This window comes from Actinia tenebrosa, unplaced genomic scaffold (assembly GCF_029948245.1).
Source record: "Actinia tenebrosa isolate PJP-AT-01 unplaced genomic scaffold, QUT_ActTen_1.0 PGA_scaffold9__36_contigs__length_13948895, whole genome shotgun sequence".
Lineage (NCBI taxonomy): Eukaryota > Metazoa > Cnidaria > Anthozoa > Actiniaria > Actiniidae > Actinia > Actinia tenebrosa.
Window position 1 is genome coordinate 9,306,704 of NW_028292586.1, and position 71,389 is coordinate 9,378,092.

Below are 71,389 nucleotides of genomic sequence, written 5' to 3' on the forward strand. Positions count from 1 at the left end.
CCGCGCCAAAATATCCTTACTGACCAACGATGGAATTTATATTATTGCCTTTTCAGCCTCTTCTCAGTAGTTCTCCTCACTTTCGTATCTGACTCCGTCGCAAAGAAAATGATATCATTCTCCTTTAGCAAAGCCTTGAAATGGCGTCGTTTTTTTCGTGTTCTGTCTGGAATCTCTCCTGTTTTCTACCTTTTTTCAAAATCTTTCTAAATGCTTGAACTACACATTTAGCCGACAAAGATATTCTAAGATACTTATTATCTTGAAGTGCGGTAGAGAAGAAAGACAATCCATTGACAAAACACTTCACAAATGAACTCCCAGAAAGAACAACACTAGTTTTTTGTGGTTAGTCCGTCTATAGACGGCTAACCACTATGCTATCGCGTAGCGTGAACCACTTCCCCTCCCCTGGTAGGGCGAATCATTTTTCGCATTTTATACAGTAAGTTTTTAATTTACTGAATTTATCAGTACATTTAACTGTTAGAGCTCTCATTATACATCTCTAAACAGTGGAATAACAGTTTTCATGGCCGATCTTAACAGCGAAATTGCAAAAAAACGGATGACCAATTTGTGCCGTGCTGCTGTGGGCCACTAGACCTTCCCCCGAGAGGTTAATTGTTGGAATCGTGCCACAAATCATGCTTCCTGTCATCTATTTATCTATCTATCTATCTGTCACGTTCGGTCATGTTCAATGCGATAAGCTTCCGATATTTTCACTCGTGGATTACATCATCATAAAAACCATAATAATTTCTTTTCCTCGTTGCTCGAATTGCTACAGCAAATTTTCTGCCGTCTTAATCAAGTCCGGGCCCAAGTAAGAGCGCACGACAGTCTCGACAAGATAGTCTCATACAAGACAAACTCATTACTCATATACTGAAAACTATAAAAACATATATATATATATGTATATATATTGAAAACGATATTGAGCCTCCTAATTGGAGGATAAATGAGGCCGTAATTTACAGGATATATTCAGCCCTTCAGGGAATTTAATATAAACAACCCAACAAAAAAAAAACGCATTGTCGGTTGTGAATTAAATCAGACCTTGAATCTCTTCCGATGAATTTTAAGATAATTCAGCCTTTTGCTCATGGGATTTTCAAATTCATTCTTAGAACAATCGAAAAACCATATCTTTGCGAAATAATCTTATATGAGTTTATTGTGATTGATAATGATCAACAAGGCAACATTGTCTTAAAACTATTTCTATTTCTTTGCAATCATGTGATAAATAGGATATATATACAGCAGATTTGAAACTGAACAACAAAGATTAATGAAAACAGTTGTTCAACGAGCAGCAGTGTTTATTCAAATGTAAACGTTTTTAATAAAACACATGGTTCGAATTTTTTATATGGCATTAAAAACCTCCAGCACTAATAAAACCAAAAATTTTTAATAAAATAATCGAAAATGTACAAAAATTGAAAGTTATGAAAAAACTGCCTTAGGCCCTTCTGATCATCATGCGCATAATTTCCCATGTATGTACACTGTGGATTTACGTTTCACTTTTGACAAATTTTTAAAGTTCATGGGAAAAGATGAAGCTAAATTTACGTTACGCAGAGCTTTTGAAACACGCCATTTTTTTGGATGACGATTGCTGTTTTGTTTTAACTTCCTTGATTTTATATACAAGTTCATTTCCTTGGTCCTTTCTGACCACATGGTTGAACTCATGAATTATTAATGACTTTGAAAGACTTTAGTATGATCTCTCCTGTTCTCACACCGTTCATTTTACTTCTTTGGACTAACCACATGCGCTTCTTGAGCGCCTTTAATTAACGTTGCAATCTTTTTAAATTGAGCTAAATATACTTTTTCTTACCATTCCTAACCTACACGAGAAGAAGGGGCCGGTCACCTCTTTGATTAACAATCTAACTCACATTCCGAATGCTAAGCCCCTCGAGTCAGGGATCCCTTTGTTCTACAACCCCTCATGGGCGTGGACCACCCCCTCTGCTTGGTGTTCTATAATGGTGTGGTATAGTAGTGGTACCATACCAAAAACACAAACCGCAAAATATGATCATTACTTTGGGTGTAGCTCCCCTTTTACTTCACAATTTGCGCAGGACAGCAAAAGCATCCTATAAAACATATTTCATATGTGCATGTTCAGTATTTTGGACAAGATAAGAAATGATGCTAATACACATCAACTTGTCGGTCTGTTAATGAACTGTAAGTCATCGTATATGGTGTTGTATGTACATATGAAGCATTAAAACACAACTCTGCTTTTTGTTGGCGCAAATATCGACCACTTTTAGTTACGCTACTTCTTTTAACTTATAGAATAGCTCGGTCTATATTTGCTCTATTAACGTTGTCGCAACATGAAAAATTGACTGCCGTGAGTGGATGTTTTTAAAACTCTACGTAATACGTATATGGCAGCGTACAGCCAAACGTGTTTTCCAAGATTGTCATGATACATAACTAATTTTGAAAATAATAAGCTGTTTTTCTCTTTAATTGTTGCAAGACATCGACGAGTGTCTAAGCAAACCTTGTCAGAATGGAGCAATATGCAACAACAGAGAAAATGGTTACTCTTGTGAATGTGCAGCTGGATTCAAAGGAATAAACTGCGAAACAAGTAAGTTCAAGGAAACATAATGACGAATATATAAGTATGTATTTGATCTCACGAGGACATTTTTATACCTTAGCACAGAGAAAAGTAGCATTCCGAAATAGCGCGACCTCATTATTGAAATCTTACCATAACAACTGGGATAGAGTATCGGTGAAAACACGATAGTTTACTATTGCTGTTAGCTTACTAATTAGGGGAATATCTAGGTAAACTTTTCTAGGCCTTAACAACCAACCAACCAACAAAGAAACAAACAAACCAATAACTTTTGATAGAATATATAAATTCTGCCACAAGCAATTATTTGCCTCTGCCTTTGGAATCGCCAAATAATTCTTTGCTCGCCATTAACAAATCACGATATTTAACTTAATTTCTTCCACTAATTGCTTATTGTACTTTGGAATTTGTTCATAGACATCGACGAGTGTGCAAGCAATCCCTGCCAAAACAGTGGAAAATGTACTGATAAGACTAATGGCTACTATTGCGACTGCGCTACAGGATTTAATGGTACAAACTGTGAAAATAGTAAGTATTTCCAACAGGATAGTCTTCTGTAAAAATCACGTAATCAATACAGCTATAATCCATATCATGAAAGGTTTCATGAATGGTAATCATGGGTAAAATTGTACATCACGCGAAAATTGTATATTGGTAAATTGATAGCTGTCAAAGAAGGGAAATAAGTCACAAGAGAGACAAAGATAAACTGAAAACTGTCTACTACAGTAGTAAAAGTGTATCACGATACCATTTATCACATTAGAGAACAAAATAGTTTTGAAATAAATGGCGCGCCATAGCTGACATTTTCTTTAATTCTCTCCATCCATGGTACATTAGCCAGGCAGATTCTTGAGAGTTCTATCTATATATACCTGTATCTCTTTCTTTCTTCCTCTCTTATCATTTATACATGCAGTTATTTGGTGAAAAAGGTTGAAGATGCGAACAGCGAATGACGATCAGTGATTGGAGATTTCATGCCCGAAAGAGAATTGTAGGCATACGTCTAATCGCGAATATTGAAGGCGTTTTAAATGGCTTCGTCTACTAAAACGACACTAAATATCTCAAAAATAACGTCTCTGTTCTTAACAAGAATAATTATAATAATAAGGAAGACTAAACATTCCAGCTATTTTTATATTTTGGAATGACCTATCTCCTATCGCTTATATCGCTTATTACCTATTGCCGTTTGCCACTTTAACCTTATTTGTTTGAATGTGTAAAGCTTGTTTGTATGTTTGCGAATCGTATTAGACATAGATGAATGTGCAAGCAATCCCTGTATGAATGGCGGCACCTGTAGGGATGGCATCGCTGGATTCATCTGCAATTGTCCCCGAGGATACACGGGAGTAACATGCAAAGAAGGTATGTCAGTATGTCACCTGTTTGCGAGAGGGTAATAAGGGAGAGGCGATAGAGGAAGAGCGCGAGAGTGTAAGGGTCAACTTTATTAATATAACGTCAGTTCTGGTGGAATTATAGTGACTAACCGCTGCCAAAAAATCACACTGTACAAATAATAATATACACGAAGATTCTCTAAGCCATCCCCCATTCTCGTTCAGCGAGAAATCCAAGGTCAATTCCTTCGATATTTTGTTAAGAAGCTGAGAAGGCGTGGGTATGAGAATGCCACCTACCTTCCCTACGCTAACATTCGAAAGTAAAAAATAAATAAACAAGATTCTTCTAAGGATCCACTTGACAACAAGACAACAACAAAAATTGAAAAGTCATATGATGACAGCAGCGAGGGATCGAATATACTTCAGCTCAGCTATGATGATATTTAACGAACATAAACTAACAGAATATTAAATTTTCCTCAGTTTTATGCAGTTAAAATTAGCTTATAGATGTGTTGAGCGATGGAATTTTTTATTTTTTTAATTTTTTTTAAGGCTAGACTCTAGAGGAAAAACGATGAGACATTTTACAACACGCTTATTTTTATTCGAGTCACACTCATTGTTTATAAAGACTATATATACAGATTTTACAATTACGTTAGATAGCCCAATGTAATATATACAAACTCTGAACTCATGGGTGTTTCATTTATTATATTGCGCAAATCATATAAACGAAGGATAGCAGTAAGGGTTATTAAACCTTTCTTTTTCCTGAAAGTGAAATTCAGGATGTGATGTGTGTGGTTCGTATGGGTTTTCATGCATATGTATGTAAAGAAAAGAAGAAGAAAAAACTGGTTTGGTTGTATCTACTTCCCTCTTAGTTCAGATCGTCAGGTTTCTCGTTGAAACCCTTTGCCGCTGTCACGTTCACGATAAAAAAGATAAAACCTTTTATTTGAGAGATTGGCAATTGACCAGAGCTTGTTTTTTTTTTACTACGATTATTTTGGAAAGCAAATAAAAAATTCATTAATGTTTACACGCTTACAACACAACGAGTATATATTTGGACAAATTTATCCTACCTGTGCAATCATTTTGACATCGTTTTTCATCGTTTTGAAATTGATTTGTGAAAAAGATGAGGTTTTTGGTATTAGAACTTTTGAATTCGGTTACAAAGGTTATTACATAAGCAGCTTCCAGAAGGTGTCTCTACAAACCATACTTTTCCCACGAGGACGGAAAACAATTAGTGTTTTCTAGAAGCCTTAACATTATCTTTCACCATAATGAGATTAACTTTCTGTAAAACACGTGACATGGGTACAGAGTAACAACTATTTCGAAATATCTAATTTTCCCCGCTCTTTTTTACTAATACGGTCATTATCGCCTACTTTTTCAAGAGTTTTGTGTATAGAACTCTCCACGAACTATAAGAGAAAAGCCAAGCTCACTTAGTAGTAAAAGAAGAAGAAGAAGGAATGTGGTTACTCTAGCCAAGTGGCTGTTCTTTTGTTGTATTTTTGGGTTGATATATAGCGTATTGTTTGCAATACGAGAGCATATTACGACAAAGTTGTATAAAGTTTCGTTCACTTTTTCTTGAGTAGGTGGATATCGATGTTTTAGATATGTTACCCTCGCTAGTTTTTGCATGGCTATATGCATCGTTCAAAGTTTTTGAAACCGGATACTTACGCGATAATGTCGAAAGATCATTACCGATTCGGTTCCAAACTCTATTCGCTTGTTTCACTTCAGTAGTTAGAATAGGCGACTTGCACTAAGAGGTAACGTGATCAAATCGGCCATTGTGGCTGGGATTCCACAGGCATTTTAGCTATACGAGAATGTAAAAAAAGTTGCCGAATTTGGATAGTTTTTGATAATAAAAAGTAAGTTAACGCACTATAAGAAGTATATTCTTAGTAGATATTTAAAGTAGATTTTTGTGCTTGGCCTATGGGCACAGTACATTTGTTTTTGGTGAGTTAGGTATGATCGGAATTTAGTGTTACGAATGCCATTGGTGGACCTCGTCATGATTGACATTGGTGAAACACGAGGTGAAAATGCACGTTGAGATCTGTAAGATCGGGACACGGAGGAGGTGAAAGAGGTTGAACATATGTGGTTTTTGTGGTAAGAGTGCCTTAATCCAACTTACTTTAAACTTAATTTGGTGGTATTCTAAGCAGATAATTAGAAACTGGAGCTAAATTAGAAACTTTAAGTGCGAATTTTTTTTTTAATACAACTCGGATTAGTTATGTAAACAAACGATTGTAAATGGACAGGCCAGGAATTTCTACTGCGTAAAATAGTACTCGCACGAGTTTTATATTATCTTATTAGCAAGAAAAATGATATTTGGTTTGATTAGCAAAACATATTTATTTCTAGTCGAATATTTTTATGACAAAAACGTATTTCATGCCGTAAGCTTGAATGGGGGCGGGCAAGGAATTTTTACTGCGTCATTGATCTAAAATAGTACTATTGGTATTAACTAAAAGAAGGAACGACCTAAAACCACCTGAAACCACCAGAAACCACCTAAAACGACCTGAAACCATCTTGAAACCACCTAAAACCAGCCAAAACATTGAACCTCCATCGAGTTTGTCGTCCAGTTTGTGTATTTTATTGACTTTTATCGATCGATCGAGTGTTTGTTTTCTTTGGAAGGGATGTACTTCATGGTAGAATGTCATATAGTCGCTCATACGTATAGTCTCCCATAGAAGTATTCCACACTTATACCTCACCTCTCCCTTGCTATGATTATACCTGTTCCTAGCTATGATCAACCGTCCCTACCTATGATCAACTGTTCCTAGCTATGATCAACTGTCACTGTCTATGATCAACTGTCAATGATTTTTGTTTAGCTAAACGTATCTATTTCTAGTTGAATATTTTTATGAAAAGGGGATTTTCATGCCGAAACCTTCAACGAGTGGGTGGACGAGGAATTTACTGCCTCATAATTTACATAAAAGAGTACTCACACGAGTTTTATATTAGTTTATTTATAGTTCCTTTCACGGTTTTCGACGCCATATTGTTTGTGGGGCAAATTTACTAAGAAGCGTAGGGAAAGAGATACGTTTTTCGTAATATTTCCATTCTGAGGTTACCCTGCGAGCAAAGTCTCCTTAACCTTCCCCCGAGTGAGAGAAAGGAAAGAGTCTTCTTTCCTTTCTCTCACTCGGGGGAAGGTAAAGGAGACTCTGCTCGCAGGGTATTCTGAGGTAAATTTTCGAGACCAAACTTTTTCTGTGGATGGAGAATCTTCTGTTCAATAATGTTTTGTGTGGTGTTTTGGAGCCACCATAACACTGGTTCTCAGAGAGACGGAGGCTTGCTTTGGGGTCTGCGACCAAGACTCGTTTCAAACCGAATCCACGGACTTTCTTCTGTCATACAATGACTAAATCCCAAATAGAGAGTCTTGTACTCTATTCAAAGTATCCAATGTGCCCAGCACATTTGACACGTTTTCCTGTGTCAAAACTTGTTACTATTAACTGGCCAAGAAGAGACAAAAAAAAGGTATTTGTTGCGATACCATGTTAAGACCTACGAAGTGTTAAGTTTTGTTTCGCCGGCTGCATGACCTCAAAACATGCCATTTTTTCCTCTTTCTGGCGAATGCAGCAAGAATCTACTTAAAGGACAACTGACCCTCCAAAATGACCCATTTTTAAGAGGAACTACATCATTTGAGAAGTCCAAAAATCCAGTTTTTAAAGGGGATAGAGCATCCATTTTTCTAAAACAATTTTTTGAAAACATCGCATATATCGCTCTGGTGGCCGCCATCTTGCGCTTTTATCGCGGGCTCAGAAAAATAGCGTAATGACGTCACAACGTCACAAGAGTTCAAGCTTCCAGTTGTTTGCCTGACTTCTTCCTCAGTTTCTTATACGTTTTACTCAATATTTTGCGAAAAAATACAACTTGGTCATCAAATTAAAGGCATGTCAGAATCCAATTCTTCTTCCGAAGGCTCGGACAGCTCGGGAGACGATTTCGCTCAAGAATTTTTCGGAATGGACGACGAATTTGGTTTACGGCCATATCAGTTTGAACCAGAAATAGAAATCTCCTCAGATGAAGAGTTCAGAGAAGGATCTGACAGTGACATTATTGAAGACGATGAACAAGAGAACAATCGACTTACAAATTCAGATTGGTAAGTCGTACTTCTGTCTTATCACAAAACTGAACTACATATCCATTTTATATAAAATCGTATCTTGCCACTCGTGTTCTTGCAATCTGTTCTTTAGATATTGGTATGCATGAATCCAGTTTGCGACCAAAAGCAATACCAACTTTCGCAATTTTAATTAAAAATATGTTTAAAAACATCGCTTGATAGTCAATAAGTTATATACTGCAGGATATAGATACAGGGATATAGTTGTGTCACAAGTTGTGTATGTATATTCTCACTTGGGACAATCGTTGATAATGTTCAAAGATACTAAGAATTGTTTTATTTCTGTTAAATAGGTGTACCTGTGGTAGCTGCCAAATTATGGATTCAATATCTGAATGCATTTGTTGCCAAGAAATCGAAAAAGTGGTTGCAACATGCCAGTCTGTTGTTGAAGATGGAGATGCTGATGAACCACCACCATGCATTACTCAACATCCTGGATTCTTACCTGTTTGTGCCAATAAGTATGTTCTTCGAACCGCATGGGCTCAGTACAGACACATTGCATATAGGCAACTAGCAAGATGGTGCTGGGGAGTTCTTGGAAAGGAAGTTCGGGTTGTTCTGCCCTCTTGTGCTGTCATGTGCATCAGAGCACACTTCCCTCCCCCTGGACTAGAGGAGGACTTTGAATTTGAAGGTTTTCACTATGCAGATGATTAGCTTGGCCTAAAGTTACATGGAGTTATTATATACATTTTATTTATTCCTTACTTCATTTCATATACACAGAGTGGATTTTTTTCTATCAGGATTTCTGAATTGATAAATTGAAAAGGAAAACATGGAAAGGCTGAGACCAAAATGTATAAGAGTAGTCATGAATTTATTTTTAGATGAAGTACATATAGAAAGTTGTTTATATAAATGTTTTCTAGGTTTTGCATATTTTATTATTTAAAAACAACTACACCTAGACAAAATGTCCAGCTGAATAGAGAACCTAGTGTACAAAGCACTAGTGGACAAAATCATGAGCTAACCAAGCAAATTTTGCAGTTATACTAGACATGGATAACCAATATTTCCTGGGCACCAATTTGTCTGAAAACAAGGCTAGTCAGTATTGTTTATAAAGAATTTGCCTTGAAGTAGCATGCTATAATGGATTCAAAAATTGTGCTAAATGAAAAAAATATTCTCTTGGTGATAGAATCCCACCCCATCTTAGAATCTCGGTACTGACTAGTCTCATTGTCAGACAAATTGGCACTAGGAAATCTTGGCATCCAGGCTTGTCAGCCATTTATGGCTCATATATTTTTTTTCCAGGCAAATAGGCCCTTTGCAGCTCAGTAATCATGTGCTGATTAATTCACTGAGAGCAAATGAATGAACATCTTGATTCCCATGAGTGAAAGCGAAAGTCACTATTCAGCTGGAATTTTTTCTATACTACATTCATACTGGGAGAGACCCCATATATAATGGAGCGTAGATAGTTAAAGAAAAGACCTCTTTTAAGATTTCATTTAAAAGTCAATCGTTTCCTAAGTGGTAATGATATTTTAATAAAATTTTCATCTGAACATCTAAAAACTGCAAACTTATCTACCACTTTAATCAGGTCCCCTTCACATTAATTACATATTTTGTTTATAGCAGTTTTACTTGGGTCTGTCATGTACCTTCCCATTTGTAGAAGCATTGTAATTATTACCAGTAATGAACACAACTGTTCAAAGATGAGGGGGATTGGGACGACAGGCTTACTTGACAGTTCTTTCAAAACAGCTATTCACTAGAGTACAATCACTAAAAGAGTGCCAATGATGCTTTGCATTATTTTCTACTAGATAGTGTTAATTAAAAATAGGAAATGGTTAGAATTGGCATCACTTAACACTACACATTTTAGTGTTTGTAGTCTCTACTACATTCCATTTAAATTAATTACCTAGAAAATCTTGACCGGTGTCGTTCAATCAATTCCTGTTTGTCTGGGGCAGGAACACTAGCAATGTTTCTTGGTAATTCAACCTCTTCAATTGGGTCAACCCCTGCAGCCTCCATGCCACCCTCACAAATTTCAAGTACTTTCAGTTGTAGCTCAGGGAGGAAAGCATAGCTTTTTCTTTGTAAGACTGGCTTAACAACCCAGCGCTTGTGCATCTTAGGGAAGCACTTGCGATAACGAGCTTCTCCACTCCTTGGGCCTTTTTGAACAATTGCTTGAATTCTAGCTGTATTGAAATTGTTGTCAATGGCAGCAAGTTGAGTACGAGCAACCATTCCCTTGTAAGAGAAGTGCTCTCTTTTTGAGCAATACTTCAGCATCATCGAATGATAAACTTCAAGCCCTCCTGTGTGACAAAAGTCGGTCAATCTTGCCAAGTTGAAGGACAACCTCTTCTAGGGCCACATGAGCTGGTGACCCCGGCTTGATCCAGTGTGTGGTGCGCACTTGTCTGTGGGTTAGGGGAGGATGGGCACACTTTTTGAATACCTCTGCATCCTTCCAGGAATGCTTGTTCACGCAATGGTGAACAACAGATTTCCACTTCTCTCTCAAAAGTTGTACATCCCCATTACATGTAGCAGCACACCACCAAAGATGGTTTGAAATGGATTGTATCCAGGGTGCCAGCTCTTGGTTTTTCTTCAATTTTGCTTTCTTGTTCAGCTTTTTTACAATTGACTTGGAAAGATGCCACACATCATACTGGTGTTTGATGTGGCTAAAATCTTTTGCCATAGTGCTGGTGATGGATGTGTGTCTGTCAGTTGTGATACATTTTATACTGACCGTGTCTTCTAAAGTGTTCAAACACCTTAGAAACCCCTCTTTCTCCATAGCATTGGAGCTGGTTACTTCAGAGACTTGAACAATGCTGAAGGTGGCAATTTTCCCTGTGCTTGTCTCCATCATAGTATATGTGCCATATTTAGCACTATGACCAGGACTGTCACTTCGGCCATCACCATTGAGATTTACTATGTCCTTATTTGACAGCTCTTCAATTACAGCAGCCTCCTCTCTCTTCCAAGCATCATTAACAACAGGAAATAGGTAACGTTCCTGATGTCTGTAAAAGACCCTCTCACTCAGAAATTTTAGGCCAAGACAGGATGCAAAGTTTTGAAGTCTGGTAAAAGTATTACCAGTAAATAATATTGATGAGGAAATCAACAAGTTCCCAATAGCTAAGCGATTTAACATTGGCTGTGAGTACCATGTCAAAGCATGATGTTTCATACATGTAGTTGTCACAATAAGTAGGCTGCCTTGACATACAAAGTTGACATCAGCGACAGGTGCTCCACAGCTTCTACAAAACTTGAATAACTGCTGCAAACAAGAGTTAAATACCAAATATTTAGGTTCTTTGATATGGTTTTCAAGAGTTTTATTGCAGTCTTTGTTTTCTGGCTCTAATTCACTGTCCGTTGTTGAAACTGTCTCTTGCGATGAAACAATGAAACCATCATCATCGTCACTTAGTGGGAGTCCCTCTTCCTCTGAAAACAAAGACTTTTCTGACTTTTGTGGAGACACTGTTGGCATTGACTTTACTGGTGAGGGGTGATAGCTAGTACTGTAGCTGTGGTCGTGGAAGCTCACACTGAGTATTTCATCTCTACTGATGTTTGGTGAAGGGGAGGGATTGTAAACTGTTGTTGTGTCGGCATCTTTATAGTATCCAGGCTCTGTCTGAGTTGATGCAGTGGATGTTACAACATATCTACAACCAAGGCAACACTGAACACCAATCTCCTTACAAAGTGGTTCAGGAGAGAACTCTGGTGTTTCCATACTTGGTGGATCTTCACACGAGGGATTTATTGTGGCACATAGCTGCTCCACATTCTTTGAAAATACAAAAATAAACAATGTTTTCAACAATACTATAAACCATTCTTCGAGGCCTACTTTACCTTAAATAATACAAAATAAACATATTAACCAACAATGCTATAAATTATTCTTCCGGGGTCATTTATCCAAGCAAATTTGGAATATTACGGCAACATTGTTATGGTTTACGAATAAATATCAAATGTAAACTAAACACGTGCAAATAACCATTTTGAAAATTTCAAGTATCGATCAAATATTACTAGCTATACTTATGATTTTAAGCAACATTTCATCTATGAAAGCATAAATAGCTAATGATTGATGAATCGCTTCGGTATGCATTAATAAGTCTTTTTCATGAGTGATTATTTCGAAAAACAATGTAAACTATGTTATGTATAAATGACATGTTATCTCACCTCTTCGTTTTGTTTGCGTTTGAGCCGGTTCTCTGATGTAGCTCTTCTTTTAGCTGGCTTGCAAAATTGAATACTGACGGAACAGCATCGCTCTTTAATCTCCTCTTCCTTTTTATCCCGGTTAACTGCTCCATCAGATCCACTTCAAAGCATGAATCCTCGAAGTGATCGCTGCAAACGTAGCAGTTCTTCAAAGGCGGCAGGTTCTCTCTCTTTATCCGCGCTATCCATGCCTTCTGAAGAGCTATTTTGTTAGGAATTTTGTGGTAGCTAACAGACTCAGTTTTGGAAGAATGGTTGGTGCATTCTGGCACACAACAATGAACCATCTGGATTAAGAAACTTACTCTAACTTAGACTATTAAAAGATCGACTAGCACTCGAAATATACAAACTCAACAAGTTTGGAATGCAAGCTTCACGTTGTGACGTCACGGCATTAATGCGGTAATTTATTGCGGGCTCAAATATGGCGCTCTTCTATTGGTATTTTTCGCGAATTGATTATTTCTTTTCGGCGACATAGAAGCTGTATCAGAGTTCAAAGTTGAATTTATGTGATCTATGTACGTTGTAGTTTTATATGAAAAACGGCAATTTTTGGGGTCAGTTGTCCTTTAAGGTATATATTAGAAGGATATTTCTTGCAAGAAAAGTGCATTTTTTAAGAATGAAGTAGGAAAATATTTGATATTTATCGAGATGAAGTCGTTGTTTTGAGGTCATGAAGTCGGCAAAACAAGACTAAAAGCTTCGTAGCTAAAATCCTGTACGATGCTAGCCACAGTGGCCGATTTGATCACGTGACCTCTTCTTGCAAGTTGCCTATTTATTCATTACTTGACAGGGAAAATATGCAAAATGCTGAAAACGGGGGTAAATTTTGCATTAACGATCCTTTGACTGGGGAAAGCGATGTTCATGGATTAGTATTGTGCAGCAACGAACGAAGTTTTCGAATACTCCATTTTACAGTTCCATTCATTGACTACGAATAATAGTTCCAAGCCGAAGTTGGAGTTGCCGCACATGATAAAAAAAAACATAGTTTTGCTGTGCGCGGAAACTCTAACCTCGAATTGCAACTAGTATTCGTGGTCACTGAACAGAACTTTAAAATGGAGTATTTTATGGTTGCAGAACGAGCTGCAAGGCCTTCGGATTTGTAAGGAATGCAATCAAGGAAACAATAGGCTGCGGTTTTAAGAGTGACTGGAAATGTCAAAAGAATTTACACCTATGTGTCAACACATCAAGTTCAAATCAAGCGCAGACTTTGTATAAGATTTTAGAGGTAATTTTGTTGGTAATTATTCTAAATCTAATAATTTTATTATTTCTCAGTTATTACTAGACTTTTGCCTTTTAAAAATACTGTAAAATAAGCTTCGCATGCAGCATTGGCCGCGCCAAAATATCCTTACTGACCAACGAGGGAATTTATATTATTGCCTTTTCAGCCTCTTCTCAGTAGTTCTTCTCAGTATTTCTTATGAACGATTCTCGCATTCTCGTGTAATTGTAGTTTCCTAATGTTAGGAACCAATAATAATGACTTAATTTGATTATAGGCGTGTTTTTGAGTATTATTTCTACCCTAGTTATTCTAGCTATCTGTTCCGGCTTCAAACTTCTTTCAAAAACCTAGAAGCGGCGACTTTTCGTCCACAAAAATGGTACACTTTTATTGTGCTTTCTAGGTGCTTCGCCCAAAGGCAGTAGAATTGCCAGGTGGCTCGCCACAGTTCTATAAGAGGCTACATTTTTATCCTAGTAACTTAGTATTTCGAAAGTCTTACAGCGATAAAAACGTTATTATACACTTTCGTTGTACTTTCTAGTACCCGCGAAATAAAGCTGAGTATGCCGTGAGTATGCTGGTACATTGAATTCTAAAGGAGAATTGCTTCTCGAAACAGAAAGGGGGAGAATTCCACATCAGTTCTCTTTAGCACAGTGTCTTGTGTCGGACTCATGGTAAACAGATCGAGTTCATCATTAATGCACTCGTATGATTTGGGGTGAATGAGTGACATTTTTAGTTTTTTCAACTATCGACTACAACCAAATATGTCTTGAAACGTTAGGCGTTTCCCAAACTTAATCACACTTAGTGACGGATTTTTGTTCTTGGTCTTCATATACTTCTTCTCTTTTTAACCTGTCTTTGTTAAGAACGTGGCTTTTCTTTTCCTTTCCTTTTTGCCTTAGTCCGTTTGAGAATTCAGAACATCCTTCAGTATGTTGGTATCTTTCAATTCCTTACCGATTTCACGAATTCTATTTCTCAGCAATATCTTGAGGTTAATTCCTAAAAGCGTGTCACTTTCGCATCTGTTTTCTTTTTTTTTTTTCCTCCTGAAACGCAGCTTTCCCCCTCTGTTTGCTTGCACTTTTGAAAGTCCTTTACTGAGGTCGTTTACATACTGTGCTAGCAGCGACTTATTGGAGTACCTATAATCTTTTGAACACCAAATCCTAATAGTTGAGACAACTCTTTCTTCAAAACTAACTTGTAACCTTCTCGCAAGTAAAACGCTCACTTTTTCCGATCTGTTGTTATATGATGACTCAAAGTTTAAGTTCACAATAGTGAACTCTAAACTTGTTGATAACTACACTAGAGAAAATCGTTTGCGCATGCGTGCATTTCAGTACGTTTTCTAAGAATTTTGAAAAGTTCCAGTGAGAAAATAAATGTTTGTTTTTTTCCAAGTATACAAAATATTTCGAGAGTATACTTTTGCCAGACCAAGATACCGTATCAACAAGCACAATATGAAAGAATTAGCCTTGGGTTCCAAGCATGGACACCAAGTTTAAGCATTTTGTGAAGTCCAATTTATCAGGCATGTTTATTTGAAAGCCAAATTTACATATTCAAAATTTACATGCTCAATATTTAATAAGATTTTTATGTTAACAACACTTTCTTGTTCTCGATTTGACTTGCTAGTATCCCAGAATGAATAGCACGCTGGATAACCTTTCCAAGACACGAGAACTTCCTTCTCAGCATGCCATCCTCTCGTATTCAAGATCTTGTCTATTTCATACTCATCGTCATCCTTGATAACCATAGCCAGTTCGAATACATAAACCGAAAGAATGATCTCATCTCCATTTGCTTGTTTTAAATTATACACGTGCGGCGTACGAGCGATACAATTAGAAAACGTGAAAATCTCACCAGTGTACTGACGAAGGTATCACTTATTAAACGTCCTTCTCGCTTTAGAAATCCAAACCATATAACCTACATGCACACTTTCATAAGTACATGTTCAGTATTTTGGACCAGATAAGAAATGATGCAATTTCACATCAAATTGTCGGTCTGTTAACGAACTGTAAGTCATCATATATGGTGTTGTATGTACATATGAAGCGTTAAAACACAACTCTGCTTTTTGTTGACGCAGTTATCGACCCCTTCTAGTTACGCTACTTCTTTTAACTTATTGCATAGCTCGGTCTATATTGGCTCTATTAACGTTGTCGCAACATAAAAAATTGACTGCCGTGAGTGGATGTTTAAAACTCTACGTAATACTTATATGACAGCGTACAGCCAAACGTGTTTTCCAAGATTTTCATGTTACATAATTAATTTTGAAAGTAATAAGCTGTTTTTCTCTTTCATTGTTACTAGACATAGACGAGTGTTTAAGCAAACCTTGTCAGAATGGAGCAAAATGCTACAACAGAGAAAATGGTTATTCTTGTGAATGTGCAGCTGGATTCACAGGAATAAACTGCGAAACAAGTAAGTTCAAGGAAACATAATGATGAATATATAAGTATGTATTTGATCTCAGAAGGACATCTTTGTACCCTAGCGACAAATGAAAGTAGCATTCCGTAATAGCGCGACCTCATTATTGAACTCTTACCATAAATACTGGGATAGGGTATCGGTGAAAACAACATAGTTTACTATTGCTGTTAGCTTACTAATTAGTGGAATATCTAGGTAAACTTTTCTAGGCCTTGACAACCAACCAACCAATCAACCAAGAAACAAACAAACCAATAACTTTTGATAGAATATATAAATTCGCCACAAGCAATTATTTGCCTCTGCCTTTGGAATCGCTAAATAATTGCTTGCTCGCCATTAACAAATCACGATATTTAACTTAATTTCTTCCATTAATTGCTTATTGTACTTTGCAAATTGTTCATAGACATCGACGAGTGTGCAAGCAATCCCTGCCAAAACAGTGGAAAATGTACTGATAAGACTAATGGCTACCACTGCGACTGCGCTGCAGGATTTAATGGTACAAACTGTGAAAATAGTAAGTATTTCCAACAGGATAGTCTTCTGTAAAAATCACGTTATCACTACTATAATCCAAATCATGAAAGGTTTCATGAATGGTATATCAAGGGTAAAATTGTGCATCACTCGAAAAAATGATGAAAACTGTCTACCACAGTAGTAAAAGTGTATCACGATACCATTTGTTATATTGGAGAACAAAATAGTTTTGAAACCAACGGCGCGCCCAGCTGACATTTTCTTTAATGCTCTCCATCCATCGTACATTATTAGCCAGGCAGATTTTTGAGAGTTCTATCTGTATATACCTGTATCTCTTTCTTTTTTCCTCTCTTATCATTTATGCATGCGGTTATTTGGTGAAAAAGGTTGAAAAAAGCGAATGACGATCAGTGATTGGAGATTTCATGCCCGTAAGGAATTGTAGGCATACGTCTAATCACATATAATGAAGGTTTTTAAAATGGTTTCGTCTACTAAAACGACACTAAAAATCTCAAAAATAACGTCTGTGTTCTTAACAAGCATAATAATAATAAGGAAGACTAAACATTCCAGCTATTCTTATGTTTTGGAATAACCTATCTCCTATCGCTTATATCGATTATTACCTATCGCCGTTTGCCACTTTCACTTTTTTTAAAGTAACTGTATATCTGTTTGAATGTGTAAAGCATAATTGTATGTTTGCAAATCGTATTAGACATAGATGAATGTGCAAGCAATCCCTGTATGAATGGCGGCACCTGTAGGGATGGCATCGCTGGATTCACCTGCGATTGTCCCAAAGGATACACGGGGGTAACATGCAAAGAAGGTATGTCAGTATGTCACCTGTTTGCGAGAGGGTAATAAGGGAGAGGCGATAGAGGAAGAGCGCGAGAGTGTAAGGGTCAACTTTATTAATATAACGTCAGTTCTGGTGGAATTATAGTGACTAACCGCTACCAAAAAATCACACTGTACAAATAATAATATACACGAAGATTCTTTAAGCCATCCCCCATTCTCGTTCAGCGAGAAATCCAAGGTCAATTCCTTCGATATTTTGTTAAGAAGCTGAGAAGGCTTGGGTATGAGAAAGCCCCTTACCCTCCCTACGCTAACATTCGAAAGTAAAAAAAATTAAAAATAAAACAAACAAGATTACTCCAAGGAAGCACTTGTGGCAATGCCTGAAACAAAAGAAGCCATAAGAAATATCATAGTTAATGGAGCGCAATGGTTTGGAAACTTCATAGAACAAAGCTATTGTTTTCGTTTGATGTTGAACCGTACCATCACGTGATACTGACCCTGCACAATGGACTAAAGCAAGTATGTCTGAAAATACTCATTTCCTTATTATTTTAATGTATGAACATTTTGAAATTGAAAACTTTCATTGGATGACCATAAACCATGCGAATAAATATTTCCGCGCAGATACAATTAAGTCACTAGATGATAAATAAGAAAGAACGAAAAAAGGCAATTTTCTTTTCAATAAACAATTTGTATTAACCATATAGGATTAATTAACAAATAATAAGTATTTTAGAACGTTTTTTAGGGTTAAAAACTTCTATATTCCCTAATACTATGAACAAACGGAGCAACGGTTTCCTTCTCTGTCCAGGGTCAACGTTATATAACAATGGATAAAGACGAACAAAAACATGGAACATTAGGTTTCCCAACCATTCCGCTCCATTAACCATGGAAATATCGCCAAAGAATTTTCGTGCAAAAAAAAAAAAAAAAAAAACAGCGAGGGAACGAATATACTTTATATCAGCTATGATGATATTTAACGAACATAAACTGACCGAATATTAAACTTTCCTCAGTTCTATGCCAATGATTAAATAACACTCTTATTAGATGTAAATGAATGTGCTAGCAACCCTTGTTTGAATGGAGGTGCATGTAGTGACGGCATCAATGGCTATAGTTGCAGATGTATTATTGGCTTTGGTGGAGTCAATTGTCAATCTAGTAAGTTAAAACTAAGTTAAAATGGTAACACAACTCCATATTATTAGAAAAGGAGGTTCGCATGTTAATCAACTATGCTAACAACAAATTGCATGATGTTCTGTTACCATGTAAGATAATGCGAGCTAGCTGAAGGGAAGAAAAGTAAATGAAGCTTGACGTCACACTGGACGTATGCAACAGACGCAATAAAAGTCATAAGCGAAATTGGCAAAAGGATGATTGCATGGCTTAAAGAAAGAATGCAAATTAAAGCATGCACGTAAGGATTATTAAGTCAACAGCGAAATACTTTTTAAAATTATTTGATCTTGCTAGTGTTGGCACCAAATTGTGTGAGTGCATTTGCAAGACGCCAATAAAGCATTGATGCCAGCCCAGGAACATTTCGGCAATTGCTGTTATTACCCTTTTCTTACATATATTTTAATGATAATAACGTCTTTACCCTCTTTATTTGTTTTCTGTTTTGTTTACAGTATCCATTGGATAAGTTGTTGATCTAAATATCCACTACCATTCCTTCGATTTGCAGATGAATTGCTTATAAGAGTATTATCAATGAATATGTTTCATCTGTCATCTGTCATGACACTTTTATCTGTCCCAAAGAGAATACAAGGTTCATATCTTTGGGACAGTCTCTCCCCAAAAATCCTTGAAGACTGCGTGATCGCAGTCTACAATGTAAATAAATATGATTAAATCAACAGATTTTTAATTTTCATATTTCTTTTTGTATTGATAGTCTTTGCTCCTAACCATGTATGCAAATTTTGACTCATTAATTATGTTTAAAAATAATAAATTGTTGATTCAACATTTTTCAACGATTTCACATGCAGCCTTTTTAACCAAAAATACAATTATGATTGAGGAATGGCCAATGCTTAGCGTACGTATATCCAGTTCTGGATGCACGTGGGAGGCTGCTAAGCACGAAAGAAGCGTAAGAGTCGCACGAGGCATAGCCGAGTGCAACTCTAGCTTCTTGAGTGCTTTTAAGCACTAAAAAGTGCATCCAGAACTGGATATACGTACAACTAACCATTGACCACTGCTTTTATAACAGCAAAACCGTAAAATCAAAACAAAATTCTTTTTTTTTTTCTAACGAAGATTTCAATTAAGCAATGGTCAATGCTTAGCGTGCGTAAATCTATTGATGGTGCACGCGGATAGTTGGGAGAGCACGATCGTAGCGTAAGAATTGCACGAGGCGGAGCCGAAAACTATTTATTTTGCACTGATCAAATCACAGATTCTCCTAAGATGCGGGCACAATACTTTTCGAGCTAAATTTGAAATCAGTCAAGTCTCGTGTTCGGAGCAAAAACAGCTCAATTTGGATTGTAAACTTCATTTTTAAAAGTTTTTTTGATTAACCATATTAACTCTGGACGGTTGAATATTACTGACGTAAGGAGCATCGCGCGGTCGCGTTGTTGTTGATATAGTACAAACAGAGTCAAGTACGGAACGGCCGTTAAAGAAGTAACGCTCATAGGCTATTCAAACCGTTTGACCTTTGGAATGAAAACGTCTGCATTACAAATGCGAACGAAGAAACACGGACACGAGATAAGTAAACAAGAATAACGTTAATTTAATTCAAATAATAGAAAGGAAAAAAAACCTATAAAAATCCAACCACATTCGGTGTCTTAGTGCCCTTGCATTCGCCATGACTTTTAAAAAATGTAAGTAAATTTCACTCAAAAGTCTGACAAACATAGAGCCACAGGGTGCTCAGAGATACTTGTAAGACTGCAGTCGCTGTAATCATCTACAACTATTAAGACTTTTTGATCGCCTTTAAAAAGCCATTGTAAATCGGAAGTCACGGCACTATTTAAATTGAAGGAAAAAAATAGCGGGTGAGACATGGAACAATTCCTCAACTTTTATTCATTTGGAACTTTTACGTTTTGTATATGATATAATGAAGAAGGCCAAACAGGCCGAAATGTTTATCATATCGATCTTGGTTGCTCTTGGCATGCATTGTTTCTGATTCCGTTCCAGCTTCTCATAGCATTTCTCTCGGGTTCTCACAATTTCCCGCCTGCCCATATGACTCAACATAGCACAAGGACTCATTGTCTATCTTTTCATCACAGTGCAGAGACATGAAGCGTGTTTCATATTTTTAAAATATAGCTAGTTTCAAAATCGTTGTCGCTTTCAAAAAGCATAGCCATAGCTTAGTACATAGCCCATGTTCTTTACACAAAAATAACTGAATAAGAATGGCAAAAAATAAAATAAATATGAATTAACAGTGGTTTAACAGAGTGGCTCCCCTCATACTAGATTCCTATTGGAATTTAAAAGACGATTTTTGAGGTTGGAGGAAAAAACAAATCCACCTGGGTCGCCTTGGTGAGAGGTGATCGCTCTTACCCCTATGTCACCTGTTCAAATCGTTTTATCAAGATATCATCCTTATATTCTTTTTCTTCTTCATAACCCAAATAAACATTTTCACGCGGTGTCATTGGGTCGAATTGGTCACGTGCAGGACGGATATCGGACGATATCCGCCGTTGGAATTGATATCCGTCCAGTGAAATATAAATTACGTAAAAACGAAGAGAACTGGAAAAAATGGAACACGAAAAAGAGAACTGGAACACAAAGAAGAGACCTGGAAAAAATGGAACACAAAGAAACTCGGTTTTTACAAACGAAAAAACAGTGTTTGAGTTCTGCAGTGCTATCCAAGCAAACACACAAAAAACTTTAAAATATGCTGTAAATTTATTAGCAGCCGAAAAGACGAAACTTTCAGTTCGTGGAATCCTTTCCAGTGAATTTGTTGGGTGATATGGCTCACTGGAATATCGGCTGGTAATGTCCTTGGATAAGAAATGCTCTTCAAAATATCACGCATGCTCTCGATGAAGCTTTGCTTCTCTTTTTTCCGCAGACCATTTCTCATTTTCGGACATTAAATCAGTCGATATCCCAGCCGCTCCAAGATTATTTTTACTAATATATCTTGTCCACTGGTGCACCTGTCTTCAACTTGTGGGATCCTTTTTTTAAGCTGACTGCGCATGTCAGTGATAAGCAAACCTCTATCAAATTATAAAGATCCATTCTCGTGACCCGTATGTTCGATTTGAACAAAGCTTTAGAAAAGTAGAATTAGGTACGAGTCAGTCTCAATAGAGCGACTACAGAATAAAAAAGGATTAGTAGATATTTTATTTCAATCATTTGCTTTGAAGTCGGCTATCTTGACTCAGTATTACACAGTGACAAGTATATTGTTTGTTTCCTATTTTAAAGAAAACGTGAAACAACAACGTGCTTCATTATTGAACGGAGCGCGGAAAAAGCTGTTTTATTTGTTAGGGACTGTGCAATAATTATCGGGAGGGGGGAGTGGGAGGGGGGGGGGGGGGTTCTAAAATTCTCCAAATTGGGCTTAAATTGAAGCTAAACCCCACTGTGCTAAACGTAAAATAAATCTCACCCCTCCCCCTTTTGAAATTAAATAACTATCAACCCCCCTCCCCCCATACATCACTACCTATATGATTGGATCGAAACAAAAGTCATCAGTTTCACGGAAGAAAAAGGAAAATAAGAAAAAAGCTGAAAAACGCAAATCCTCGGCAATAGAACATAGGAAGAAAAGGGCATTTGTTATATTTAATTCCTTAGGAGGAAATCCTTCAGCAAATGAATACAGCCCTGAGATATATGGCATCCGACAACTTGATAATATTGACAAGGACACTCTACTGATATTTACATCTCAACTGACAAATCCTGCCTGAGGGATCTTCTTTCTTCGAAATGTTTTGTTAGGGAAGCCAAGGAGCTGGTTCAGAACTTCTGTTTTTATCCTTGACATAGCACTAAATATCATGAACATAAAGCTAGAAGAATTATTACAAAGCAAAACAAAAAAGACATGACATAGTCAGTTGTCTTATATACAGTCAATCAATGTGGCCTAACTTTACCACAGTACAGCATAGAAAGTTGTGACTTGTACACTCTTTACTATACTGTTTTTGTACTGTTTTTGTAACAAAGGATACTCAGTTTATATATTATTTCAACACGTACGGTTTTGAGGTTGCACCTGTGACAAGTTGTGTTCTTTATAGAGTAAAAAATATAACAATGAATGTCTATTTTAAATACATTTATATGCATCTTTTCAATTTTATAGTGAACAAAATCCCAAATTGACTTAAGACCCTCCCTCTCCATATTTAAGCAATTAACTTCTAACCCCCCTCCCCCCAGTACCAGACAGACGGACAGACAGACAGACTTTTTTATTCGGTATCGAGTATTAGAATATACATGGACATTTTACCCGAATAAACGTATGAAGGCTATAATCGTTGATTTATAGTAGTTTTTCTTATGTTATAATAGATTCACCTATTTAACCTATTTAGTAGAGTTACTATTTATTGCCTAGTCTGGGAAAGAAGACCACATACTATATTTAATCTGTATTGTATGTGGACATATTTTGCTACTGCAACTGTTAACATTTTGGGCAGACTCATAAATAGCAGAAACAGCTCGTTCTCATTTAACAAAAGAGAATCATTGTTTATGTTATTTATGTCCTTGAAGAGTTCTTCCCTTAGATTTGAATATGATGTACAGTGAAGAAGGAAGTGTCTCTCATCTTCTACACTATCTGGGCAAAGGAAGCCTCTCCTTTCTTAATCTGATTTTATCAGACGATATGCCCTTAATTTTTTCTCTTCGAGAACAAGAGTTCCCCTCGCCAGACTTGAATTTCTATATCCGTTAATCTAGTTTTAATTATTTTGAATGGGTTCTGACTTGAACAATGATTGTAGTTTATTTCAAGCCAGATATTCCCTAAGCCGCTTCGGTCTAATAGAAATTTTACTTTACTAGACCAGTTATTGTTGTTTGTTGCTAATGACTCTCTATATACAATTGCTGACAGTTTTTGGCGGTTTTCAAGTTTTGTTATGTTTAGCCAAAACTTAACTGATCTTAATTTTGCATTTAAATGATGGGGAGTTGACCTAATTCGGCTAGACAAGCCGAATTGGTAGCCTTTCTTCCAACCCCAAGTAACATTTTGTACCCTACACTGCAATTTAACTTTTGACCCCCCCCCCCCCCCCATTAATTTTAGAACTCCCCTCCCGATAATTATTTCACAGTCCCTTAATCATAACTTGCCTAAGAAAATGAAAGCAGGTTATTTGAGTATCATAATTAACAAATAAAACAGCTTTTTCCGTGCTCCGCTCAGTAATAAAGCACGCAGGAAGTGGCGTAAGCAGGAAAGAAGTGTAAGGAGGAAAACGGGCCTTAGGCGAGTGATTCTCACGCTACTTGAGTGTTTACGACTTTTCCTAAGTGTTTTACTACTTAACGGAGCACGGAAAAAAGCTGTTTTATTCGTTTTATTATATAGAAACTAATTTTACTTCGGTATTGAATTTATTTGCGTAAAAAAGAAAGACAGTCACAGGATCTAGCAGCTTCGCGCGCGCAGATGGCGTCATCACTGTGTTCCGTTCACTTATAAAGCAGAGTTTTCGACCAATCAGCGCGCACGTACTCTATCCTAACTATATAACAAACAAAGATAAGTACCGACTATTCTTGCTTAATAGAGAACGTGAGAGGAATATCCTATTAAGCACTTGTGACTAAGAATTTCTTGTTATTTATTGAATCACCTGTCTTATTTTATTTGTTCCTTGCAAGCGCAATGTGTGCACGTCCCGCATAATCTTATCTCTGTCCGTTAGACTAGTTCTTCTATAGTGAGGTTTTCTTCTCTTGCCAGTTGACGCATTTTAAATACAGTCTTTTCCCTAACGATAGGAAAGTGACCTGAAATATTCTATTTCTATTTTGGCACTTTAAGGTAGTTATTTACCTCCTCCATCCATGCCTATTAATCAAACTTCATTTCCAAAGATTTTAGAACTTCTCATATTATCAAAACATTAAACTTGTTGATATAACAAAATAAGATTTTCATTATCACTGTAAGAGTAAAACCAAATGAACCGTAAAAAAACGCAATATCCGATTAATTGGCTTCTAATTTTTTGTTTGTCATGAAGCCTTTTCTTTTACTTAAATTAACCACCACAAATAGCCAGAGGTACTATAATAGCATTCATGGGTTTAAGTGAAGGATCTTTTATTCTCATGTTAGTATATTGAACGACACCTGAAAGCCATGTTGTATTTCGTATCATGACTTCGTTGATTTTCGGAATCTTGGTGGGCATATTGACTGTAAGTCACGGACTTGATCCTGATTGCTCTAATTCCGCGTTCTCTGTCGGAGCTATCATCACAAAACGTGACATGATACTCAATGAGCACCAAAAGGAGTTAATATCTTCAGTCAGCTTCACCCAATGCGGTCTTCATTGCTTGGAACGGGACTGGTGCATTTCAATCAATTTTGAAATAGGTAAAAAAAGAGGCAAATGTTTCCTAAACGACGCTGGATTGCAACAAGAGTTTTCAAGAACATGGGAGAGAGAAAGATTTATGAAGAAGGAAGGTTTTGTCTTCAGTCAGCTAAGACCGTACTTGGTAAGTATTTCAAATGAATCTTATAAAAAATTGATCTCAGTAGAATAAAGCAATATAAGATAAACATATAAAAACTTTACTGGCGTCTCTTTAATTACATATTGGTCATTTCTTTTTTGAACTGTTCTAGATTTAAAGGCATGGGGTCAAGGGCGGATCCGGGGGGGGGGGGGGGGCAAAGGGGGGCTGAAACCCCCCTTCAGCAGAAAAAAACGATGCTTTTGATATTGCTTTTCGTTGTGTTGACGGAAGAAACTCAATTAGCCCCCCCAACTCAATTAGCCAATTATTAAGCTGTCGCTGGTTCGCAGACGGACTTAACAGTTAGTTCGGCTGCACGCAGGCTATGGTTAAAGGAAATTACGAGGAAAGAAAATGTTAAGCCAAGTCATGGACTACTATACTTTGATCCGTTGCTGCAAAAAAAAAAGAAAAAAAAGAAAAAAAAAAGAAAAAAACCCGATTGTAGTAGATAAAAGGGCACGTATAATGAAAAGACATGTTAAATGTATATGCGATTACATTAGATGTTCACAGTTTTTCGCGTTGTCCAGGCATATTTTCACGTTCCCGTAAACATATTGGAAAGTTTTTAGGTAACTTTATTGCGTAAACGTTTTTGCCGATAAAATGTTCTTAAAATTCGTACATAAGTAATTTTTGAATAGTACATAAGAAAACAACCATAAAAATTAGGGGTTACGGTGCTCATTTAGATGATATCATTGGAGCTCAAGATATCGTTTAGTTTCAGTGGAAAGTACGACCTCTGGTGTACTGAACGTTTTTGCTATTACCGCGGCAATAGTCCCCTTCACAGTTCCCTGCGCTATCTTGAAAGGTAACCGTGCCTTTGCATCGAAGCGAGACGAACGGCGAGCTTGCAATGATAGAGACATGTGAATAATTGTCCAAGCTGTTAAAAAAGGTCTATCATTGCAAGTTCACCGTTCGTCTCGCTTCGATGCAAAGGCACGGTTACCTTTCAAGATGGCGCAGGGAACTGTGAAGGGGACTATTTGATGATAAACTGTGTAAATGCATTGAAGGCGAACAAAACTGATATGAAACGGGATTCGAATTTTTCTTCAATTAGCCTTTGAATACCATAAACTCGTGTCCGTCATATTGAAATCTTTGAAACACAGGAAGCCCTGTCAAACTTTCCTCACCAACATGCGCACGAAAACCGCTGCACTGAACTGATACGCACGGCGAGCACATTACCTTAATACATTTTCCCCATATGTTTTTACAGATTGGAAGTCCCGTTAAGAAAGGTGACATTTTTCGGGACATGTATTCCATCAGCGGCGTATGTCATCAACAAATCCTGAATTCCCATGAAAATCTCTGTCAAGGTGAGTTTTCTTTTTTGGCTATGTGGATGGCTGGCTCTGTTTTCCTTAAAAAAGATGTTCCTAATAAAATTCCTGAAAACGCTTCCCCTGCGTCCCAAAACAAGAAATAAGTAGTGCATGCAATAATTACGATTAATTTTATATAGCAAAAAATAAATTAGAGAGACGTTTATCAGCCGGTCACGGCATTCATTTAATCATTTCAAATTCATTGTCATTGAACCTGATGAGACCCAGGAGAATTTGGGTCGAGTTCTTCTGATTCGAGAAGCATTTTGGAGCGCGCCACTGTGTACATTCACTCGCCATTAGTCCAGAGCTGGACCCACTTTTATCGATGCGCGCGCGGCGAAGACGAACAGAGTAACGAAATTAGACTGGTAAGAATTGTAACGATAAGAGTTGGTCCAGGGAAGTTTGTCTGCGCAAACGCAGCACGAACCACCTCCGGACTTTACTGAAATGTTTTATTTTTGCAAAATTTCTATGCTTCAAAACTTCAACCTCAAATTTCTCGTACTTTTCCGGGATATTCTCTCTTTTTTGAGACAGTTTTGAAATACTTTCCATCAGTTTTCGATGCGTTTTTTTGGTATTTATATTCTCTGCTGGCTTTTTCGGCGATAGAAATGAACGTTTTCCTCGTTTTCACAGTCTCGACAATCTAGACGCTATTCTGTTTTGAAAACAGAGGAAAGCACATCACCATGGCAACAGGGAAATTTCAGATGTGAAATTACAAATCACGCGTTAAATTTCTCTTCGAAAATTTGGGGGTAATTTGTCTGGTCCTCTATGGTATTACAGCAAAAACAGGTTCCTTTTAAAAATTAATCTTTCCCTTAAAATTTCAATATATATATATATATATATATTCTCAATAAATTGTTTGCTTCCGCCTATTTGCGATTTGAAGTTGCATGGTAGCGCGCCGAGAAAACCCCGTCGAGCCACATATATTGCTTTCAATATTTTAAATAAAGATTCAAACGCTTGGGCGAGGTCTTGAATTGTAATGCAAAACCGAGCCCGTGCGTTTGAACTGGTTTAAACTTTGACTACTGTGATTTTGTTTGGGGTAGCTGTGGAGTAGAGTGACCATAGTAAATCCGTGAAACACTAATTACTAAATAGTACAAAATAGTGTTAGTTAAACAATAGAAAACAATGGTTTCATGGATTTACTGTGGTCACTCTAACGTTACGAGACAAACTGCAGAAATTGCAAAATAGAGCAGGCCGTGTTTTGACATTTTCCAATTATGATGCTGATGCAACTGAATTATTAGAGATTCAAGGTGGAAAAATCTTGACCGCCCGCAACAAATTCATAAATCCACAATGGTTTTTAAACGTTTACGCTGCGCAGGCTAGCTCCTGAATATCTAAACTCAAAATTTTCTAGGCGTGACTCTGCTTACAACCTCAGGGACTCTGAAAATAAACACTTATTACCTTATCACCAAATAATTATAAAAACTTATTATCAAAATAGCTTTAGCTACAGTGGCGCCACTTTGTGGAACAGTCTTCCTAGTGGTATGAGGAACACAGAGTCTCTGGGGATATTCAAACGCAAGATCGGCATTCTCGGAAAGCAGCTTTTAGTAAATTGTTTATTATATATATATATATATATATATTTTTTTTTTTTTTTTTTTTTTCAAATATGATAATGTGTGGAACGACGTACCGAGAGCGTTGTTGTCGACCGACGAGGTCTCTTTAGGTACACCTCACTTTAAAAAATGTTTTCTCCAAAATTTGGATAGGACGAGCTGTAGAAATTTCACTACCATCTAGATAAAGCTCTGCCCTATTGATGTAGGAAGTTTAAAGAAAAAACTTGGAGCCGTTTTGAAGAAAACGGCGAAAACGTGATTGTTAGCAAAACTCTCATTTTTGAGGTTTACAACAATTTACGACAATTAGTAAAAAAAAAAGAACATTTATTCGATGAGTTTTTAAGATTTGATGATGATTTTTTCGTAAGGCTCATCCACAATACTTGGAAATAGATATGTGAAAACTTCAATGCAATCCATTCAATGGTAATGTTTCTGCAGCGCGATGTTTCATATTCTTCAAATTTTGGATCGAATTTTCAAGCGGCGTCATAACTTTTTCTGCCCAAGACTTTCCATCCAAATTTATACACAGGCTGCAATACTACTAGATGATAAGATTCTGAAAATTTCAGAAAAATCGTACCTGAGAATGAGGAGAAAAAAGACAAAAACTAAAAATAGCACTGTTTGATTTTCGGCCGTAATAGGCTAAACATTTTTAAAATCTTAAAATAAAATACACTGTTAGAATCTAGGATAATCCAAGCACATTATATGAAAAATAAAGTAAATTCACGCACTAGTTTTGCGATAAAATTGTCCAAAATTCGCTCTGAATTAGTTTGGCTCCACCTTAAGAGCGACTGTCTGTAAGGGTCGAGAACCTGATTTCAGCGACCACTTGGTCAAATTCTTCATACTTTGCCTGAAGATACCCTTGGATGGACCATTTACAAAAATCATATTAAAAGATTCCAGCGGATTTTTATTTTTGAGAAAATCCCAAAAGAGTGAAATGGTCGCCAAGCGCCGGTTTTCGGCTTCGATAATCGTCCCAAGGATACCCCAAGAACAAATGGTCGCTGTGGCTACAAAATTCGCCCAATCGAGCTGAAACTTTTCACAAACCTAGGGTAACATTTCAGCTTTTAAACTAGCTATAAAACTTTGCTGTATCTGGAAGGAATTATTTATTATATGTCGAAATACTAACGGTACTGAAAAATTACCGAAAGAAAGGAGCTATGTTTATCGAGCAAAAGCATCTACTGGTACCTAATTTTCTTGGGAATAAAATTGATTTCCTTAAAGATAAGCTATTAAAGTTAAACTGTACCAAATTTGAAGCTCAAAATCGAAGTATTTCTCAAGTTATTGCTTTTCAAAAACATTGTTTATTTCTTACTGGTTTAAGGGTCAAATGTCAACAAACTACAACTTCAAAGATTCCAGTTAATGCCGGAGTCGAATTGAATGCTTTATTACATGCATGGAAATTGCACTATCAAAAGACCGAGTTTTCATAGCTATCCATTTTACATTCTGTTACTTTTTGAATGCTAGCGCTGTTTTTAGATATTTCTTTCAGTTTAGGTAGTTTTTTGTCGAAAGTTCCCGTCGCTGGCACTGAGTAAAATTAAACAAACACGTAAACATTTACCTGAATTAATTGTCCTTCTGGCGTTACAAGATATCCACCTTCCATTGCATTACTTCTTGCCACTTCTGCCATTCTGAATCTTCAAAATAATTATTGTTCTTTATAATTTTTCTAGTAAATTTTATTGGTAGTAGAGATTTTATTTCTGAAATCAGCACGTTAGCCAAGGAAATCGAAATAAACCTTGACCTGTCAGAATTGATTAGATCATCAATGACAACTGCTAGCTGCGAGCCTTGATGTCTACTATGACAAATGTTCCTAACTATACGTTTACAAACTATATAAAATTATCATTTTTAATCTCAATAAGAATTTGTATCATTGTCTTACTTTGTTCTTGATGTTTACAGTATAATGAGTCATGTATGATAAACACAAGTAATTGGAGCAAGTGACAAAATTTAGACTCGTCACGCAAATCTTAAAACTGTACTCGCTCTAGGAACGCCTTGTACTAATTTTTATTTTAGCATGACGAGACTGTTGAATTAATGCAAGACATAGGTAGAACAATTAAGATTCCGTTCGTCCACTGCCGGTATCATATAATATTGTTGAAGATCTACGCCTTTTATGCATCGTTTCCGCAGCTACTAATATTTGATTTTTTTTAAACAGAACCCAATGAATCTAAAGACCAATAAAAAGAATTATTCTTCAGTAGGGGTGCAAAGTTGAGGCTACAGACACTGCCCCCCCCCCCCCCCCCCCCCCACATCAGCTACCTATCATATCGGTACACGTTTGTAGTAGCATTGATTATCACGAGAATAGTTCTTGTTAAGAACTAAACTTAAGAACAATAAATCCTCTAGCAGTTCGTGTCCTTTTTACAAGGGCACTTGCTAACGAAGTCCTTCAAAAGTGTAAGGTAGGGCGCTTTGCGACGCACAGGACGCTGAGGTACGTCAAGATCAAGCTGCTCGCAGATGTGTTGGAGCATAGGCACCTTGAGGTCTTTTAACTTGTCTTCCGTATCCATCGTGCACAAGTCGTACTGGTCGTAGACAAGTGGATGTTGTGGCTGGTCAATTTCTTCAATATGTTTCCTTACACTACTAAAGTTTATCTCCTCCTGGACTGCTTGAAGGTCAGCCTCATCGGGATATTGTTGTCGAGACGCAGCACTCAGGCGAGAAAAATATGATGCAATTTGATGCAACGTCAAAAATTCTGACAGCTTGAACATACGATTCCCGTCTGCGTCACGAGCTCGTCGCATCTCTCGCGCAACTAAGTCGGCGTTCAGCTTTCGACCTGTTGTTTGACCGATGCGAAACTTTGCTTTCATATATGATATTTGTTTGTCGTTGAAACGATATGATTTTTTAGTAGATCTTAGAGCCCAGCCCTTATGGATATCATTCGACGATGCACCTTGTTGTTTTGGGATGGTTATAGTAGGCACCACTCCCACGCCTTCGTCGAGATTGGAACTGTATCCTATCTTGGCGAGATCGAGAAGTGTGTGTTTCTCTACATGTCGTACACACTTCTCGAGAGAGAGATGCTTTTCGAGAGCAGACACCCTCTGAAACACTCGAATGCACCCTTCTTGCGGACAGCAGAACACTCCAGAATTAGGACTCACACCTTGTGTGTTCACCTCTTCACTTTCCTGCAAGACGCTTGTCTCTGGCGGTGCCTTTGTTTTACCACCAAGTGCTCGGAAATCTCCTGGGGAAAACGGCGAATCCAACCAGGCTATATGAGATCCTTCATTGTAAAAATACAAACACATTATTTAGTGTAAAAGCGCTACCCGGGGAATCAGATGCTTCATTCTATTCTGTCTTTTAATTTATTTTTAATCTAATCGTTTAAAAAAGCGTCCTTCCAAAACTGATAATTAAAGAGCCCCCTCTACCTTCGATGCATTGCTTTACTTACCGCTTGATGACTCCACCTTGATTTTCTTCCCGACACCTATCTTGTACGCACGCCAACACCTGATGTAGTCTTTGCTAAATTCAAAGTTATTGAATTTGGTCACTCCAGGAATGCTCTGCTCAACTTCTGGGAACTCGGGAATTGCTTCTAGAGCCACCACCCGCACTCCGTTTATCCCACCATGGGAGAGCAGTGCATCCTTCAGGTCGTTCGAGTTGAGGACATCATTTCCCTCATTTATGAAGGCTCGGATGTGACCTTTACACGTTGCAGCTAACCGGTCAGCAGCTCCTTTGCCACCCTGTGGGTCACTAAAATCCACTCGTTTGATGGTTACCCCAGTGCTAGCTGTTATCTTTTGGCATGACAATATAGTGGGAGCGCTGTGATAGCAAGCAGCATTGTCCTGACGTAAATAAGCATCATTGATTTCAGGATATTCCTTCTTGAGTGTAGACAGGACATGCTGGATGATCGCTATTACCGGTGAGCTCCCCTGGCTGCATGACTGAACGACGTGGACAAAAGTTTGCCACTGAAGCACCCCCTCCACGCGTCTATAAACAACGGAGATGTGCCAGGAGATGCCACGCTTGCCAAACCAGTCTGCCTGAGATTCCCGGTATCGCTGTGGCAGGAATTTCATAGCCCAGTCATTGGCTATGAAAACTGCGTTTCTGTCTAGAGTGTCGATGGTATCTAGGCGAGCCTGGTCTTGACGTAGTGAGCGTAGAAGGTGACATTTCCAAGACTGTATGGCAAGCATGGCGGTATTAGCAAGGTAGATTGCTTCATCCTTTTCGTCTTCGTTAGGGTAAGATGCCTCAGATATCGCGTTCGAAATAACTTCCAAGACGTTCTTCAGACTCTCACACTGGTGACAAATCTCCTCATGATTGTGATCACATTTCTCGCACAGTGTGGACTCTTTGTTGTCACTCAGAGCGTACACGACACAGTGGTCTGCAACTTCTGCTGCATTACTAAGGTGGACCTAATAAAGGAATTTATAATAATGATTAATATATTGGACAACAGATTTTAGAATTTGGATGCATCTAAAATAGACCAGTTATCCTTCTAAAGAAGTTTAAGGTTGAAATAACAGGAACACGTGGTTAAGTTTTTACTACCTTGAAATCGCTCTTTAGATACAGTTTAGCAGTTTTCAGCGCGTCGATATGCTGGCGTTCCCAATCTTTGCCTAACTGGCTGTGCTCGCTTACTTGGCGTACTAGTTGCATAAGATCATCAAAAGCTCGAGCACCATCTGCGGCAAAGTAATCCAGGCCCTGGAGGGACTTACGAACAGATGCTTTACATTCTGATAAGATTCTTAGCATGGTGCGGTCGCTGAATGGCTCGAAGCTTGTTTCGTCGCAGTACGCCTTGTATTGCTTTACTATTCGCTGGGGTACCACAGTTCGTATAACGTTTGGCACTTCGATCTTTCTACCAGTTGATAGTGTTAGCAGTTTCTGTCCAAATGGTAAGTCTTGTATAAGGTGAGGGCTTGTGATAAATGATAAAAAGTGATCGAGTTGTCCTCGGTTTACGCGCATTCGGATTGTGGGGTGATGTTGGATTGGGGCTCCACGTCCGAACTGCAAGTGGTGCAGGTTAGCAATTGTATAGCGGTATCTGGAGAGTGTTGGAATGAAGTATGTTATTGTCTTGTAGTTAGCAATTCCCGTCATGATTGAAAGAACCTGCCTTCTGCTCTCCCAACTTTCTGCGTTGTTATATGCCTCTGCAAGGGCCTGGAGATATTCTCTCGAGGAATTAGAAATTTCTTCTATTCCAAGGGCTTTATATATTGCTGTCGAAGATTCAATTTCCTGCCACAGAGCTCCTGCATTATTTGGACTGATGGTTGTAAGGACCGCAGCGACAACCTCCACCGCGCGTGCAGTATAACGCCACTTGGTGGTGGCACTTACAGTCTCCAACTCCAGCCATGGTTGTGTGATGGGCGCAACTCCCCGAGAAACCAGAAACCGATTCAGTTTATCACGTGGTTCATCTAGAGAAAGAGCACCAGCATCATCACTCGAGGTAGTACTCCCACTCTCAGGGCTGAGGAAAGTATCATCATGTTGCTGACTTGATATTTTTAGCTTGGAAAACGTCTTGCTTAAGCTGTTAGAGCTGTCGCTGTCCTCACTGGAATGCACTGCTTCTGCACTCTGCTATAGAAGAAGTCGTTAGGAAAATATCAATTTATATACTAATTGGAGTTATTTGGTTTCCCGTTTCACCCCCAGTCAAAATTTTTGTAGACAAAAATCCTCCACAAATAGCGGAAACTGCGACCTGTGGAATCACATTAGTATGGTACACAGATTTGACGAATTTTATTACAATTCCGTACCTCAATTGACGCCGCAGAAGTCTTGTCTTCATCAACTATTCTGTTGTTGACATGTTCTCGACATTTGGTGCATATTGCTGTCCAAAAGATTTAGAACAAAATGAGCACCAGTGTAGCTAGTCATAGTTGTAGTAGAAGAGCATTGAAACATGCATAGTTCTAAATATCTCCCTCCAACCTTCCTGACAGTATTTACATCACACATCATGGAACTAACCCTAACCCTAACCTCATGACTAAAGCGGATTAGTACTTACGTAATCCGACGGAAATAAGTATGCCTGTGGTCTTCAAGATCAACCAAGACTGCTTGCTGTTGATGCGGTGACTCCCCTTCGCATTAGCTGTGTGTGTAGCAATACTTTGTGGGGCTGCGCAGTTCGTTCTTCTCGACCGCCACCGGATTCCAAAGTCAGCTCTATGACGCGGGCATATACTTAGTATTTTGTGCTGCTCGTCCACACAGAAAACACCTGAAAAATTCATTTGATATATGCAGCGTAAATTATATTTCCTAAGAATATGAGCTTTTCGGAATAATTACTTACCTGCTCGAGTTAGCAAAAGTTTTAACTCACTCTCGACCCCCTCGTCAGCAGCAAGTTGCAGTGATCGCAGATGACCCTGTACGTCTCTTGTACAGGACCCAAGCGGAATGAAATCCAGATGACCAGGATATTCTGTACTCTGGCCGCAAACAGTAATATCATTCCTCGGAAAAAGTTTCTCCAAAAGAGTGCGATACTCGCAAAAATCCATTATCTGGTCTAAGACAAACTCATGCTATGTGATTGCGAAATTCAGCCCACAATACTACTAGTAAAGGTTACGAAATACTGGAAAACATATATTTGATACCTAGTTTGTTTTGTCACACAAGCACGATTCAGGTATTGTGTTACACATTAATAAGGCCGTAAATGTCTACATTCGTTACGTAACGAATTCTGGGACTGCGAATCTATAGCTTTCACTAAGCATTCACTAATGGTGTCCTTTGTAAGATACCTTGTATTATTTACGAGGGCTTCATATGTGTACTTATTTTAAAATTACGTTAGATGGCTCGACAAACTGTAGATAGGCATCATCTGTTTGTGACTTTTAAGAAGGCCATTGTTTTGCTCTTTCCAAGATATTCAAAGTAGATCAATAAAAGGTACTGAGAACAATAGTAATGTTGAAGATTCAGAATGGCAGAAGTGGCAAGAAGTAATGCAATGGAAGGTGGATATCTTGTAACGCCAGAAGGACAATTAATTCAGGTAAATGTTTACGTGTTTGTTTAATTTTACTCAGTGCCAGCGACGGGAACTTTCGGCAAAAAACTACCTAAACTGAAAGAAATATCTAAAAACAGCGCTAGCATTCAAAAAGTAACAGAATGTAAAATGGATAGCTATGAAAACTCGGTCTTTTGATAGTGCAATTTCCATGCATGTAATAAAGCATTCAATTCGACTCCGGCATTAACTGGAATCTTTGAAGTTGTAGTTTGTTGACATTTGACCCTTAAACCAGTAAGAAATAAACAATGTTTTTGAAAAGCAATAACTTGAGAAATACTTCGATTTTGAGCTTCAAATTTGGTACAGTTTAACTTTAATAGCTTATCTTTAAGGAAATCAATTTTATTCCCAAGAAAATTAGGTACCAGTAGATGCTTTTGCTCGATAAACATAGCTCCTTTCTTTCGGTAATTTTTCAGTACCGTTAGTATTTCGACATATAATAAATAATTCCTTCCAGATACAGCAAAGTTTTATAGCTAGTTTAAAAGCTGAAATGTTACCCTAGGTTTGTGAAAAGTTTCAGCTCGATTGGGCGAATTTTGTAGCCACAGCGACCATTTGTTCTTGGGGTATCCTTGGGACGATTATCGAAGCCGAAAACCGGCGCTTGGCGACCATTTCACTCTTTTGGGATTTTCTCAAAAATAAAAATCCGCTGGAACCTTTTAATATGATTTTTGTAAATGGTCCATCCAAGGGTATCTTCAGGCAAAGTATGAAGAATTTGACCAAGTGGTCGCTGAAATCGGGTTCTCGACCCTTACAGACAGTCGCTCTTAAATAAAGATTATCTATCTTATCTATCTATCTATAATTCAGCCTTGCTCTCCACTGTTGATATCCATTCCGCCCCCGCCTTTAAGAATCTGGGTTTTCCGCCGAATTTAAGAACCTACATCAAACAATGGATTTAGGGTGTGGTTGATTTTCAATATTTCGGAAATCATTAAATCGCTGACTATCCAGACAGACAAAAGCGAAAAAGCTAATAACCTTGAACCATGGTACTTTGTTATAGGGAATGGTACGTTGTCATTGGTTTTGGACGTTTATATATTGCAAGAATATATTACCGTTTTCGAAGTCGCATTACTCATGCAAACCTGTATTGAGTCGGTTCCTTTTTTTTCCAAATTCATAATTATTTATCAACAGTGCTGTTTTTTTATTCCTTTTTTTAAAAGCCATAAACTTGGTTAATATCTTATCTCGTAGGAGACTATAAAAGAGTTGAAAATGGATAATTATTTACGCTATTTACGTTGATGGTTACATATTAATAAGATGATTCTAGATAATTACCCTGTATCCCAGAGAGTCTCTCGCTCTAGTTATCCTTGGTTGTGGCTCTTGTTATTGCAATCGACTTCCCGCCTCACACTTTTGGCGCCTGCGGCGCCATTTATATTAAACTCATTTGAAAAAATATTATGAGGTTGCAGTTGAACCTCTTCACATAAGATATTTGAGATAAATACATCATTCAACATGCATGCCTACTGAAAAAGTAATAAAACCTGTGTTTTCCAGAAATTATTTATTTGGTTATATTTCTGACCAGATCTTATATGCTTCATCTCAATGTCGTACTTTTTTATTTCTAGGCCTACTTAATTGTGTCGATGAAATAGTTTCTGAAGCTGCTGGAGTCTGAAAGCCCAAAGTAATTATGTTCAAAATAGAGCACAATGCCGTGGTTTTATATTTTCTGAGGTTTAGTATCCAGGCATTCGAGATCCTGTAGCCTTCTTTATTTGTGAAGTAAGTACGTCATAAATAAACTTGCAAAATTGCATGACCTGTAAGCGGAAGCTTAATTTGTTAATCATTCGTTTGTGGGACTTTCAATCACACGCACAAAATCCTATTTTCCCGTCGCGACAAAATAAACTAAAGAACGAAACACCTTCAACACCACGAAACACAAAGAACGAAACAGCCATTCTCAATCACACGCACCCTCTATAGCGATTGTTTCTGTCGCGACGAAGAAGGTTTTGGTGGACGTCAATCACAAGGTATTTCCACGACATTGCCGGAAAACACAAAGCTATAAGGGCACATGCCTATGGAATGTCATGGAAACGCCTTGACTGACGTCCACCAAAAGCTTCTTCGTCGCGACAGAAACAATCGCTAGAGCGGCGCGTGTTATTGAGAATGGCTGTAACTGACGCATACCAAAACCTACTTCATTCAGGCGACGATAACGAGCGAGCAGAAGAATTGATTGATGGATGGATGGATGGATGGAGGGAGGGAGGGAGGGAGGGAGGGAGGGAGGGAGGGAGGGAGGGGGGGAGGGAGGGAGGGAGGGATGGATGAATGGATGGATGGATGATTGGTATTTCAGTGGAGGACAGCGTAAGTCGGTCAGGGGAGGGAAGACATGATTATTATTGATTTTTTTGTGCTGTGCCTATGGGCACAGTACATTTGTTTTTGTTGAGTTAGGTATGATCGGAATTTAGTGTTACGAATGCCATTGGTGGACCTCGTCATGATTGACATTGGTGAAACCACACATTGGTGAAAATGCATGTTGAGATCTGTAAGATCGGGACACGGAGGAGGTGAAAGAGGTTGAACATATGTGGTTTTCGTGGTAAGAGTGCCTTAATCCAACTTACTTTAAACTTAATTTGGTAGTTCTAAGCAGATAATTAGAAACTGGAGCTAAATTAGAAACTTTAAGTGCAATTTTTGTTTTTTGATACAACTCGAATTAGTTACGTAAACAAAAGATTGTAAATGGACAGGCCAGTAATTCATACTGCGTCATTGATGTAAAATAGTACTCGCACGAGTTTTATTTTATTTTATTAGCAAGAAAAATGATATTAGGTTTGATTAGCAAAACATATTTATTTCTAGTCGAATATTTTCATGACAAAAACGTATTTCATGCCGTAAGCTTGAATGGGGGCGGGCAAGGAATTTCTACTGCGTCATTGATCTAAAATAGTACTATTGGTATTTACTAAAACAAGGAACGACCTAAAACCACCTGAAACGACCTGAAACGACCTGAAACGACCTGAAACGACCTGAAACGACCTGAAACGACCTGAAACGACCTGAAACCATCTTGAAACCACCTGAAACCAGCCAAAACATTGAATCTCCATGGAGTTTGTCGTCCAGTTTGTGTATTTTATTGACTGTTATCGATCGATCGAGTGTTTGTTTTCCTTAGAAGGGATGTACTTCATGGTAGAATGTCATATTGTCGCTCATACGTATAGTATCCCATAGAAGTATTCCACACTTATACCTCACTTTTCCCTTGCTATGATTACCTGTTCCTAGCTATGATCAACCGTCCCTACCTATGGTCAACTGTTCCTAGCTATGATCAACTGTCACTAGCTATGATCAACTATCCCTTAGCTATGATCAACTATCCCTAGCTATTTTCAACTATCTCTTGCTATTTTCAACTGCTCCTAGCTGTCATCAACTGTCCCCAGCTATTTTCAACTATCCCTAGCTATGATTACAATTTGAACATTTTTTTACTTTAACGTGTAAATTTGTTTAACTTAACATTGGCGTATCTAGGGGGCTCAGGGGTGCCTGTGACCCCATTTTCAAAGCCAAAGATAAATCATCTGACCGTTGATGCAGTATGTGATATGATGTCATAGTGACAATTTGGTATGTTGTTACATCCATTTTGAAATCACAAGCAAATCCTGCAATCTGATTGGTTCCCTGCAGCAGTGATTTCAGCATAAATCGCACGATTTTGAGCTCTAAATTGCACGATTTTGCACATCAACTGATATGAACCAATCACAAGAGAGACATGTCATTTTCTAGCCAATTATATCAAGGAATCCATCTGAGTGTTGGGCTCAACGCTTCTTGCGAAAAAAAAGAGCCACGGCTCAAAAAAAATTTTCTGAAGAACGATTTTACCGTCAAAAGTCGTAAAAAAAGACTAAAAAAGCCATAAAAAGGACTTAAAAAGACCAACTGATCACTTAAAATTGTCAAAAGCATCTTTGTAAAGTAACTGCTTAAGTAAGTTGAAGATATTACAGCGAAAAGCAGTGGGGGGAAATGCAATCGGCATCTTTTGAATGTGACTTCTTGGCGATTGATCGTGGAAAGTGGTTTCCTTTCAATCTGTAAAGCATAACAACACATCGACGAAAATACAGTCATTAAAAGAAGTTTTTCTTAAGAAGAAGATTTTTACTGAGCTACGTGACTTCTTAAGGACAACCGAAGGACTAAACAACCTTTGATTTTTGTTGTTTTCTCGGCACAAGTGTGATCTTAACATGTTGAACAGAAATCGTAAAAACACAAGCAGTGAGCATTGGCTGTATGGACAACAGCCAGTTCATTACAACCCTTTTGGGCAGGATTGTTTTGCTATTTAATGTAAGTAAACGATTCTTAATACATGTAATGCCTTTTGGTCCTATATAAATTCATTTTAGTTTTGGATTGAAAGTGTTGGTTTTCAAAATGAGAATCATTGCTCGATCAGTATAAACAAGTTCTCTTGACAGCATGTTTGAATCGACTACTTATAGATTGTAAGTCATATCGGTTTAACTGGAAAAAACGTCTTTTTCGAAAAAGATTTCAAAATGGATATAATAAAGTGGTAATTGAACTTCGTGTCGTGCAATTTTGGTCTGAAATCAAACTTGCAATTACAAATCGCACTCCCGCTACGCGGTCGTGCGATTTTGTAATCGCGCGTTTGATTTCAGACCAAATTGCACTCCACTCAGTTCAATTACCATTATTAATCAGATCTTGAGCTGGTAACAATGGGAAAAATTGCCTATACATTTGGAATATTTGCTCTTTTCAGTCTTTTTCCTCTCTTTCCAAAGCAACAGGTTGTATTAAAAGTAAAGTTATATAGCACAAGTAAAATGCGTGACACAACATCCTAAATGACCCGTAAATCTTCTGTTCTTTCGCTAACTACCGTAGTTAGCGTGTTTTCGAGGCTACGAAACATAGGAAACCATAAGAGGCGAATGTATAGCCAACAGATAGTATGAGCTTATAAACAGCAAAAATACGATTCTAAATTTCAACAAATTCCTATGAATTATATACCAAAATGTTCAAGAAAGCCCGGGGTTTTCAAATCCACTTCTGTTTTTTTTTTTTTTTTTTTTTTTGGCAGGTTCTGTTTTATTCTAAGACGATTTTCTAGCTTGACTCCGGTTATGTCATGCATTTTCTTCTGTAAAATACATCCAATAGCGTACATTCAACTCAAAAAGTACGGTGGTTTTTTCAATAGAATTGAAAAATTAAACGAGCCTTACCTGTAAGGTGAAGTTTGATTGTGATTCTACCAAATCCAAGGTGACGCGCTGAGGGTTAACATGAGATGCACACGTGCTGCCGTGGATGCTCAGATTTTTAAATGTTGTGGACACGATATAGAGAAAAAACGGGTAAAAAGCACGGGTGGGAAAACAGAATAACTCTAAGGGAGGGCATGTTAACCCTCAGCGCGTCACCTTGGATTTGGTAGAATCACGATCAAACTTCACCTTACAGGTAAGGCTCGTTTAATTTTTCAATTCTACCAAATCACGGTGACGTCACTTCCGGTTAACATGAGACTTTAAAGCAATTATTGTGGACACAACCACTATTGACAAACAAAACAAAACTTTATTATGACAATAACAATTTATCTTAATACCGCTGCAGCAAAATCAGTAAGCACAGGTTTATTATAGAATGTCTGGAAAGTTGAAACTTGAGACCATCCTATGTGCTTCAATATTTCATCAGTCGGAATCATCTGGCTTGCTTTGGATGTAGCAGCTGCTCTGGTGCTGTGAGCCTTGAACTTTGTTGTATCAACACCACTTGCTTGGAGGACAGTTTTAATCCATCGACCTATAGTACTAGTACTAACTGGTCGATAAGGCTTCACGTAGGATATGAGCAGTCGTGAATTGCCTTCATTACGTACACTCTTTGTCACTTCAAGATAGTGTCGAAGAGTGGAATAAACACAGAGTTCCTGTTTAATGTACTTCTTAACAATAAACGATGCAAAAATCTTTCCCGGTTTGTCTTGCTTGACATGATCCCGTATGTAGAACTAATAATAATCTGCATTCTCTTTCATATCATCAATATCGAGAAATGATAATGTCTGACATCTTTGTCCAGATGTGAGTGCTAGCAAAATAACTAGTTTGAATGTGAGTTCCTTTAATGAAAGTTTCTCCAACGGCGACAATAGCTCTATGTATTTCAGTACTGGGTTGACATCCCAAATCTCCTGATAACGAGGAGTAGGTTTGACTAAATTAAACACTCCCTTCAAATAGCGTACAACAAAGGGGTGATCAGTAATTGTGTAGTGAGTACCAGGAAATTCAAATCCCATTAAATAGTTCGACAAAGCCGAACGTGCTGTATTAATTGTGGAATAGGATAGCTCTTTGATGTGTAAACTGTGCAGAAACTCTAACACGTCATTGATATTTGGGCGCAATGAATCAACTTTCCTCTGTAGACAAAATTCACCCCACCTCCTGATGTGAACATCATATTGCTTCTGTGTACTTGGTCTCCATGAGGACATGAGGACATTGGTAATGTCCTCAGAAATGCTGCATTCAATGAACTGTTGCCTGATACCTTGCATGCCATGAGTTGCAGTTTGCGGCTCAGGGGATGAACATCTCCATGAACTGGATGGCAAAGCACTTTCCTGGTGACAAGGAACATTCTGGGCCGATGGATCAGGAGACTTAGAAGCCTTGTAAACCAAGCTTGTGTGGTCCACAGAGGTACTATGATGGTCACTGTTGCTTGTTCCAAAAATATTTTTTGGAGACATCTACTGATTAAACAGAATGGTGGAAACATATAACTGGTAGTGAACTGGGACCAATTCACAGTGAAAGCATCTACATAGGTTGCACAGGGATCTTGTTTCCAAGAAACATAGGTATTCGTTTGATGGTTGATTCGACTGGCAAACAGATCAATCTCAGGGACCCCATACAACCCACAGATTCTGTCAAATAGAATAGGATTCAGCTGCCATTCTATCCCATCCTCAAAATGGCGCGACAGTGAGTCTGCAATAGCATTCAGCTGCCCCGGCTGATAAGCCGCTGAGAGCCAGAGGTGCCGACTGATGGCCCATAACCAAATGTCCTTAGCAATCTGAGTGCATTCCTTACTCTTACAACCTCCCATAGCATTAATATAGGACACTGTGGTAGTATTGTCAGATAAGATCCTAATGTGTTGGTTTGATACTGATTCAGTTTAACTGCGAGCATCTCCAGGATATTGATATGATATTTCCTCTCCACTTGGGACCATAGACCTTGGGTTTGACTTTGGGAAGTCCAAGCACCCCAACCCACAGAAGATGCGTCAGACGTAAGAATCATGGTTGGGATACCATGCACAATGTTTCTCCTTGCAGCAGGGAGGGAACTGACCCACCATTCTAATTCTTGGAGACTTTCCCTGGAAAGGGACATTTTCTCATCAAAATCCCCTTGGGTAGCTTTTAGGGACACATCCTTGTCCCATTCTAAATTTCTATAATACAGCGGGCCAAAACTCCACCCCAGAAAATGTTGATACCAAAGTTCCTATCAATGATGCAACTTCCCGAATGGTATATGCCTGTCCACATAAATACTTCTGACACATAAGGACAATTTTCTCAATCTTCTTTGGGGTCAAACAAACTGTCATGGTGTCAGAATTTAACACGAAACCCAAAAACTCTAATGACTGTGTAGGATTGAATATAGACATGCTTGGGTCAATGACAAAACCTAGACGAGTAAACAGCTGAGCTGCATGTATGGTAGCCTCACGACAGGCATCTTCAGTATCGTCCGTGAAGAAAGAGTCATCAAGATATCCCAGACAATTATGTCCATATTGAGTTCGTAAGGTGGAAAAAACAGGTTTGAGGACCTTCGTAAAAATACGTGGACTACTTGTCAACCCCATTGGTAGGGCCCGAAATAGAAACAGGTATCCCCTCCATGCAAACTTGAGAAACATTCTATAGGCAGGAGATATTGGTATGGAGTAATAAGCATCTCGCAGGTCGATTGAAGACATAAAACACCCAGGCTTCATTAATTTGATTGCAGACTCAAGCGTGTCCATTTTAAACTTATGGTAAGTCACTGATTGGTTAAGGGACTTTAAATTGAAAATCATTCAGTAGACCCCAGGTTCCTTCTTAGGTATTAGAAATATAGGTGAAATAATCTCCCCACGTTCTGACTGACATCGTTCAATAATTTGCTTTTCCAAAAAGGTGTCAATCTCTCTATCAACAGCTTGTTGTTCTGTCAATGTGAATTTGAATTCTGGGTGTAAGGAACTTGAAGAGCCAATTGATGGCATAGGAATGCAATCAAACTCAAGTTCACAATTAGACACACATTGTAAGACAAAGGGGTCCAAGGTAATTGTTTTCCATTCCTCTAAACAGTGTTGTAATTGGCCAGCTCTAAATGGTGTCTCTGACCCAATAATAGCATGAATTTGAGTCATGTAACTAACCTGAGCTCTGGAAATTATTGACAAGATTCTTTGTCGGTCTGAGTGCGTTGTCTGGCTCCTCCCCTCCTGCGGTAGGAGCCTCTCTCTCCTAAAAAAGACCTTGAGCCATAAGCTCTGCCATCTCTTGAAGATGAAGAGGATCTTTGCCGGCTTAGGTTCAGTTCTGGATTACCTGCCAAGGCAAGGACTAAAGAGTGTGCAAGAACAGACTTCATCTCTCCTGTTGCCTTCTCGCAGGCAGACATCATGGCATACATGGCAGTAATAAAATACTGTTGAGACTTCTGAAAAGCCCTATCTGTGGCTTTGGTATTCTGGCTTAACTGATTCCAAACAGCTCTATTGACTTTGGGCGAGACCAGCAATTTGCAATTTTCTGGTCGAAGATATTTTGACATCAAATCGTCGAGTTTTGACTTGGGTAGCTTTTCTTTAACCAGTTCCTCCACCATGGTGGCTAAATTAGAATCAACGGCTGGCCCAGTCTTATCTGATGTAGAGAATTCATCTGCAAGATTGTCGAAACCAGAAGTGGTATTACCCACATAATCGTCAAGAAGGTTATTGACTTGTGACGAATCCCTGTCCTTTTCTCCTGAGGAAACGCTGTGTTCAGAATCTGAATCGTCAACAGGTCCAAGCTGCTCCTGAATCTGATTAGTGATCTCCTGTTTGAATGTGTTGAACATTCCCAACATCTCATCTTTCCAAGATGGCGGAGGTGAACACCTCGTGTCGTCCGCCATGAAATAAATTTACTGGAAAATAAACCAGTAGGGAGCAACCATTAGTTTATTCCAGCAAAATAATGAATATTTCGCAGAACTAAGGTTGCAACTCGGGAAACTATAACTTTCTTTCCCAAAAACCGCCTAGGATGCATAAATTTCGGCGGTGTAAGTGAGGCATGAAGCACTCGACTTACAAACAGATTCGCTTGGACGGAGTTTGCATCATAAATATGACTTGAAAAATCTAAAACGAAAGAAGATAAAAGAAGATAAAGTAAAAATATCCCAAATTAAACTTCTTACCTAATGAATGAAGTGAAAAATATTATCGATAAAGTCTCCACAACTTCGAAGGATTCGAAGAGATCCGAACTCCACGGCTAAGCTTTGTGTACTGAGCATCCACGGCAGCACGTGTGCATCTCATGTTAACCGGAAGTGACGTCACCGTGATTTGGTAGAATTCATTCTAAACCATATCATACAGTCCGTGAATAGTTGAATTAACTGAATCCACTTCTGTTTTTCGTTTTTTTTTTTGCCTAGATAGTCATTATTTTGAGAAATGATCCAAAAACCGTGTTTTTGAGACATAATTTGTATGGGCTCACATGAGGGGGCGTGAGCTTGAAATCGTAGCTGACCAAATGTTAACAGATTTTTTTTTTGATGAAGAATCTTTCAAGAACAACAAAAGCTCCTTGGGGCTTGACGCTGTGACGTCACGTGAAAACGCTCTATACTCGCGCAAAGAAAACGATATGGTGCATTTCGATTCGATTTCACTGCATGGTTTTTATTATGGGAGACATTATCTTCAATTTAAGATCTTTTTCCCCGATTTTTTTTCCTTTTCAGATTTATTTAAATTGGGCTCCCTTTGAATTGTGTATCAGGAGCTCAACTTTTAGGCAGTGCCTAAATTTATATATTAGATTTACATGTAAGTAATTTTCATCTAAGCCACTAGTACTATACATGTACACTTCATAAAACCTACAACATTTACAATTCATCATTGAGAATAAAACAAAATGTCGCTTATTTTAATTTTGCAAACACGTTTTGTGTGAATACATTCAAGGTGAAGATAGGCATTTATCAAATTTCACGTGATACTAAATACAGTTGCATGGAGAATTCTGTTAGTTTTTACTCACGACTCATTTGATGTCGGTGATATCTTACCTTTTTTTTAAAAAAAGAAAAAAAAATGAATTACAAGTTAGCATGACTAAAATTGTATCGAACGTTTGAAATAAAATTCATTCGATTCATTCCATATCCTATAGCCTTGCTTTTAATCATGTAAAAGTAAAACAGATAGCCGACCAAAAAGGAGTTCATTTATCACAACAATTTCTGGCATGTGTAAACAAAATGCCCACGTTTTTGTTTCCGAGAAGCGTTGGTTATTTAAAAGAATTGACAACATTACTTAAAGCAAATGGGAATTGAAAAAGCTGTGTAAATATAATCAAGAACGTTTTAGATAAAAGTTCGATTCTGTTATTGAATAACAATAGTACGTAACAGATTTTGTCTCCTTCCGTTCTGTTTGTTCATAAATTTCACATGTGTCATAACTAAACTTAAATTATGCATTTTAATATCTTTTGAGTTCTATTTTTAAATGTATTTTCTGTTTCACTTAACTATCATAGCTTTTTAGTTTTATCTCATACACACACACACACACACACACACACACACACACACACACACACACACACCCATGAGTATATATTTTATCTAATTCTGCAAAGAACGTGAGCGATACGGAAAAGACCATGCCTGATATGAGACCGTATCAGTACGATAGAGTTTAGAGGGAGTTTGAGCATCTCTTTGCAGAATTCACCTTTTCGGCGCTAGCTTGGGTCGTGTTATGGTCATCAAAAAGTTCGGACATTGTTTTCGGATTCCCATATAAATTCACTGACTTTAAAGAGGAAATTTAGGTAGATTTCTTTAATTAGCTCTCTTAACAGCAGTAAGAAAAGCTTCAATCAATCTAGAAAAATGATCATTTACTTGTATTTAGAGAACTAACTAAACATTAACTTAGAAATAGTTCATTTAGAGTAAGTACATTTGTACGGAAATTCGAGAACAATGTCCGAACTTTTTGGCGACCGTAACACAATCTAAACCAATTTATACCCCGTGACGGCTAGCGCCGAAAAGGTGAATTAAATGATAAACAACTTATCAGCCGGCTAAGCATCTGATACGGCTGTGCATTTTTACTCGTCACTTTTATTTTCACTCTCCTAAAGGTTTGCCAAAATACTCCGTGACTCTTAAAAATATACAGCCGTATCAGATGCTTAGCAGACTGATAACCTCTATATATTCTTTGCTAGTTGTAGATTATATTTTTTTCCTATTCTATTTATTCTAATTGTAAAGCATAGTTTATGGATTTGGCACTATTTTAGTTATAGTTATAGTGATTATGATTATGATTATGAATATGATTATGAATATGATTATGATTATGATTATGATTATGATTATGATTATGATTATGATTATGATTATGATTATGATTATGATTATGATTATGATTATGATTATGATTATGATTATGATTATGATTATGATTATGATTATGATTATGATTATGATTATGATTATGATTATGATTATGATTATGATTATGATTATGATTATGATTATGATTATGATTATGATTATGATTATGATTATGATTATGATTATGATTATGATTATGATTATGATTATGATTATGATTATGATTGTGATTGTGATTGTGATTGTGATTGTGATTGTGATTATGATTATGATTATGATTATGATTATGATTATGATTATGATTATGATTATGATTATGATTATGATTATGATTATGATTATGATTATGATTATGATTATGATTATGATTATGATTATGATTATGATTATGATTATGATTATGATTATGATTATGATTATGATTATGATTATGATTATGATTATGATTATGATTATGATTATGATTATGATTATGATTATGATTATGATTATGATTATGCATTTAGGCAAGAAGGGGAATAATCGACATGTCAGGTTCTTTTATTGTTTAGCAGTCGTTCGATCGCTCTCTTTTCTTCCTTTTACTTTTTAATTAATCAAATGAAAATACCTCGTTTTTCAAATAAACTGTCAACTTCAGCAAGTTTAGCCTGACTGTGTTATTCATTTCAACGGAAGTGAAACCCTATTCTTTTGATGATAGACAGCCATTGTTGTCGTTTTTTAAATTAAATGTTGGCTGCCGACCAGCTGTAACATCAAAAAGTCAGATGCTCGGGTTTTAACAAATGAGAATCAAGGAAAAAGTGTCCAGTTCTGACTTAAACGAGGATTAGAAATGAGCTGCACTTATTGTGACTAATCAGTAATCTCATGACCACATAGAAGGCGTTCCACTATTTTAGGTTTTGAGATCAATCGCTGGATTCAAAGGTAATAATTCGCTTTGGTGGCCGTTTTTTTATTATTAAAAGATGCTGGAAATATTATGAAATGCGACTCTGAAAAAGCGATGGCAATTGCAGTCACTGAATTTTGTTTTACAGCATCTTAAGCACTACTAAAATCTATAACCTGAACCAGATGTCTACAGAATTGATTCACGCAATTGGGATGGCTGTTGTCAATGGCATTTCTTCCTTGGCCGGCATTGCTGGTAACACTCTAGTGCTCGTTATTCTTTTCAGAAACAAGGGATATTTTCACGGAGTGAACGTATTTATAGGAGCACTTGCTATTACTGATCTCATGGTTTGTATCATTGTTCAGCCTGTTTTTATCTACTTGCTGTTTGGATCCTTGACAGCAAACACTCTCAAAGCTTTTGATAAAAGCGTCTTTGCTGTCATGATTCAAATGTCTTTGAATATTCTTTTATGCATAGCGATAAGCCGTTTCTTGGAAATAACGCACCCGTTCTTTTATCGTTCGTTCGCAACAACATCTCGAATCGTTATCGTCATTCTAGTGGTTTCAGTCATTTCTACGGCACAAGGTATACTTTTTAACACTGTCTCATCAATGGAGGTTGCCGAACCCTTTTTTCAGTATGCCACCATTGCGATATTCCTATTGATCTACGGTAGACTCTACCTTATAGCAAGAAAGCATCGAAATGAAATCATATGCCAAAGCAGATCTCTTGCTTACAATCATGGTCCAACCGGAAAAAGATTCGCTCGCCTAAGGAACTCCACAATCACTACGGCCATAATAACTGGTACATTCGTGATTTTCTTTCTTCCTTTTAGCATAGTTAATATGCTGGACAACGAGCACGCTGAAGAAGAAGACGAATATGAGTCGGTGAGGTTTTGGGTTAGCACTATTGTGTCCAGCAGCTCGTCTCTTAATGCATACATTTATGCACTTAGAAGCCCAAACTTTAAAAACGCTATCACGAAAGAGTTGCAAGCAAAATGCTGTTGTAAAAAAACAACTTTTATAAGCAAGAACGAATAAATGAAACAAGCAAACAAACAAACAAACAAACAAACAAACAAACAAACAAACAACAGAAAAGAAAGGGAAGAAGGGCTTATGAAATGCAAAGATAGCCCACCTATACTGGTGAATATAAGTCTGACATCTTTACCGTGACAACAAAAACAGATAATAAATATATCGCCTAATGAAATGTTTGTAACTTTGTACAGATTAGTGAAAGAGACCGAATGAAAATTGAGAAGAATGCTGATCTAAATAAAATAAAATAAAAAAAATAAAAAGACTACACTAACTACAATATAGCACAAATTTATATCGTACTGGACTTCCTGTAGTCCCCAGCTGTTATCGACCAAAAGATGCTGAATCTCACTAAATTATGAATATTACAGAAATTGGTGAATTTGGGAAAACCCGCGAGTCCCCGCGTGTCATTACTGGTTTGCTCTTTTTTTTTTTTTCTTATTGTATACTGTCTTGGTCAGATCGAAGATGGCATTATGCTTTGAATAAATTTGCATTTGGACGATAAAATATAATCAATGTGATCTTTATGATTACGCACCACCAAACTTAACGCATACACACATAATGATGTATTAAGATGCTGTTTATGAGTACGCGATCGTCGGATGAATTAATGCATTATGGCGATGCATATATCAATCTCAATTAAGGAAATATTTTCTTGCATAAGCTAAAATTATCATTCACCTACTAAAGACCTAGTCCATGTATCAAATAACCTTCCTCTGGGAAGAGCGATGATGTGGCTTTTTAGATAACATTATTTTTGATCGATCGTTTAGCTTTGACCGGAAGAACATTTTGTGACGGGAATAGGGGCCATGTGCGATAAAATAAATCTATTAACTCACAGTTTCAGTTCATTCACAGTTTAAACAAATATCAAAGTCAAACATTCAAGATAAATGGTGCCCATTGTTCAACTGGAACTGTCATAGACGCAAGATAACCGAAGGAGTGTCAGCTTGTTTTAGCGACAGATGCCTGCCTAATTCTGATTGTTCTAGTTTGAGCCCACGATGTGCGCACACATCAAAACCGCTAAAGAACTTTCAAAATTGTATTGGAGAACCATGGTAAAACCCTCAAATCTTCCCTCAAAAAATTATAGTTTTAAAAAAAGTTAAAATTCTCTCCCAAAAGTAGCCAGTCACCTTAAATGGGTTTTTATTTGGAGCAATATAAAAAAGGGTATTGAGCATTCGTTTATAAACAACTAGATTTTTTTTTGTGTCAGTACGATTTGGTTTTTAATGTAGAGAAAACAAGACAATTGCATAAAATGCTATGCAAATCTATACTTTTTTCAAATGTTTTAAAAAAACCCCGGAAAGATCTTTCCAAAACGTCCGCCCATTTGCTAGTATATCTTTACGTTGTGGAGGCAGAGGCAATCTCTCCAGGGGAGGGAGGGGAGGGGGAATCCTTAATACATAAAAGCGGGGACCCTCCTCGTCTGAAATTTAGTTTTGCGTGGCAACTAATAATTTTTATCCCTAAAATGTACCAACAAACTTCGAGTGTTATATGACAGAAGTCAGATACTGAACCGAAAATAAATAAATATCATGAATTAAATCTGCCAATTCTAACTGTCATCATAATGATCGCAGGTATCGTATTGCCTCAATAAAAAAACCCTAAGACGGTACTGTCTTACTTTTTGATAGTCCTTTTAGGTATGAGACACCCATAGAAATACCGATTTATCCCCCCCCCATCCTTCCCGGGGGAAGGCAACTAATAGAGTTGAGTAGAACACGTGACCCGTTAGTGCACAAGACCTATTCAAAGGTTTGGCAAAATTTCAATTCCACCAACTGTATATTTTACACAATAAGACATATATCAGTAGTACTGAATATGTAGAGGACACAAGAGAAGAACTCTGTACTAGGTTAAAGATATAGTAATAATAGCTAACTAGTAATAATAATTAATAATGATAATAATTATATTTCATAAGTAACATGACGATAATAATTGCCGGTGATGATGTCACAACAGTAGTGTTAAAAGAAATAAAAGAGATAGACATGGCTTCATATTTTGAAAGTTGTTTTTAAAAAATACGGCTTTCCAAACAAAATGAAATTGCAGCTTACTTCGTCATATTTCAATATTAGTGTAAAATCCTTACAGTGCGACTACTTCAACCAAGGCCACCTTGACAAATTTTCTACAAATCATATAATAGTGTTTAAGTACTTAGACAATAGATTAGCGGCAAATTTTGAATTTAGATATTCTTCCGTGTTTCAGATTGGCGAAACCAAATGATAAACAAATTTAAGAAGAAATAAGAAATTTTAATACATTTTCTTCGCGAATTAGTGATTTGTTTCACCAAATATATAGAAAAATAGTAAATGAAAATTTGACTTCAAATTCAACAGGGAAGCAAATTTGAAACTGTACAAAACACAGTCTTTATGATTACAGCTTGTTTCTTTCAGACAAAGATATTATCAGGCTGACACTTTTAGATCTTATTACCATGTTGCTATGCGACATTACGTTTACAGTCAATTCAAAAAACGTTGTCGTCGACCGGCTCAAGCCTACGTGACTGGTCCGAAAGGAATATGGGTAAAAATCAGTGAAGCGGTTAAATATTGCTCTGAATTGATTGTTTCTGTTAGTAATAAGATAATAATGGCGAGAAACAATTCATCAAATGCATGTCTTCGGGTTTAGGAAAAGAAAAACAAAGTAGTTATGATTCAGTTCACCATTCCGAAAATATGAAGGCATTAAAAAAAAGTCTCTTTCGATACTTCCCGCTCGCCTACGAAGGTTAGTACTGTACACCAAACATAACTAGTCAGATAAAATTATGGAGTAAACTCGGTTTCTATGATTGCTACCCAGAGTTCCTTTCGGTCCAGTCGCGTAGGCTTTAGTTGGTCGACGACAACATTTTTTGAATTGACTGTATATTCATCAACAAAGGACTGGCACTGAATGTTCTAAACCGTGTAAACCCATGGATATTTGTGCAATTCCCACTTTTGATTGGCTAATTTGTAGAAGATCTGTCTGTGTGGCCTTGGTTGGAGTAATTTCACTGTAACTCATATTGTTTTAATATCTAATTATCGCCTTTTTTTTCATATTTATTAAATAGCTACCTCAAGCGTGCTGCGAAAGGTTTTTCTTAAAGTGCACATGAACCCTTCGACAATACTTTCAGTACTGATTCTGCATAAAGTAAATAGTTGATTGGTAAAATATTTCTTGATTTGAGTGATGCGTCTTTAAGTTATGAAGGTTTATACTTCCAATATGTTAATGATGATGACGTCAGGTAAGGTATTTGAGTGTTTTTGTTGTAACTAGTAATACTAAATGCTGGCCATTTTGAAAATAAAAATTGTAAATAGCTTTCATGTAAACCATGAGTAAAATAATGATGCTTTTTAAATACTGTTTCTATGAACCAGTTCGATTTTGTATATTTGATTAAGCCTTAATAGACGTCACACTCATTAGCATATTGGAAGTATAAACCTTCATAACTTAGAAACGCATCACTCAAATCAAGAAATATTTTACCATTCAACTATTTACTTCGTGTAGAATCAGTACTGAAAGTATTGTCGAAGGGTTCATTTGCACTTTAAATATCATGATTACTTTCCGATACTGCTAGCGTAGATGGGTTTAAATGGCCTAATAAACCAGGTTTTTGATTCCTATTGTTTGGATGCTGTTATTAGTGTCTGCCAATTCAATCCCTCCAACTGCCCCACTTCTCCAACAGCTATCTGAGTTCGAGTTTTCCTCTTTTGAAACAGAATTCTTAATTCGTTTGAAAAATAAAAACAAACGAAACTTAATCTTAGGATTGCGAAAGGCGCAAAGTAAAGGATTTAAGCAGGAATTGATGCTGAGTAATACTATCGGTAACCATGATAGGCATATAAAAAAGATTTGTAGTTGCTTTAGAGAATTTACCTCAAAAATGGCCATACATTGATCATAGCAGTACACGAAGAGGATTGTTGATATTAGTGGTAGTAAACTAAAGATGAAATTAGTAGTGATCATTACTGCTATGTTTTTAGCAAGAGTGGCATTTCTCCTAACGCCAGCATTTACATTAGAATTTTTAACAGATCTATATATGGGTAAATATAAAAATATACTGATAATATAAAGCAGAGAAAGTAAAACAGCTACCACAAAGGTCGAATCACTGACATTGGATATCAATGGACCATCAAGAAATGGTAACATGCAAGTAAACTCTCCGTGGTACCTAAGTCCTCCCACACGGAACAGAGGTAAAGCAGCATACGTGATGCCACAACACCAGATCATTATGATCAGCACGGATGTCATCTTCTTTCGTAACTTCTTGGAAGGATCCATACAGTAAACAATGCTGAAGTATCTTTCCAAGGTAGTTAGCAATGAGGTCAAAGTCACGACTACTTGAGATGTCGTAAAGATGAATCCCATCACACTGCAATACAAATTCACCATCGTATCCATACCTTTATAGCTTTCTTCGTTCGTGATAAATTCATAAACTGTATATCTACCAATAAGAACAGTATATACACCCATGAAAAGGTCACATAAAGCAATATTGCATAGAAGAAGAAATGGCGGTTTATACAAAGTCCTAGAAAACGCTATCGTTAACACTACAACAAAGTTGAGGCCAATAGCTATAAAACCGAAGATATATTCCACGTAAAATAAATGCCTTATGATCAAGTTTAGTTTCATGTTGTAAGGTTTGTTAATCTCTGTATCAGCACAACTTTCATCCTGACACAAGCATTGAGGTGAAAACCCGTTTTTGGCGAAGAAAATGGACATCCCATAATCTATTTCTTCATGAAAACTAAAACTTGTTTCTTTGATAGCACAGAATCCATATGATTGACCAAATGATTCTTCTACTGCCTCCGTCTTGACTATCAAGCAGTCTTCACATTCTTTTCTCCAGGCTACCCCAATGATCATTTTGAGCATTGGCAGACGAAGAAACCGCTGGTCAGGCATGAACGCGTTCCCACTGATATCTACAACTGTGAGATTTGCTAAATCATCTATTTGGACGATATCCCATTCCCTCAAGCTGTTATTTGAAAGATTCCTATAATTAAATTTTTAAAAAAAACACAAAAATCATGCAAAATGGCGGATCGTTTTGTATCTTTATCTTTTGCTTGTTTAAAAAAACAACCATTATATGATCTATAGCATGCGTTGCTGTGTTTCTCATTTTTCTATAAATGTTATTTAACAAATAGTAAACAATTAAAATCAAGCTTTCGGACTCAACGCGTCAGTTGATATAAAATAAACGATAAAACAAGAAATATATGCTAAAACTATTAACTATTATATTTTCTATTATTATTTAATAGAAAAAAAGTTAATAAATCGACCGTTTGCAGGGAAACATATTGGTAACGCCTGACATAATGAATCTTCGTAGGACTACTAAATTATAGGTCCTCTTTCTAGTCTTTGCCTTTATTTTGAATCATTTTGATTTTTTTGGCCGCCCTTTTAGCAAATGGTCTATTCAGTGAAAAAACTTGATATTACGAAGGCTAGCGGGAAGAGCATTCCATAAAGTGGGCGCAGCAACACTTAAAGACCTGTCTCCAAAAGACTTTTTCATTCTTCCTGATGGATGTTTTAGAAAGACACCTTCATTAGAGTGAAGCAAATAGCGCGCATTCGTCTTAATAGTTATTAATTCAATTTGACCTCTTTCTCTTTTACTCCGACGAAGGACTAGCGTCCGAAACGTCAGTAAGTTTTTTCATCTTTTCACGGTGTATAATTTACCTTTTCATCATTATTATTTCATTAGAAACACCGACGCAGCTCACACTAGTTTTTAGCTAGTTATATCTAGTTATTAATTCAATTATGTATCTTGGTGCCATAGCATTGAGAGCCTTAAATGTAAGTAATAAAATTTCAAAATTAATTCTGTATCTTACTGGTAACCACTGTAAATGTAACAAAATGGGCGTAATATGATCATATTTTCCACATGACGTAAGAAGCCTAGCTGCAGCGTTCTGAACTCTTTGCAGTTTAGCTATTTCACAGTCCGGTAGTCCATAGAGAAGTCCATTACAATAATCAATTCTACTAGTAACAAAGGCGTGCAGCACCATTGATTGAAGTTATTGCCTCAGCACGAGAAAGAATTATACTCACATCTTTTGAAGGGTTGGGAGGTGCTTGAAGGAGTGTTCGTTAATTTTCGAAATGTGGTTGTTGGCTAAAGAACTAAAAAATATGAGATAAAAAAAAGAAATAAGAAAAAAAAGAAGTGTATAGTTTCATCATTGATCCTCATAGGACCAAACTATGTTTTAGGTACACAAAATCAAATTATATCAATAGTTTATATTCAAAATAATATTAATATGAGGCGCAGACGCATGGATCAATTTGCGGGCAAAATTGCTGAAGTAGAAACGTTTTCTGATTCAGTAACATTGCGTGCAAGATATGCGTCCTGTGACATGGTTTGCAACATCGAATGTCTGCAACACTGCGCGCTTGCAATGTTGCATCGTGTGTCCGGGGCTTTACTTAATAGACAAGTATTAGTTGTGAGCGTACAGGCCACTTATATTCTGCAGCTGTGAGAATGCCAGGCTTGGAACTTCTGTCAGATTACTACTTGATAGATCACTAAAAAGGAAAATAATAAGCGAAAGCCAGTCAGTCAGTCCGTCAGTAAGATGGTTCGACCAACCACAGATCATATTTACTTACAGTTTTTGAACGGTATCTGGTAGGATAATTGCACGATGATCCCCATTTTGTATTTTGCATTTAGCAGTCAGAACTTTATCATCATCCAAAAAACAAATACAACGTGGCGAACACTGGAATGGTGACTCATCATATGCACAAACAAAGTTTAGTACGATGTAATGGATCACGGTAAGTTCCCTTAGCTTCATTCTTTCTTTCTGCAAATACAATATTTCGAAATTTCAGGTGACGCTTTGAACCTAATCTAGTTAGTTCACGTTTGTGCTGCGTGGCACTAATGGACAATTGACAGTGTTTTCCAATAAAATAGGTTTTTCAAAAGTATTTTGTTACATAATCAAGTAGAAAGAGTGAAAGGATACAACATAATATAAAACCAGCCAATACCCCCTCAGGAACTTCTCAAAATATCTCAAAATCTCAAAATCTCATTCGATTCATCTGGAATCATTAAATTCGAATATAAATTAAATTCTAGAAGCATTTTAAACACAAAAACAACTGTTGCCGCCAGTAGTCGGCGAAGATACCATAACTCGAACTTTAAGACGTAAAATCAGGCCTCAAAAGCTAGCAAATATGAGTTTGAATTACCATAAAAAAGGATCTATTGGTATATCTGCATTCATTTCAAGAGAATCTTGACAACTGAAGCAAAATTTTGAGGTTAAACCGGGTTTGAATGAGTCATAAACATCCCTGAGAATTCTGCCATTGCACACGCGTCTTCGGTCCACGTCGACCAGAATAGAGACAAAAAACTCTCTTTTGCGGCCAAACTTTATGATAGAAATTATCGCCAACGATTAAAAAAACACTTCTTTCAACTTTACACGGAGGATCGGGTCAAACGAAACAGAACAAAGGCTAAAAACTTCACTATTCTTCGTTTGCAATAGACGTCATAGCTACCATGTTGGAAGAATTTGACAAAAGATTTTTCAATGAATTCTTTTGTTATATCTTCCAACATGGCGGACATCCCTTTTGTTATTGTGCTCTCTTGGGATTGATTCACATTATTATTATTCACATCATAGACTCAAAGAAGTTTAATCGATAAGAACAAAGCACTAAAGAAAGACAACATTAACTGACAAGAAGCATAGGCAAATTTCAACATGGTTGGCTTTGAATTAGTTGACAACAACTTGAAGTATTTGTGAATAAAAGCGTTCATTTTAGCACTCATCAATCAGAAAACTGATCCCAAGAACTAATAAAAAGGTGGAAAATATTCGAAAGAGAGTTTTGAATGTAATAATAGAGACCGCAGAAAGTTATAGAAATTAAAAAAAAAGTTGAAGCTTATAAGTTTAATAGGACCAAGTCGAGATCGCAAAGATGAATGAAAACAAAGCCGCTTGTTGAGCGTGGTTTTTCATTAAAGCTTTCAGTGTCATTCTTTGTTTTCATTACTATAATATTAGCTAGTAGGTTTATGCTAAAACATTTAGACTACTCGTTCTCATGAGTCAAATAGTCGATTCGGCGCTACACTCGCGCCTCATCGACTATCCATTGACTCATAGAAAACTCGATCTCTAATTGTCTAATTGTTAATTAGCACATTTTTTGTATGTTTTTAGTATGGTTAAAAGCACTTCTTGAAATAGACCTGTGAACTTTTGTAATACAATTTTTCAAGTCGCGGCCGAATAAAACTAGTAATTACCATTTCAAACTTTGGGTTGATCGATGTTTTCTTCAAGCAGTCTGCTCATAAACTTTGAAACGATTTTCTGGTACGTCAAAGTCATAATAATATGAGAAGATTTAAAGGCGTTTTTAAAATGTAAAAGTTTAGAAATTATAGCAGTATAATTATAAATTATAAACAATGACAGCATCGCCATGGTAACTGATTGTTCATGAATATATTATTCAATATTTTATTATATATATAATTTATCTTAATACCCAATTTAGTGTGGATATATAGTCTTTAATCAATAATTAATAATAACAATAATCTCTAATCAATAATTAATAAATTTTAAATATTTATACATTTTTTCAAGATTGTAAAAAACGAATAGAATTTGTCCATTATTTAAATATGAATACGTTAATATATAATACTTACAAAATACTTACCCAATTTAGTGTTATTTTCTAATTTTTTTTTTTTTTTTTTTTTTTTTTTTTTTTTGCTTTAGGCTACTTCACTTGGCCCAGAATATTCCAACTATTTCTGAGCTAACTTAACATCTGTAATTTAATCAAATTTGGTGAGAATAATCATGTTTACTAAGAAAATGGAGTGAAACATAAATTTTTATTTATAATTATGAAGCTTTCCGTGTGAACAAAAAATGCGAGAAAAAGTCGGTAATTTAATCTTTTAGAATGTCAGGGAAATTATTTTTAAAACATTTTAGCTTTCATACAGTTAATCAGTAATTGCAAGTTGTTGTTCGAGGACTTCCTAGATGATATTAGAGATTTAGAATCTTATCTCCACGTTTTTTACCCTAATATATATATTTTGTGGTGTTACGTTTTAAGCTTGGTAAACAATATGCAGTGCAATAGTACGGCAAAATGTAGCATCATGCAGGCGTAGCTCAGATGGTTTGTGCACGGCCTTGTGAGCTATAGGTTCGCATTTTTATCCTCCTTCATATCACACTTCTCTATGTTCTTATTAGCTTTCAGCTTTATTCAAAAGCCCCTGGTTTGGAAAAAAATTGGACACCTATCTTGCCATATGCTACAAAACTTTAACCAACCTTTTTTGAATTTAAACTAAAATGTAATGTAAACTACTTTTTTTTAATGTAAACTAAACCAAAACAAAAAGAGGACAAATATTTAAATTCTAACCGCTTTTCAAAAAGTGCTTACCTTATTTGCAATTTCTATGAACTTCGACTGAGCAGGGCTAATTTTATCCAAAAAAATATGTTTTAGTAAAAATAATGACTTTCATTAGGCACATAATAGTTTCTGTTTTTGCTACAACCCAACGAGAAATGACTACCATTTGTGATAATCGTAGCTTGTCGCGTAACAACTATAGGTTGATAAAAATATGAATACCGTACATATAAACAGCTGTTAAATTTGTCCTTTTACTTACAGGAACTGTGTACCCAGTATGAGTGACATCAGTTTTGATGCACTAAAAAAAACTTCATTGAACGTATTACCATAAGGAGGAAAACAGTATGTTGGGTGTCCGTGCTTAGAATAGGGCCTTTCATCGAGTTATATCATGTTTTGAGTAAAGCAAATGCGGACTGATGTTTTAGAATATATTCATTAAAAAATGAGAAAAAAACACAAATTGAAAAATGTTCGTTTGACCTAGATTGTAGTTCACAGCTGTAAACAGTTAATCCAACGTAATCTGGGGATTGGATAAATATAATCTAGAAAATACAGAAATGTGTTCTAGATCTTGGGGTATAATCTAGTCCAACAAACAGGCTTTATGAACTATTATAAATTTTTTAAAAAAATGAGGACAATTTTTCATTTTCATTATCATTTTCCTTTGTACTTCCATGCAGCTGCCGCCATAATTATTTCAATGTACGACTGTGGTGCATGTTCGAGTCAAATCTGCTACATATTTGTTGGCCCACACTGAACATTACAATATATTTAGGCAACGTATGCAATTGTAAATATCTCTTTAAATCAGGCTCAATACGACTGGATTCATGAATTATCTTAAAAGAAATAAAACAATTTTCAACTTCAATTCAGTACAGTTCCGGTAAACCTAAAACTCCATTAAATCTGGATTATACCATTCTATATTCCTACAGGAGAAGATATAATAAGTTGATCTTATAGACTCGTATGGCAATGTTTATGATTACTAAGAAGGATTTCGCACTATTATGCTATTCCACTGCAAATCATTTTACGAAAACCGTCCTCATCAACGCCGGCTGGTTAAATAAATAGACACATTTTCCTTTTTTTGGGAAATGAGTATAAGATATTTATGATAGGCAGAAGGAATTGCCAAGCTTTTTATTCATTTTATTATTAACACAAGAAAAAAGACAAGGTTAAAAGCAATGCACGGTTGAGTGACCTTTTTTTACTTTTCTATCTAGCAGTTGTTTTATGGATCACTTTATATAGAAGAAAGGGACTTAGTAATATTACGTCAGTATACGTTCAGGGTTTTAGGGCCTTGACATAAGGCATGAAAACTACATAAAAGACTTACTTACTGACTTTTACTACATAAAAGACTTACTTACTGACATGTATACTGTGGTCGTTCTCAAGCCAACATCTGTACAACCAAGCACTATAGTACTGGTGTCTTTCTTGTTCAAGTTGATAAATTCAAATGAATAATAATTGATAATTAAGAATTTCACTTTACAGCTGAGTCTTAAATACTGTTGTTTTTTTTTTTTTTTTTGTTTTGTTTTTTGTTTTTGTTGTTGTTGTTTGTTCAAACTGTTTGTTCTGTACGCGGTCGGAAGCCGAACATGCAATGATTACCGCGATTTTCCATACAGTCAATTCAAAAAACGTTGTCGTCGACCGGCTCAAGCCCTACGCGACTTGACCGAAAGGAATATGGGTAAAAATCACTGAAGCGGTTAAATATTCGTTCTGAATTAATTGTTCCCGCTAGTAGTAAAGATAATAATGGCGAGAAACAATCCATCAAATGCATGGCTTTTGGGTTTTGGGAAATAAAAACAAAGTAGTTATGATTCAGTTCACAATTTTGAAAATATGAAGGCATTAAATAAAAGTCTCCTTCAACACTTCCCGCTCGCCTACGAAGGTTCGTGCTGTAAACCAGGCATAACTAGTCGGATAAAATTATGGAGTCAACTCGGCTTCATTGATTGCTACCCAGAGTTCCTTTTGGTCCAGTCGCGTAGGCTTGAGTTGGTCGACGACAACGTTTTTGAATTGACTGTATTTTTCGAACTCCGACATTTCAACGGCTTATTGCGAAATTGGTATATCACTGCCGCCATTCAATAACATGAATGATATCGACTGATTATTTTGATTGACGGCAGCAAAAACTTTGTGCAGCTCGCAACTACCGACTTCGCAGAATATGGAAAACGGCAGCCGGTGAGGGAAAACTGTATGCGATACACAAGTTCAAGGAATCCGAAACGGGCTCAACAGAAACTTTACATAAATATTAAAAGTGTTTAACTTTGTCTCCCTTCCTAATTAATTTGCAGCTGAAGATAAATCTTCCCTACATGTAGCTCGTACTTCAGAACTCATAATCATGAATATTACAACAACAAATTGAGAAGTATAAAAAGAAGTATTTGAGGGTACCGAAATACCAAGTCAGGATCTGAGTTGGGACTCGAGCTGTGACTCGATTTTCGACATATTTTTTAAAGAATAATTCAAAGCAGATAAAATGCAAAATGTAGTCACGACGCTTTCTTAGCAAAGTCACGATTTGTCATGTTCCTCAAAAAGTACATATTATACGGGTCTGCCTTAAAAACTTTAGAAGTTTTTGCATTTAGTGAGCGTTTCTCATTTAATTCAGTGTTTCATCCAAATTTTTTCTCAGTATGTTCTGCCAGAAGTACACATTATATTGGCTGGCTATTGTGACTGAATTCAATAAAGCTGTTAGATTTTTGTAAAATTGCCTTTGTTTAGTTATTGGGAGATGGGGACCCCAGAGAATGTTTGTGTGTTTGTGTGTTTGCGTGTGTGTTTGTGTGTTTGCGTGTGTGGTGTGTGTGTGTGGGGGGGAAGGGGGGGGGGGGGGGGGCGCTTGGATTAACCCTAGTGCTTGGATTAAAAATAATTTGAAGGATAAAAGTAGTATAGATTGATTGTAGATTGTAATATTTTGTCAAATAGCTTTAGTACAAATAGACATCTAGTTTATTTTTTTAGGTGAAATCTCCTTGCTTCAAAAATCTGCACTGATTCTTGTGAGAAAATAATTTCGCCAGAAAAGAATCACACCCGCTAAATGCATAAATTGAGACAAATAGGCTAGTCTTATTTTATCCTCTTGTTATCACTGTGTTTGAAATTAGAATTATTGCCAGTGAGAACGCTTTTGGATATAGCGCGAAATTTCGTAACTGTTTAACTCTATATCAATATTCATTTTTTTTCCTATTGTAATTTTTGTGTGTGAAATAAACTTGACTTGACTTGATAGCACAATCTGCATACCATTGTGTGTGTGTGTGTGTGTGAAAATAATACGTGTTTATTCAAATGCATATTGGTGAGTGATTTGTAAAGTAGGGATTTCTCATTAGATTGGAAATTAACTGAATATTAATAAGCATTTTCTTTTTTAACTCTGTACAGTTCTACCACCACGTGTCTTTTGTTTTTAACAATTTTTTTCCTATTCGATTCTATGCCGCATTTTGCTCAATAATGGATCGTTTTCTTAATGTTGCGTGCGCATCCAAATTTAAGGAACTTGACGGGTCACGATACCAGAACACGAGCTTTATGATGAGTATTATCATGCATTGCTATGAAATATTTTCCGATAAGAATTCATAAAATTGATTATTCTCCTCTTTAGTTGAAAATCCCCCGCACTGATTGGCTAATTTGTCCCGGGGATTATGACTGGAAATTGACAAGTCGTAAGCTCAAGCAGCATATTTTATGACTGTAAAAAAAAATCATTCTTATCATTCTTGTTACATTCATGTTTAGCGGGTATTTTCTTTCCTGGCAAAAATATTTTCTCAATCAGTGATTTTAAAAGGAATAAATAATTTAGAAAATATATATCAGAGGACTATAAGTACTATAGTTATCTTGAAAAAGATTTCAAATCTGGATAGGTTTTCAGTTCTCTAAATAGCCGTTTTCTGCTTCGCGGACGCAAAGGAGCAACTGAGCTTACCGTTGTAACGGCCAACGAATTTAGTGAAACAGACTATAGTCCTGGGAAAATAACCATGGAGTGGGCGTATAGAAATAAGAATAATTTTAAGGTGCTGCAATTTAGAAAAAAATCCTTTTATTACTAAATAACTGAGTGTTAATTGAATGAAACGCACTTAAAATGAAATAAAAAACGTGCCCAATATATGCCATCAGCATGTTGCAATGCAAAACCTTTAATATTGATCATAAAATGATACACACAGTTTCATCAACTGACACTCCTTAGCACAACACTTCATACCAGTCTGATTCAGACTCCAATTCATTGAAATTATTTTAAGCCTTATTGTGTTCAACTTGTCAATTTACCATATTTAGAGTATTCTTTTGTTTAGCTTGCATGTATAAACACATTAACCTGAGCAATACAGTCTTTACTTACTCATGAAGAAGCAGTTTCCAATAGGCCAGTAAACTAAGTTCTAAAGATGAAGTCTTTACTAGTTCTACTGCTTGTCTTTGGCTTTGCTAGTGCCGCTATTGAACAAGAAAAATTTTGATGCTATCTTAGATGGCTTGGGTGAGTTTTTTGCTTGTTTTCCCTCGTTTATTAGCTAGTTCTAGTTAAGGAAACCCTTTCTCGTTTTATTGAAATATCACTAGTCAGTTCTTATTTATGGCTTAATTCGCTAAATCCTATTGTAACAAACTTGGTTGGCATATCTCTCAGTTGACATATTTTAGTTCATTTATTTTAGAAAACAACGAATACGACGATGCCTTACCAACACCAGCAGCATCTCCCAAACCATTCAGTCAACCATCTACTCGTCGCAAGTTTAGTATACCAACGACATTTCCTGGTCAGGTACGACGTACTGGTAAACCAACAGGGAAACAAGACAACCAATCTTTGATGATCAAGTTCATTAAATTCTTGTTCACCTCGGCCAAATCTGAGAATAATCCTGATCGTAAGTTATTAAACTCTTAGTATATCAAGAACTTCTTTACATGTCATCCTGTAGCAGAATTTACTACTAAAACATAGAAATCTCTCTCTCCCAGTGAAATACGAACAGCCAGGAAAAGAGCTGGTGTCAAAGGTGGGTCGTATTAAATATTAAGTTTGGAATTACTTCCCCAAAAATGCTGTGTGAATTTCAAACGTAGAACGGCGCAAAATTTTGAAATTTGAACTTGGATAGAAAAATAATGGACACTGAAAAGCCAAAGTGTATACATACTTTGAGAAAACAAATTTCTGCATAATACGCTCAACATTTGATTCGGCCTCGTCGATCGATGGTTCTTTTCGAAAGTATCTTGAATGTTAGGCTAACCTAAAAATACAAAAGAAATCAGACTTTTTCTCAATGAAATTTGTGGCATTTCTTTAGTCTTCATGTTAGTCCCTTATTCAAGAATTTTAAGAAAAGTATACGTGAGTATGTGTAGCATAAGCATCGTTTAACGAGAATACGGAATCTAGGATTTACGCTGTATGTTTCTTCAAAAAATGAAATATATATAAAACCATTAATTACTATTACATACGCAATCTTTGTTGCATAACCTTTCAGAAAATATGTACTTTTGAGATTTTGTTGAGACTTTGTTGAGCTGAAATAATAAACCAAATAATAAGCCTTTTCATAGTTTAAGAATCGACTCCACTGCGCATGCGATTTTATCCCGAATTTCTCACCTTCTTTTGTCTAAACCTTCTTTTGTTCTTAATTAAACAAAAGAAGGTGAGAAATTCGGGATAAAATCGCATGCGCAGTGGAGTCGATTCTTAAACTATGAAAAGGCTTATTGAATGACAGTAAAAAGCGTGACCACAGATCTAATCAATGTGCACGTTACTGTTTTCGAGTGAGTAGAGCTTAATGATCTTCGCTTTTCTTCGCTAAAATAAACTAACATGAGTTTTATATATTCGTTTTTAGCTTTTCGAAGTCAAGAAAGCGGTAAGTCCTTTTTTCGGCTTAAAGACAGATTTTAAAAAAATGAGTGTTCCAAGTAATGTCTACTACTCAGGGCTATAGCGCCATAGCGGCCGGGAGGCCCTTGCCCTCTGTTTCCCCAAAACAGTAACAATAAGTGATGTCTATGGAATTAAATATGGATTTTTGTGATCACGTGTTGTGACATGGTCCCCCCTCTAATTTTTCAAGGCTTGCTACAGCCTTTTTTCAATTCGCTTTCGTTTGGTTTAGACTATTGGCCTGTCCAAACCACTAATGAAGTACGGCAAACTTCTGCTAGAAGATTTTATAGGCAAGTATTGATGATAATAATAATCTATCTGTAACTTTTATTTAGTACCATCTCAAGCATTTGCATTTGCTAACTGCATTAACTTTAAATGTACTGATCAGATATGATAAAGAAGGTAGATAAAGCTGTGAAAAACAACAACATCTTTCAAGCCAAACACCTTGTGGGAGAATACTTCATTGCCGTTAACCGCAGGTTCGCTAGTATCTTCATCCACGCAGCGAGTAGCGGTAGGTCAAGACGTTTATCAATCTTAGTTTGCCTTTTATAAAGTTAAATGAAGACTGGTAACGAGTCCAGGACGCACAGGATTGTGGGTCAAAAATGCCGAGAATGTGATCGCTGTCGAAACTACCGCAAGCGCGCGAGAAGGAGTGGAAGAAAATTTCAGGCAAAGGGCTTTGTTTTATTAAATATTTTTGCTCGAAAGTGGCTCGCTTTCAGGCCGGCACGCAATACCTTCGACAGCGATTCTTACATCCCCGAAATCAGACTGTTCGGAAACGCGAGATGGTCGAGTTTCTCTATATTACGAGTAATTTTAATTTGGAATTGATTTCTTGACATATTATCTGTCTATAGGTCTATTTGACTTAAAATCTGGCAATGACAGCATTGTTGAAGTCAAGAGAGAATTCGACGAGCACTCCAAGAAAGCAAAATCGATCGTTGGTTATATTCTCAAAAACTTCAACCAGTTCCGTGTCAGTGATGGAATCCCTGATGGTAAGTTGTAAGTATTAAGAACATGGTCAGTTGGTTAGTAGATTGGACATTGCTGAAATGCTCTGGTCTCGTTTGCTCTTGAGGGATTACGTGTAATAAAGTAAACATATAAAGATCTAATAGACGAAAGTTCTAATTGTTACTTGTACGTATATATATATAAAGAAAAAGAAAAAGGAAAAAGAGAAAAAAAAAAAAAAAAAAAAAGAATGTTCTGCTGTTCAACTTTATTTTCTTTTGGACGAAAATATATTTTATACCTTAAATGTCATATCAATCTAATGAAGGAGGTTATGAGTGCAAGGAGGTCGATACTTGTGCTTAGAAGAGTGATAAGAACAAAGACAGAAACTAAATTATTCAAAGCATGGCAAAAACAATTTTTTTAAATTTCAATCACAACAATTAACGTAGTTACGCCAAAGTACGTTGCCCCCAAACTTCAAGGATAATCTCAACGTAACAAGATGCACATTTCCGATTATACTAATTATTCTTGGCCAATGCATTCAGATGTTTTAAATATTTAAATTTCCTTCAGGTCCTTTTGTCAAGCTTGGAGTTCAGACAGCTAAAATCGTAAGTTTTTTATCAATTACTCTATTTCCAAAAAGTAATATTGATCAGATACTACATGCATGTGGTTCAGTCACGGAAGCCTGACTTTTATTATAAACTATATATACTGTGAAATATTGCGCTGACAATCAAAGGCTAGGACTGCTCTTCCATTGAAAGTATGGATCAAAACTTTGCGCCAAAGTACAAAAGAAAACTAAATAGAGTTGAACAAAGCTATGTTGACCTGTATCGGTTTAATTATGAAGCATTACAAATGAAAAGAATAGATATTTTATTGACATTTTCCACTGTTACTTGAAATATATATCGCCAAGACTTGTGGGATTGATTTGCTGACACAAATTGTAACCAACGGCTTCGGTTACAATGAAAAGAAAGATTAATATCAAGACAACAAAACATCATTGGAAAATATTAGCATGTGCGCTGAGCTGGACATGTCCGCATTTCCATCCCACGACGCACCATTAAATGTTGCATACCAATGGCGGGGGAATTATATAGGAAAATAAAGGCGCGCCCTAAGAATGTGGTGATGCATTTTTATTGACTTTTTTACTCTTTTGTATTTTGGAGGAAATTATTTTGACCACATATTGGAAAAAAATATTCATTTTCGAATTCCCTCAATTTTATCTCACTTACTAAATTGGGCTCCCTGTGAATCTGGGTTGGTATTCAATTTTTCAGTGATTGCTGTTTTCAATTCATCTATTTAGTACATACTAGCATTCCAACAGTCGATAAAAATGGCTAAAGTCGAGTCATCCATGATCATTGGTAAGTAAATTAAAACCATTGAATTTTCACATTGGTAACAATTTAAAAAATCTGGCAAACATGCTAATGATTAACTATAAACATACCAACATGATTCCACACGGAGACTGTGTTTCCTAAACGTCAATTGCATGACATGATATCCAAGGAGTAAATGGTTCGAATGAGGTACTTTATTTATTTATTTATTTTTTTTTTTTTTTTCAACAGACATGATTGCAGACATGGTGAGATTAGGTGTTGATATGAAAAATCGCGAAGCTGCAGTACAGAGGGCCGCTGCAAGTATTCTCTCTATGGTCCGCAGACAGACCAAGATTAATGTTGCCGTTGAACGTGCCTATAGCGTTAAAAAGTGCTATAATCCCAGACCAAGGGATGTCGATGAAGATGATGCTGACTTGCAGAATATTTAAGGTTTGTAATTGAAATATCAAATATAAGGGCAGAAAAAGGCTATCGATTTAATTTGACTTTCTCGAAGCAACTGCATAGACCAAATATTTTAGTTTGCTCATATTTATATACTCAAAAAATGCTCAAGTTTGATTGGCCGAAATGTATTGTGGTTTATATGTAAATTATGTCAGCACAGAAAAATATCACCGGAAAAACGTACAATCCAAGAAAGTTGGAAAAAATTCCATATCGTTGTGACCCTTTTTAAAATGAACAGCAGAGTGAGTGCAATAGACCAAATTCAAAACTCGCACCGATGTGAGGCTTAAGTTGTGAACAAAGGAATCTGGCGTGATTCGTGACAATTTGAATCACGCCAGATTACTTTGAGTCACGCCAGATCCCTTTGTTCACAACTTAAGCCTCACATCGGTGCGAGTTTTGAATTTGGTCTATAGGTGAAGGCAATGTTTTTTAACTATTGGAATAGTAACTGCTACTCAGTTTGGAAATTTCCAATCATCTTGAAACAATTTTCCGTTTTTACTCTTTAAGCAACTATGCAGAAGAAAGAAAAAAAAGAATTTTGGTTGAAAATTAGCCAAAATTAATGTTATCGTTCGCTACAAAATGAGCATGAGCCCAATGCAAATCTCTAATGCACTGAACTTTATCCAATAGTCTTTCTCACAGTTCCCTGCGCCATCATGAAGGTAGCCGTGCCTTTGCATCGAAGCGAGACGAACGGTGAGCTTCGTCTCGCTTCGATGCAAAGGCACGGTTACCTTTCAAGATGGCGAATGGAACCGTGAAGGGGACTATTCGACTAGTTAGTTACAAAAATTGTGGCAATTAGAAAAAAAAAATGATTGAGCAGAAAGATGGATGGAAAGGGAGAAAAGCTTGCTATTATATTATGGGAGGTCGTTGTACATTTCCCATATTTCTAGTCCCTAGTATAGCTAGCCAAATAGGGTTAATAGGAGTGTTATATATAAAATATATTATTTTCAAAACTGCTATTTGTTATAACTCTAGTCCATTGTTTTTAACAGGATGTTTCGCAAAAAGAAGAATCGGTTGCTGAACCACCATACATTACTACATTTGAAGGAAAACTACTGAGTGCAAATTGACCATTGTTTATAAATGAAATAAGTCGAGAATGTCGTGCAAATATGATGAAATTAACAAGAAAAGAATATTACTGACGAATAATAAAATGTATTAATAGCTGTGTAACGCTATTGTAATATCTTGTTTTATTACTTCACTAGGTAGCGTTTTTCACGGTTGCCTAAAATAGATATCGCAAAGCCTTGTGGGATCGAATTGCTGAGAAAATTCGTAAGAAAGTAATCGTTTACAAAAAAAAAAAAAAAGAAAATTAATAAGCCATGAAACCATAGTTTTTCTACGATTTAGAAACAACAAAACATCGTTGCAACATATTAGCAAGCACGTTTAGCTTGGCTTGTACCCATTTCAATCCCATGAAGCTCAATTGTGATGACATCCGTAGAAAACGCTATTCGTTAATAGGATATTTTCTGCTTTATCGCTGGGCAATTTGACTCCAGTGAAACAAGGGATGCAACGAGTTTGGATTATATGTTGACGCCATTCCATGTTGAATAAGAGTACAGTCCATAGAAAAGGGACCGAAAATTTTTTTGCCAAAAAAATTCACTAACATCAATAATTAACACGCATTTTTTCAACTTTTTTACTTCCAAATACTCTAGCGTTACTGAATGTCGTGACATATTTCACAAACACCTGCTTCCCGGAATCCCTAACCATTTCATTGACTAAGATATGGTAGCTGTCAAAATAAAAGGTTTTAATTGGGGGGTACCCAACTTACCACTAAAATGACAGATCCGACTAATGCTCTAGGATAGTAAATAACCCACCAAGACCTACATTTGTACCAAGTTTCAGCAAAATCGGTGAACCCCCATGTAGCAACCCTTGCCAGATCCTATCGTGGACACACTCTTCAGTTGTTGTTTTATCTACATATATTTATTATTTTCCGAGCTTTCGGATCTTAGATCCATCATCAGGGAAGATGGTGTTACAAATGAAAAACGACTGAACAAATTTGATTTTTGTAAAGCCTTAGAAGATGTTAGTTAGTGGAGCGCGAGGGAATATTTTGAATCGCTTGGGAGTGCACATGCATGGTGTAATGTTTCTGTTCAGGTTAAAGGGACACTTGGACTCATTCGAGCTGGGACTTTGCAGAAATAAGCGTGAATACATTAAGAACCACTCACTGAAATATCTTTCTGATATTCGAAAAGAAAGTGTCAAAATTTTACGGTTTATTTTCGTCCGCCATTGATTTTTTGACTCACGGATGTCGGATGTCTCGCGGACCAAAATTGTGGGGCTGCTCTTTGCCCTTGTATGTAAATATACCTTTAAAAGTTGTTATCCTTAAAGTGACTCGAATAAATCCCGAATCTCCCAGTCACTGTGTGTTGTGATTCTTATGGCGTGCCGAGATGTATTGAAATTTTCGAATTATGATCGTCAGTATTATTGAAACTGAAAAATTTCAGCGCCTAGACATTGTTTGGCCATATAGTAGTTAAGGAAAACCTGAACCTAAAAAATTACTCATAATAAGTTCGGTCACCGTTAATCAAGTTTTTCACGTTGAGCCCATCAGGAAGCGTAAATCATACATTGAATTGCAAATAAGAATTAAATTCGTAGTTAATAGTTACTGCGAGTGATTAAAGAAAAGTGTTTGTAAATGCACGAGCTTGAATTACGCGAGTACAATTTAAGAATTTTCAAAACAGTTTACTGGGATACCTGTGGTAGCCCCTCGTAAAAGCAAGGGCGATTTCTTGATGTTGCAAGTCGCATTCTGAGTTAGGGCTTTTATTTCGTTTGCAGGGCATTGTTCAGCTCCAAATTCATTATCCTTGGTTAGTTTTCATTGTCTTTATGCAGGTTTTACTTGTATTTAAAAAAAGTTTTTCGTAATTAAAATAGAACAAGAGGGACCTTGTTATAATGACAGAAAGATAAGATAACCTGCACAAAAGGAATTTCCCGCGAACAATTTTGGTCCCAGGCCTCGCGCGGTTTCCTTCCTCGACTCCAAACTTCAAAACGGAGTTCGCTTGGTTTAAAAAAGTGCGTCTTCAATAGAAACTGGTGACTAAAAGAGTTGTTTCCAATCCAACGAGGAACCTGGCTACTCGATATGGCAGACGAAGAATGAAGAACGATTGTAAATTTGACGCAATTCTCGAGCGATTCTGGGCTTCTCTTCTCAAAACCAGCCTCCACAGTAGAGAGTTTTAGATTGACTTTTTTCCTCCCCGCAAACGGCAAACGTGACAACGTTTTCATAGTTTTCCTGTATTTTACTTTACCTTTTACAAACCTTCTCACCAAGCGCAAATACTCTTCTCTCTTCCTACTACTTGAACTTTTTTGCGATTCTTTTTCAGTAATTTAAAAGATTTTTTTACTGGCCAACTGACGTTTCACGTTTGCCGTGAAAGTAAATCTAAAACTCTCTAGTGACTGAACAAATACTTCAAAAATCGCATATCACATTTAAAGCCGAAAGAAACAAATGCAGGATTCATTTAAGGCAGTGAATGTACATCAAATTTCCTGTGCTACATTTTTCAGAAGGGCATTTACGAAGACATACTATGGCGTTTCTTCAAGGCATTGTTGTCGTACTTTCCATACAAAAGGACGCCATTTTGACACAGTATTATCTATTACATTTTTT

At 36.7% G+C, this 71,389-nt stretch overlaps 6 protein-coding genes, 3 long non-coding RNA genes and 1 pseudogene across 11 annotated transcripts; 4 read left to right on the top strand and 6 right to left on the bottom strand.

The window, feature by feature from the left end:
- The first annotated feature begins 7,801 nt into the window (after window positions 1-7,801).
- On the top strand, window positions 7,802-9,790 carry LOC148904741 (uncharacterized). The gene is made up of 2 exons (XM_089024661.1): window positions 7,802-8,221; window positions 8,545-9,790. Exons 1-2 carry the CDS (start codon window positions 8,007-8,009, stop codon window positions 8,912-8,914), a joined length of 585 nt encoding a protein of 194 aa, XP_088880787.1. The 5' UTR covers window positions 7,802-8,006; the 3' UTR covers window positions 8,915-9,790.
- On the bottom strand, window positions 9,738-13,077 carry LOC148904742 (uncharacterized; annotated as a pseudogene). Its single transcript, XR_016118797.1, has 2 exons — window positions 12,470-13,077; window positions 9,738-12,059 (listed from the first exon to the last, which is right to left on the bottom strand). The product of XR_016118797.1 is annotated as an uncharacterized LOC148904742 (transcript).
- Window positions 13,078-24,889: 11,812 nt separating this feature from the next.
- LOC116308096 (uncharacterized) lies at window positions 24,890-37,253 on the top strand. The gene is made up of 3 exons (XM_089024662.1): window positions 24,890-25,310; window positions 26,569-26,671; window positions 37,060-37,253. Exons 1-3 carry the CDS (start codon window positions 24,963-24,965, stop codon window positions 37,107-37,109), a joined length of 501 nt encoding a protein of 166 aa, XP_088880788.1. The 5' UTR covers window positions 24,890-24,962; the 3' UTR covers window positions 37,110-37,253.
- LOC148904743 (uncharacterized) lies at window positions 30,619-36,196 on the bottom strand. Its single transcript, XM_089024658.1, has 5 exons — window positions 34,421-36,196; window positions 34,164-34,240; window positions 32,926-33,981; window positions 31,793-32,786; window positions 30,619-31,618 (listed from the first exon to the last, which is right to left on the bottom strand). Exons 1-5 carry the CDS (start codon window positions 34,647-34,649, stop codon window positions 30,714-30,716), a joined length of 3,261 nt encoding a protein of 1,086 aa, XP_088880784.1. The 5' UTR covers window positions 34,650-36,196; the 3' UTR covers window positions 30,619-30,713.
- A 1,047-nt stretch (window positions 37,254-38,300) lies between the features above and the next one.
- Window positions 38,301-38,875, bottom strand: LOC148904744 (uncharacterized). The gene is made up of 2 exons (XR_016118801.1): window positions 38,503-38,875; window positions 38,301-38,462 (listed from the first exon to the last, which is right to left on the bottom strand). It is a non-coding gene; the product is annotated as an uncharacterized LOC148904744 (long non-coding RNA).
- Window positions 38,876-44,019: 5,144 nt separating this feature from the next.
- LOC116286708 (uncharacterized) lies at window positions 44,020-44,818 on the bottom strand. Its single transcript, XM_089024495.1, has one exon. It carries the CDS (start codon window positions 44,749-44,751, stop codon window positions 44,020-44,022), a length of 732 nt encoding a protein of 243 aa, XP_088880621.1. The 5' UTR covers window positions 44,752-44,818.
- A 3,293-nt stretch (window positions 44,819-48,111) lies between these two features.
- LOC116287986 (uncharacterized) lies at window positions 48,112-49,411 on the top strand. Its single transcript, XR_016118800.1, has 2 exons — window positions 48,112-48,207; window positions 48,321-49,411. It is a non-coding gene; the product is annotated as an uncharacterized LOC116287986 (long non-coding RNA).
- A 3,509-nt stretch (window positions 49,412-52,920) lies between these two features.
- LOC148904745 (follicle-stimulating hormone receptor-like) lies at window positions 52,921-54,264 on the bottom strand. Its single transcript, XM_089024496.1, has one exon. It carries the CDS (start codon window positions 54,262-54,264, stop codon window positions 52,921-52,923), a length of 1,344 nt encoding a protein of 447 aa, XP_088880622.1.
- Window positions 54,265-55,158: 894 nt separating this feature from the next.
- Window positions 55,159-60,341, bottom strand: LOC116287988 (thyrotropin receptor-like). Of its 2 annotated transcripts, none has more exons than XM_031694702.2 (4): window positions 60,237-60,341; window positions 56,011-56,210; window positions 55,855-55,926; window positions 55,159-55,515 (listed from the first exon to the last, which is right to left on the bottom strand). In XM_031694702.2, the coding sequence occupies exons 1-4, from the start codon at window positions 60,240-60,242 to the stop codon at window positions 55,440-55,442; spliced, it is 354 nt and encodes a 117-aa protein (XP_031550562.2). In that variant the 5' UTR covers window positions 60,243-60,341; the 3' UTR covers window positions 55,159-55,439. The 2 variants fall into 2 exon arrangements, with proteins under 2 accessions (XP_031550562.2, XP_088880789.1); XM_089024663.1 differs by lacking the exon at window positions 60,237-60,341 and adding an exon at window positions 58,861-58,972.
- Window positions 60,342-67,166: 6,825 nt separating this feature from the next.
- LOC116287987 (uncharacterized) lies at window positions 67,167-68,752 on the top strand. Its single transcript, XR_016118798.1, has 3 exons — window positions 67,167-67,221; window positions 67,432-67,638; window positions 68,676-68,752. It is a non-coding gene; the product is annotated as an uncharacterized LOC116287987 (long non-coding RNA).
- Window positions 68,753-71,389: the final 2,637 nt, after the last annotated feature.

What these genes read in the sequence shown, in the direction of transcription:
- LOC148904741 (XM_089024661.1), top strand. Translation starts at nt 8,007, where the DNA reads ATGTCAGAATCCAATTCTTCTTCCGAAGGCTCGGACAGCTCGGGAGAC. An exon ending in CGACTTACAAATTCAGATTG is followed by an intron (nt 8,222 to 8,544) that starts GTAAGTCGTACT and finishes TCTGTTAAATAG; the next exon opens with GTGTACCTGTGGTAGCTGCC.
- LOC116308096 (XM_089024662.1), top strand. Translation starts at nt 24,963, where the DNA reads ATGACTTCGTTGATTTTCGGAATCTTGGTGGGCATATTGACTGTAAGT. An exon ending in GTCAGCTAAGACCGTACTTG is followed by an intron (nt 25,311 to 26,568) that starts GTAAGTATTTCA and finishes ATGTTTTTACAG; the next exon opens with ATTGGAAGTCCCGTTAAGAA. An exon ending in CCATGAAAATCTCTGTCAAG is followed by an intron (nt 26,672 to 37,059) that starts GTGAGTTTTCTT and finishes TTTTATTTCTAG; the next exon opens with GCCTACTTAATTGTGTCGAT.
- LOC148904743 (XM_089024658.1), bottom strand. Translation starts at nt 34,649, where the DNA reads ATGAATTTTTCAGGTGTTTTCTGTGTGGACGAGCAGCACAAAATACTA. An exon ending in ACTTATTTCCGTCGGATTAC is followed by an intron (nt 34,241 to 34,420) that starts GTAAGTACTAAT and finishes TCTTTTGGACAG; the next exon opens with CAATATGCACCAAATGTCGA. An exon ending in CTTCTGCGGCGTCAATTGAG is followed by an intron (nt 33,982 to 34,163) that starts GTACGGAATTGT and finishes CTTCTTCTATAG; the next exon opens with CAGAGTGCAGAAGCAGTGCA.
- LOC116286708 (XM_089024495.1), bottom strand. Translation starts at nt 44,751, where the DNA reads ATGGCGGACGACACGAGGTGTTCACCTCCGCCATCTTGGAAAGATGAG.
- LOC148904745 (XM_089024496.1), bottom strand. Translation starts at nt 54,264, where the DNA reads ATGCCTGACCAGCGGTTTCTTCGTCTGCCAATGCTCAAAATGATCATT.
- LOC116287988 (XM_031694702.2), bottom strand. An exon ending in CCAGATACCGTTCAAAAACT is followed by an intron (nt 55,927 to 56,010) that starts GTAAGTAAATAT and finishes TTTCCTTTTTAG; the next exon opens with TGATCTATCAAGTAGTAATC. An exon ending in CTGCAGAATATAAGTGGCCT is followed by an intron (nt 55,516 to 55,854) that starts GTACGCTCACAA and finishes CATATTTTTTAG; the next exon opens with TTCTTTAGCCAACAACCACA.